The sequence below is a fragment of the Dermacentor variabilis genome, chromosome 2, assembly GCF_050947875.1.
Source record: "Dermacentor variabilis isolate Ectoservices chromosome 2, ASM5094787v1, whole genome shotgun sequence".
NCBI lineage: Eukaryota > Metazoa > Arthropoda > Arachnida > Ixodida > Ixodidae > Dermacentor > Dermacentor variabilis.
The window spans coordinates 162,089,180-162,161,268 of NC_134569.1; the positions used below are offsets into that span (position 1 = coordinate 162,089,180).

The 72,089-nt window shown below is 44.5% G+C and overlaps 4 protein-coding genes across 5 annotated transcripts in view; 1 reads left to right on the top strand and 3 right to left on the bottom strand.

Annotated features, from left to right (window-relative positions):
- Nucleotides 1-2,117, bottom strand: part of LOC142572897 (uncharacterized) — a 4,224-nt gene extending 2,107 nt beyond the window's left edge. The window contains exon 1 of the mRNA XM_075682339.1: nucleotides 2,014-2,117. Within this exon, the coding sequence (XP_075538454.1) occupies nucleotides 2,014-2,062 (49 nt within the window). The 5' untranslated portion in view covers nucleotides 2,063-2,117. The remainder of the gene's footprint in view (nucleotides 1-2,013) is intronic.
- Nucleotides 2,118-13,438: 11,321 nt separating this feature from the next.
- Nucleotides 13,439-16,621, top strand: LOC142572898 (uncharacterized). The gene is made up of 5 exons (XM_075682340.1): nucleotides 13,439-13,545; nucleotides 14,121-14,185; nucleotides 14,711-14,723; nucleotides 14,826-14,866; nucleotides 16,221-16,621. Exons 2-5 carry the CDS (start codon nucleotides 14,137-14,139, stop codon nucleotides 16,466-16,468), a joined length of 351 nt encoding a protein of 116 aa, XP_075538455.1. The 5' UTR covers nucleotides 13,439-13,545; nucleotides 14,121-14,136; the 3' UTR covers nucleotides 16,469-16,621.
- A 7,192-nt stretch (nucleotides 16,622-23,813) lies between these two features.
- Nucleotides 23,814-25,042, bottom strand: LOC142570518 (uncharacterized). The gene is made up of 2 exons (XM_075678894.1): nucleotides 24,848-25,042; nucleotides 23,814-24,092 (listed from the first exon to the last, which is right to left on the bottom strand). Exons 1-2 carry the CDS (start codon nucleotides 25,040-25,042, stop codon nucleotides 23,814-23,816), a joined length of 474 nt encoding a protein of 157 aa, XP_075535009.1.
- Nucleotides 25,043-30,787: 5,745 nt separating this feature from the next.
- Nucleotides 30,788-33,407, bottom strand: LOC142572900 (uncharacterized). Of its 2 annotated transcripts, none has more exons than XM_075682342.1 (5): nucleotides 33,348-33,407; nucleotides 32,517-32,575; nucleotides 31,854-31,866; nucleotides 31,721-31,761; nucleotides 30,788-31,160 (listed from the first exon to the last, which is right to left on the bottom strand). In XM_075682342.1, exons 2-5 carry the CDS (start codon nucleotides 32,563-32,565, stop codon nucleotides 30,916-30,918), a joined length of 348 nt encoding a protein of 115 aa, XP_075538457.1. In that variant the 5' UTR covers nucleotides 32,566-32,575; nucleotides 33,348-33,407; the 3' UTR covers nucleotides 30,788-30,915. The 2 variants fall into 2 exon arrangements, with proteins under 2 accessions (XP_075538457.1, XP_075538456.1); XM_075682341.1 differs by having other exon boundaries at nucleotides 30,788-31,163; nucleotides 33,348-33,404.
- Nucleotides 33,408-72,089: the final 38,682 nt, after the last annotated feature.

Sequence of the window (72,089 nt, forward strand, 5' to 3'; positions counted from 1 at the left end):
CATTAATGTATCATCAATTGCGACGAATCTTTACGCATATGATCTAAATGCTGAACTGTCAAGTTGGAGGCGAATAGTATAATTTTGTCGTGAAACATGTTTCACTTTGTTGTACGCGTCGCTTTTTAAAACCACATGTAAGAAAATATATGTAATATTACGGCTCATATTTATAAAATATTACTACCCACGTGCCTCACTGTGATATTATTCCGCAGAGGAAAGGGGCGATTTGCATGATCATGCATGTGTCGCGGGCTCAGATAGTCTTGTCACGCGACACGTGACGCAATCGGAGCTAAATTAGGCACTCGCGAGGCATTGAGAAAGCCTAGGTCACTGCACTCTAGTGCAACTGGCTAACGCTCGGCAGAGGGTTAGTCGATCAGAGAAGTTGTGGTCCGTTGCAGAGCCAGCTGTGCCACCATAGGTAGAATTCATGGGACTCAAACCGGTGCTCATCAGCCGTTAAAGGGACAAGAAAAGTAATTTGTTAGAGAAATGTCACGCTTACTTGCTGTGGCGCCCCTGAATCCGGCTCGGAGAGCTTAGACATTACGTGAAGAGATTCGAGCAGAAACACAAAGGGATAGCCAACCAAACGGGACGTGCCGGTCTCCACAGGCAGTGCAAACACGGAAGATATAGTCAAGCCCACGAACCGTAAGCTTCTACGTGTTAGGTGGTCTTTAGTGGCGCCCGGCTGTCTCGAGCGCCCACGATAGGGAGCCCTTTCCCTAACGTAGTGGCCGAACACCATTTGCAGATTAAACACGTCCGCTACAATTGGGGCCAAGCACGATTGGAAAATAGTGCCGTAGGATCCCCACTAGTTAAACAAACGCTGAGCACGTAAGCTTTCTTCTACATGAATTAAAGAAACTTTGTTCTTTCTTTATGTTAATTCTGCACCGTACTGGCCATACAGCATTTGCAGCCCCCAAAGAATGCTTCACGTACCGCATTGCGGCTGTTTTCCTAACACAACCTTTCGAGCCATCCTTTCTTCATTTTTCTGTCTTTTTTTGTGCTTGGAAATTGATTAAAATTCCAGACGTATGTGCGGCTTTTTGCGCTCTTGGTCTCTTTTTCATTTCTGTATTTTTTCCTAAGTCAATTTTGTTATTCATCATTGTTGAAACTACAACGTTACTGTTCTTTAATGGCAAAAATATCGACACGTTGGCACGCCAAAATTATTGCAATATTTACTAATGCTCTCACTTCAAACGTATTCATTCAACACTTTCACTTTGCACGCTATTAAGTGATGTGGTACCAGAAATTAACTTTATCTTAAAACTTTGGCAAGTATTTCAATTTGTCTTCGAGGGAACTAACGTAAACTGGAGACAACAAGAATGAAGGAAGATAATCGCGTGTCTGTGTGGGTCTCTGTCTACGCTTTAGTAAATCTCGATTTTGAGAAAGCAAAATTTTTTCGGTTGGACAGATACCAGCCACGCAAAAATACAATACCATTTCGAAAAGCTCTATGTAAAAAGATGAACAGTGTTAGGGGGAAACAAAATGTCGCCACATGGCAGAACCCGCCTGAGTTTGTTGACGCAAGGCCACAAAAGTCCCGAAGACGCAAAGGTGATCCTAGTGACCAACACACTTCTGGCTGCCGAATTCCTTGTGTAGACTATCCATTGATCTTAGTGATGGCATTAGCTTAGGAAATTTAGCAGCCGTGCATTTGCGTGCACGTATTTAAGCGACGTAGTATGACATGAGTAAAAGATGTCACAAACCCTTCATTTCACAACAGCTTATGAGTTTCCTATAGGTGTGTTGAGTATAGGTAGGGGTCATTCTGATTTTGTTAAGTGACGCATACATTTTGTGACTAAGAAAAAAGAAACACAGCTCTTTTCTGTTTCCCCAGAAGCTACGAACTTTTGAAGCACGACGCCACCATAGTGGCGACCTGCTTTTGGCGGAATGCCCGGAATAAATAACAAATGCAAAGTGTCAAACGGGGGCAACCAAGTGATTTTGTATACTTACAGGCAACGATGGAAAGGGAAAGCAAGGTTAACAAGAAGTAGACCTTCATTTCAGAAGAGACAGCAGATGGATGTGACAATTTTCAATACAGACGGCTTTCCGCTCTAGAAAAAAGAAGCGCCATCCCTTTGAAAACAACTCACTGGAAACCACCACCAAGAACAGTCATTCAGAACAGGCGTAGACGCTAGCATTAGGTTTTTGGTCTTTGACTAATCTTTAAAATTATAAGGACCTATGGTAGCAGGTGCAATACATACGTATATGTTGATCATTTAGCTGACTTTTGAATCCAAAGTTATCGCAGTGTCTCGTGCACGAATTGTAGAAACACTTTGTACTAGATAATGGAAAGCAGCAGGCGAAAAAAAAAGAAAGAATTACCAACTCCCCAAAATACTCAATATTGTCACCAAGAACCTTCGTCCGTACTGTAATGCGAAATTATTTTTTTGCCCGTTGGTAAAATGACTTCTTACATCATTCACAGAAGAGTGATATGAATTCTCTCTTTAGTACTTTAACACGTTTTCTAACCAACATACAAGGTGAATACAAGTAAATTTGAGTAAACTGCGCGGCTTTGGCCAGATATAGGGGTCGAGAAGAGGAGAACACGCGAAAGAAACAAGTGTGCCGGTACCACTGTCCACTATTCATGAGCGCAGTAAACGCTTGGATTGTGCGCTATACATTATGTTACATGCCTATTCGAAGCACGAAAGTGAGAAAGCACAGATATTTATCCCCCCAGATCTTGAAATACACCAGGACCCACCGTTTCTCGGTTTCCGTGGTCTGTGCGTCTTGTTCAGTAATGAGTTTTAGCCTTTCTTATATACCATGTACCTTCAGGCACTCTAACAAATAGAACAATGTTATCCCTGGGGATTTCCTATCTGCGTTGCGAATCTTATGGGAACATCATGTATTATGAAAACTGGTGTTGCCACAGGGACAACCTCCGCTGAAGCAACATCCCGAAAGACAATAGCCTCCAAGATTATCCCTCTCCTATTTACATTGTCGTGTATGACCGGGTTGCCTGGCTATGTGACAGGTGCTACGCATATTTTTTTTTATTCGTCAAATAATATATTTACAAAGAATAATAGAGAAACAGCGTCAATATATCAACATGACCGAATATCTGAATATAAATAAAGCACTGACGCCGATCGCGCGTGAACCGTTGTAATTTAAACTTTTTCTTTTTAAATCGTAAATTGTGATAAATCGCCCGTGGCTGCTAGCATTATTTTAGTCTTTGAAGTGGGTTGCTCGATGCGAGGGACATCACTCGCACGAGAGCTCGAAATGCATAATCTAATAAATGAGGTTAAGTAGCTAATTGACGTTTTAAATACATACATTGCGGCAAATATTGAAATTTGCGAGTTGCGACTGGCGAGTTTCGTAAGGCGCATTCGCTTGGCACAAATATTGAGGTTGTACTGGTTTTGATGTATGTACCGTGAAGTTGAGCGAACATGCATTCTTGTTCCAATGAATTTTTTTGTGAAAGTATCGTTTTACCAACTGACGCACAAAAGTACCTGGGACAGCAATGTATTTTGTTGCCAACCTCACAAATTGGTATCGCAAAACTGGTATAATCATGAAAATTTATTTACAATTGGAGACACCTTGGAACTCGTCTGCTACAATTCGTAAATTTCAGTATGTTCAGTCAACTATTTCATTACAAAATTAATAAGTAAGTTTGAGCTAAATGGTGGATTATGAATTTTAATCTAGCTCCCAAGTAATGTCCGCCTCTTTGACAAATTTAGCTCAATGACTCAAATTTATATATCTTGCACAGGCTATTTTGCACACATTTATTGGTTACCTTTGGGAAAAAAGCCCTGCATAATAAGTAAGGCCGGCGAATGGTGCGGTATGAATCGAAGAAATACGCAACAATATATAGCGCTGGTGTCAGATACCAACTTTCTGAAAAATTTCTTGCAAGAGTGTTTACCGCGATAAACTGCACTCTGTGCGGTTAAGCTATAGCTGCGCTTCTTAGTTGCCGGCAGATTTTTGGTGAGTATTCGCTACACAAACTGCCTCATCCTGCGTATTATAAAAACACTGTTGGACTTTATTGAAGCTGTAACAAGGCATGGCGTTATAGAAGTTTATCACCAACTTCTTTACTGAGCATAACTTTGCAGCATAACTGAGCATAATTTTTTACAACTATTCATTCCCTGATAAACAGTTTTGTATTTGTTTCATCCAAGTTTACACGCGGTAGCTACCAAGATTGCGTCGTGAGTGTGCATAATGTACACAGCCACTACGTACTTAAGAAGCAATACACTCCTTGCCGACAGCTTCGCAATAACGCGAGATCTCACAGTTAAAGAAGACACCCCCAATAATGAAAAGAAAAACACCCGAAAGATGAGATTAAAACACTTTCGTACGTTTCAGAACATTGAGCATGCGTTTTAGACTTCTCCACAGAACATTTTTCCGCTCAAGTCTCACAGATGTGCTGCCGGCTCTCACATGATTGAAACCAGCATTTTCATGAGCCGCAAAAGACTGCTGCGCCAAAGACGAAACGCGAAAATCATTCTTAATGAATTTTACACGTTTCCTTTTTTGTATGTCTCCCAAAAACAAAGCCTTTACGGTTCAATATACCTGCACTATTTTGTTTACCTGTAACGAGAGCCGGAATAGCGCATCAATTTTATCTCAATGCTGTTCGATATTGCGCTTCGTCAGTGGTCTGAGCAGCCGATATCATTGGTATTAGTTGTTCGTGAATCGTGGATGATAAGGAAGGAATAGAATCACGCAAATAGAATCCGCACATTAAACTGACGAAGTTTGTTTTCGCTAAGCAAGTCCGCACGTAAATATTTCCATCATACTTCTGCCGGCTACCCATGGACAAGAAACCAATTAAAGGAAACGTATGATCTGTTGTGGTAGGGAATGTATCAGACACGCGCAAATACAATCTAATCATCGACTTCCTATTGGCATAATTTTTTGTACGGTCCCTGCAAATATTTTTGATAGTGGCAAGAAAATTTCCAGCAAAGAGACGCAAATATTGTTCCAAGAGCATTGTAGCGTTTAAGGTCATACTACCATCTATTGAGTTTGGCTTTATAGGCTTAGCGATAACAGAAAAATGTTATGGATGTGCTACCTCTTATATTATATTATTGATTGTTCCTCGTGGCGATGTTCATGTAGCAAATATTTCTATTCTCAATGCGCATTGTGTTTTAACGTTGAGAATTCACTTTCGGTGAGGACACCTCCTGGATTCATTTTCATATCATTCAGAAAGATGTACAGAGTGACCATAAAAGCTGGCTGTATCGCATTTCACCAGAGGCAGCCCAACTTACTCCAATATAGTGTAAAAAAATAGTTTCGGTTGCATTTTCTATGAAACATAAAAATTAATATTGAATTGTGACACTTGCGCCTGAGCCAAGCCGGATCGTCGTGCTGTATGGAATGGAAGCGACGCCGCTGTAGAAAAAAACAAGACAGAGTATAGGTGCATGCAACATTAAGAAAAAATCACATAACATGTTATTTACAATTTGTCCGGGCTTCAAGGAAAGCTTCACTGCACACCTATTTACACTTAAGAGTGACGTACGCTCATTTTTTATACTAGAATACTTTGTACTCTTTTGAGAAATGGTCAACAGTCACATTAGCTGGCGAAATTTTTGGCATGCATGAAGACATAACTGCTTTTCTAAGGATAAGCAGACCTGATCAGAACTCAACAAACTAATGGCATCAGAGTAATTAGCATTTCAATTGCTGCTGTGACCTACGATGCAGAAAAAAAGAGCATTTTCACTGATCTTGTGGAGACAACGAGGACTTCAAGGTAAGCGCAATGAGCAATCAGGTAAGTTTACTCCTTACAAAGCTATTTAAAATGTTCTGCACCTACGATAAGTTTGAGTATAAGCGTTCCCGACACACCACTCTTCAGGCGCCGTTTCCGTAGGCTAATATTTTTCACTGATAGGTAACTACCTAGAAGAGCGATCGCGAACATTCGGTGCTTCACCAGCGCTGACCGGCTTTCTGGCTACGCTGTATTTTGCGACATTTCATATATTTCCCCAAAAAATCTGTTTTATATTACCGCACTATCTGGAAAGTAGTTTACCTGTGCGGGTCTGGCGAATGAGCGTATTGTAAAAAATTACTGTTATATTGCAATATAAGCCGTCATATACTCAAATAAGGCTAAGTTGCGCGCAGTAATGCTGTGCTGCATAAAGCATGGGTCGTTTGAGTGTGGCACCCAAATATTTGAAATGGAGCGCCGCCATTTTCGCTTCTGCTAGAAGTAGTAATGTCGGTTTCAAGATAAAATGACGATCTTACTTCTCTGACCGGCAGTATACTGAGCGGTATTAGATTGAACAAGAAACTGCACGCAATACTATAAGCAAAACACAAACACATTAGCTATTCTCAAATAATAAAACGCAACGCACGAATTAACGAAAAAGCAGTATCATTCATTGATGATATCACGATGCTTGTCGCAGTGCGACATCGCTGCCTTTTGTTTATTTTATTTTATTCGCCATCGCTCACTGCACATGCGCAACCACTGCTAGTGGCAACACGGCACCCATGCAAGCGCTACGCAAGGTGCCCCACCACTGTCGCCTAATGATGTCTTGCGGCGCCGTAGAAGCGAAAGCGATTGGCGAAAAATCTTGCAGAGTCGTCTGCTGTGGCGAATCGTCTGCCAAGTCTTCACGACGCGCCGCTGGGGACCTCCGCCATGGGCTATCGTGCTCCCGCTAACAGTGTCCGCACCTGTACATCTAGTCAAGAATCTATATTAGTGTCAGGAAGCAATCCGGCTTTACTGAGCGTCCGTATTTTTTTTTTTTTGCTCCCTCCTCGCTTAATCGGCGCAGGCATCTCTTGTTGAGTGTGGGAAGTCCAGGAAGAAGATAATGGGAAACCGCTTATCAAACAGTTCGTGGAGCAAGGAGCATTGTGACTTTTGTAATCACTCAGACGTGGTTTTTCCGTAGAAACAAAGGATGTGGCAGCCAGGTGGAAGCAGAGTTTGTGGTAGAGATTCGGAGCTGATGAGCAGCCCTTATCTTGAGGTCGACGCGGTGAGCGAGCGCTCTTTTTTTAAATGCATGGTATGCCGCCAGAGTCACTTGCCGTGTTTCACACTTTCAGGTTACTTAAATGAAGATGGAAGAAGAGTTTCTGTAAGAAATACAAGTCAGTCAAGAAAATACCAAATTATAAGAAATTGTAGCTTTGCTAGCGAAACATTTCACCTTTCCGTATTTAATATCTCACAGCTTAGAATTATCGCCAAGGGCATGAATATCTGGTCCTCTGTTTACAAGAAAGTTGTTTCGCCAATCTTTTTCATCAAAGAACTTGCCAAGCAGGCCTGATGGCGGAAGTAATATCAAAATCTGGCCGATATCGGACAGCACTAACTAACATAAAGCTGGTGAATTCTGTCGCTGATGTCCTCCTCGTGTAAATGGACTTACATATATCTGCAGAATAAATATTTGCACTCAAGTCACATTGAACGCGCACTAAAAAGGCAAACTCTGGTCCGGTAACGCTCTTAGCTTGGTTGGTACTACAGCTCGACAGTTTTTTTTTCTTTTTCTTTAGCCAACGCGTGGTAGGTCGTAACCAGATCCGTCCGCACGCAATATGGCGCAGAATGCAACCGTTAGTATTCCATCTCTCGTAGGAAAACCAGCGACGAATGACAAACGCATTGTTTTGCACACTTGAGTGCTCAGATTCACGGTGAATATCCCGAAATAACTATTTCGCGCGAAATTACTGACGATAAGAATTGCACTGAATAATTTTAGACGTTAGAGATGCATGAATGCTAGGTTGCTAGCCTTGCCTTACGTTGTGCCTTCAGATTTTATTTATTATGACACCGATTGGGGGGGGGGGGGGTATTTCATATTATTGTTTTCCTCCAGTATTTATCAGCAGCAAAAAAGCAATTACATTTTAGTAAAGCTAATTATATTATGTTTTTGTCCTTTGAAGTAAGTTAACCAACATGTGAAAATTTAATCATAATTGCAAAAACATCTTGAAGATAAAGATCTCTTGTGAAGACGTTTACAGTAGTTCGTACAATGATGCATTTTCGAAAGATATTACCTCTGAGTGCAGAAAACTTCGCTGGCTTGAGGCTACACGCTTAAGGAAGTAGCTTAGCTGCAGTCTTCAGGAAATACACTTTCTTATATTTTATATTTACGCTATGCGAATTTCCTGACAGATTTGGCTCAGCTTATTCTTTTTTTTTGCAATATCATGTTTGTGAGCTGCCTTTGTTCGCCAATATTATGCCCAGCGGCTGTATTACTGAAATTGCCAAATTGGTAGTCAGTATTGTGTAAGCGGCTGTGTTTTCCACGGCGCCTGATAGGCCACCAGATTGTGACAAAAGCACACGAAAGACACTCTTATCAGCACACACTAGGTGCGGGCCCGCCTCTTCACTGTCCCTCACAGTGCTAGATACTCCCACGCATTAGTTGTCAATCCGTAACATCGGTCGTTGCGTTCTTGTGATATATTCCAGAGTCTGTTTAACAGCGTAAGCTCGGCCAGCAACCACCGTTAACGTGCAAAGATGAATGACAATCAAACTGTTAATTTGGATTTCATTGACATTTAATTAGGCATTCATTCTCTCGGAAATACAATCTTAGAAGAAAACATTGCTAAATTGTTTCGGCATAGATGTCTGAAATATTACGCTGACCAGCCAAGAGGGAGGCATTACTGTTTGCATTCAGCAATAATTCAGTACTATTAGCTCCTGATCGCTTACTTTGGTTTTTTTTCACATATTTGATGAGAAAGAGTCTTTACTATCTACATAATTCCCTTAAGCTGGTTGCTCGGGACAAAATGTAACAAGTGGTCAATAAATTTTATCAAATATCATAGAGTATATTCATGAAGACGTTGAGAGAACTACGTTTCATCCTTCCTGAAAATTTTGAGAACGCTAAGAACCCCTGATTTGAGATATCCTTGAAAGATGATTAACTTGTTTAACACTCGGCTAAAGAGATACCTTGATTACCCTCAGCTTTTTTAGAAGTTGTCGCTCAGATCTGCAAAAGAATATATAGACAAGAGCTGTTGATATTCTTACATACTGGCGTGTGTACGCACGCCTTTATTTATATTTTCAAAGAATGTTTTCTTAGGTTAATCACTGCATTTGCCGAGTCGAATTTTCTTATTGACTAAAGACGTTTCGCATAATTCTGGCCAACCCTGTGCTCATAATGGCTGCCCGCCGCTATCGTAAAATATCGGTATGCGGACGGAGGCAGGACGCACGCCGAAAATTTATGTTGGAAAGCACATTTAGTGCCAGCGAACTAGGAGAGAAAGGAGTGGACACCACAGTGCGCTTTTTGGTGTCGTCTCCCTTCTGACCTTGTTCGCTGGCGCTAAACGTGCTTTCCAACTAAGTTTACCAATATGTCCAACAAATGGCAACGCCAACAAATGGCAACGCGAAGGGCTGTTACTGAGTTTGTTGTGGTGTCATGACACACACATGGTGGCTTCGCCGCATATAATAGCTATCGAAATGCAAGTTTGGTCTCCCGCAACGACACAGGTACATCATGGCGTGCTCACGCGCCCGCATGAGGAAGGTATCGGTGGCTGAAAACAAAGCTACATCGGCGATGGCGACAAAACTCTTACTGCATGAGCTATAACTTATTGTTGAGTGTTACATCATTCTGCATTCCATCAGAGTAGACTACACGATGAAGAGAGATGAAAGCCAAAAGCGACGGTAAGGTATACGATCGTGTGCAGACGTAGCAATCCTGCGTTACCATTTAGCACTACAGGATTTCCTTCCTAAGCACTACGGCATTCAGCCTCAGGATCGGGCCCCCCTGTTGCAGCCACCATTGCCCGGTATGCATAGCAGCCTTGGCTGAAGAAAGGTGACGCATGTCACGCGCACAGCTTTTGCGGAGAGACGTGGCTTACTGTTGCATTACTGGGTGTGGAAAAGGAGTGGGTGGGAAAATCGAATGACGAAAGCCACATGAGCGCTTTGCACATTTCTTTATGCAAAACGTCGTGACTGGTGAATAAAATATGCTGCACTTACCTGCTATATTTTGCGCGAAATACGGACGAAGGGTCAACACGGCCACTAAGCCGCAGAGTTTACGTGTGAAGCCGGTTCATTTAACGCTGTACTTATTCAGCACCCGTATGTATACTTTATGGCCGCAACAGTACACGCAGACGCACTGGCTGTATATCGGTGCGCATTTACAGGTCTTCATGTGGAATTTCAATTAAAGAACAGCGAATAAACAGCAAAAACACACAAGCAAGCTGTGGTATGGCGACCGAAAACTACAGCCTTCCTTTGTCTATCCTTCACAATGGCAGCCAAAAAGCAGCGTCGCTTGAATGAAGCGCACGGTTGTTGTCATTATGCACATCCCCTATATCCGAGTGTGAGTTTCCTTTGGTGATGTCGGCACTTTTTACTTCAAAACAATGCCAAGAAAATGGATTGCACTAAGCAATTAGGCTTTCTCACTCCGGATCTTTTTATATTGAAGAAAGAGTTCACAGTGTAGGTATTGTCTCTTGATGTGTTCAACACCATGCACATAGCATACATACTGTCACGTGTCTTGAAAGAGGTCTGGCGACGTTATTTGAGGGCAGCTGTATCCTGTAAAATACAGCGGTGCGACATAGCTACCGAGCCCGTGTGGTGTAGCACGCGCACTTCTTCGTTTGTGTCTTTTCTGCTACTTCTCTTGCGCTGTGGCCACTATTCCAGGTGGCATTTCCTCTCTTCCTTAAAAAGAGCATCAGCAGGATGCTTAAGAAGTGCTGATACAAAAGGAGGCAAAAAACTTAGCAAAGGCAGATGCTCGCTTAGAGAACACATTGACAGCTGCAGGAAAGACAAAAGTACAGCAGTGGGGAAGCATGCAGCATGCAGTAGCGCCGGCGGCGTTATGATACATTAGTAGATCGTGTTTTTAAGTAAAAAAATACCAATATCTCGCAAAAATACTTGCTCAAATAGCGATCTTGGAGTCGGGAGTGGATATTGTGGATCATCTTTGAATATATGCATGGTAAAAGGCTACGCCAGATAGAAGTAGTTGAATGCGTTTGTTGGTAATTCTTCTAATTTGTTGTAGCTCAGGCTCAATAAAATTAACACACAAGGCATGCAAGACAACGTACAGCGCTGCGTTTTATCGCATGTGCCTTCTTGTGCCGTGTCGTTGTGGCTATGCTATAACAATTTTGAAGACTACTTCATGTAGGAATGAAGTGCCTTAATATGGGAAAACCAGCTTGAAGACTATGTGCAGTTACACATGGACATTGTTTGTCCTGAAAAATATTCTACAGTTTTGGCAGTATTCAGTCCTGCGACCGCATCCCAGTGTTTAGAACTCTCGGCTTGGAACCACTCTCATCACGCGAATTCCCTCCAAAGGGCACCTGTTCGAAAATCTTTCTACATAACGTTCCTTCCTACCTAAACTAAAATGTCCGAGCACAGCGAAAGTGATAGATTCACGCAATTTTCCACCGTGTTACGAGAAAAAAAACTTTCGTTTTGTGTACAGTTCCTCGCTGAGAACTTTTCATAGTTGTAATACATTCGTATGGGATGACTTAAGTGATCCAGTAGCTCCAATACACAAACGTGCCGCTAACGAGCTGCTCAAGTCATTTGCTGAAACATAGAATGTGCTGTCGTCACAACTTTTGCACTAAGATATAGTTTATCCTGAAAGTTAGCTAATTCAAGTTGGACAAATATATTGCAGACTTTTCACCACCATTCATATCAGAAGTTACTTTGATAGATGTTACTGAACGTTTATCTGTCAGGGTGCGTTCATTCGCTTTCTTCCTTCTTTTTATCCTTTCTGAGTATTCATTCCTGCACGTCTAAAGTAGCCCACTGGACGCTATAGCCTATCTAAACGGCCACCCTTTCTTTCTCTACCGTCATTCTCACAATGCCAACCTACACAGAAACGTAACTACTCAGGAAATATATCTCAGTCCATGGAGCAAAGGGTTCAGTACGGTATACGAATACGGCACCGGAATATCCTAGAACAGTGATAATTTCTATAGCTTAAATGACTCGCCGTGCACGTCTTGTTGAACACTCCGTATTTTGTGGCTAATTTTCCAATGTGCGCTGTGGTGCTAGCTTTCTAGCTAACTTGTGTACTGCATTTGGGTCATCTATGGGTGTGCCTAAACGCAAATTTTACATTCAGATGGTCTTTGAATGGTAGATTGAGCAACGCTGAGTAATTTCGGATTGGGCCATAGTAAAATACACTTTGAGGCTAATAGGTTGCGTGGTGGTTCTGTCACTTGTGACACTATCTTAAGATTGTCCTATAATGCATTTCATTTAGAAGGAAAACACGTGGTCTTGCTTTCTTTTCATCTGAGCATTTTTTCTCCGCCTTAAGGAATGATAAAATAAATAGATTGCTGCTCCAATATTAACTTGAACAAAAAGCGAGACGTGTTAACCCCAAGGAATGTACCTGTTCATTTCACGCCGACTGTAGAAAGAGCGATAAGATACGTTGAACATGCATCGTAATAAAAAAAGATACGTAGTTTGGGTTGTGATTGCTGTGAGGCGAGGTAAACCAAAAACCAGTTCTTGAGCGTCGAATACAAAAATCAAGAAGGTGTGAGGTGAAAGCAAGGAATGAGCACATTTGTGTTCTCAGAGTTACAAATAAAAGCGCTTAGAAAACTGGTTCCCTAAGGGTGCATCTTTTACCTCGCATAATGTTTGCGTCTGTATCTGCTGTTGAGCTGCTACATAAAAACCGTATTCCCACTAGACCCCTCCTCACTTTATTGGGCATAATATATCACATATGTAAATATTACCGAGGATAATGTTAAAGACTACATTCTGGGGAATGTGCTTTCGTAAGAGAAGCTTCCCGCAAAAGTGAACTAATATGTTTCGCCAGAGGTAGAAGGTCCATCTAACTACATGAGCGAAAAAACAACAACATCCTGGCGGTAAAATCGATGCTGGGAAGGCGCCAGTTAGAGGGTTGCAGTACTTGCGTTTCATGGTCGTAACCTGCGTGGTTCTGTTGTCATTGCATCGCGAGCACTTCGATAATAACACGAAGGCGCGCCCAAACAATCAACGAACAAATAAACCTTTCACCTGACCACTATTCGTTTCCCTGCCAGGCGTAAGGTCCCCAGAAGACACGTGACACTTTGTTTCAAGACTGATTGAAAGTAGGAGAGCGGCTGAGAGATAAACGCTGTGTTTACTGACGCAACCGATAGGGAAAACCCCGCGTGGAGCATTGTGCATCATCATAACGGTCCTTTCTGGAAAATATAAGAACATCCGAAGAACCAGCTTAGTCAGCAATTCGTCGACCATCGAGCCTGTGTTACGCACCGGTGAGTTAAATTATTTTTACGCCGAAGGCTATAGCACATTACAGGAAAGAATGAGAGTACGTAAAGACCCGATGCTAACTTTATGGTGTTAGAAAGTTTTGGGAATTTCTGTGTTATGGCGCGAATGGAAATGTTCTGCGTTTTTGCACCCTACCTCCATGACGCTACCAGCCGCCATATATTGTTGGGTATCACGGCGCTTTGTTTTGTAGGCATACTAACTCAAGAAAAGTACAAATAACCAAGTTACTATTCTCTGAGCTATGGGGAAAGAACTCCGCCAACGTATATTTTGATATTTATTACAGGCTTATCTAGAAATTATACAATACTTTGCGAACCCTGCGCGGCATTATGTAATTTATTTACGAAAATTCACTAGGCCAACGTGAAATTGGAATAATGTAGAAATTCTGGCAAAGGGTGAACAAAGAAGAAATCTTGTAAGCTAATTTTGCTCTGCACAATGATGATATTCAAGTTCTAGCAAGGGTTTTGCTTCTGTATTTGTCTGTTTTAGAAATCGTGCTCGTTTTAAAGATGTAACTAATTTAGTTGTTGCATTTCTGATGCAGCTAGCAAAACTCAGTCATGAAGGCCTGCCTGTGGATAACCTTGCTCTCCCTAGTCGCAGTGGCATGTAAGTTTTCACGTGATCGCAGTCATCATTGTGGTCACTTTCATATCAATTATTACTTCCTTTAAATGGAAACACTCCTTGGAAACATTGTGAATGGACTTTGACATCATTATACGCTAAAAAAAGAAATTTCGAAGAAAGTGTCCGTCATCGAACGTCACTGGCTGTTTAAAACAATGTTATTGGTTGAATAGCGAAATCATTAGCTCATTCAATAACTAACATAAGGCCCTAGTGTGACACGCATTTCGTGAGTATTTGTTGTGACAAACAATACTTAAGTGAAAATAAAAAGCAAATATTAGGCTTTCATGTAAACACATGTTTGTTAGACACATCATTCATCACTTTAAATAAAAACAATTATACTCGCGATTTTTCGCACATTAAGACATCATCCACCCTCTTTTCATGAACTATGCTAAAAAATGATGCAATTGTCTAGGAAAAAATAGTAGCATATTGTGCTTTATTTACACTAATGATCATTTCACATTTTTACCTTTTTTTTCATGACTGACGAAGATGGAGCCTCAGTGTGAGTATAAATCTATATCTACCAAGTAATTGTATGAAGCGTGTGTTTATGTACACTTTTACTAATTGCTCGCGTTCATGACTTTCTACCCTGTTTTATCAGTGCCACTGAAACTGCGGTTCCCAAGCTAGTGCTCACAAAAGGTACTTTTTTTGCTTTATTATTACATGCAATTCTTTTACGCTTTTGAGAGTAATGCTTTGCGCTGATCTTTGTTATAGTATGTAAGCATAATATTTTCGTTGCAGAGAAAAACGTACCTATATATGTATTATGACGCTGTACATGACTAAACATTCTTTTTCTTCGTTTTTGTCAGCCGTTATTTTGCTAGGATTCTTTTTCCTCTATCCTATTTATGTTCAAATGAACCGTCCACCCAAGTGGTCGATGCCAATGGCAGCTGACGTGTGGCTTCGTGTAATGCAATTACGAAGCCTTGAAAGATTGGAAAATAAAAATAAATGCTAGGTCATAGGACCACGCTGCCCGTTGTGTGCCTTTCAAAAGTGACATCAGATGCGCTGGGCTGCTTTTAATGCCTATAAGGTGTATGCCTATAACTATTTTATTTACCGGATACTCACTGTATGCGTTTATTGGTGCCTTCTGTCTAATAACTTTGCTCCTTATCAGATTTGTGTTCTTTCAACATACGCAATACAAGACACATTTTGCAATTGAGTTCGTTAAGCTCACCCTCGAAACACTTCCAGAGCAGAAGATGGATCACACTAACAAGCACCGACGTTGTCCACTTCCTGCAGACTTTCTACGTCTAGTGTTCCTACACTTATATCTGAATTTCTTAACATTTTTACCCATAAAACCGTTTTTCGTAAGCCGCAAGAAAAGTTATACCTTAAGACATAGCTATCTAACTTGATTGGTGAGCGACGCTTGTACCACTTCTATTTAAAGGTTACTGATATCAGCGCTGTCAATACGGCATGTACCGTTGAGTAAGACTAGGCACTATGTCATCACCTACCACCGTAACTGCGTCAAATCATTACATTCTCTAAATCCTTACCACCTATGATTCACCAATATTTCGATTAGATATTACGTCGAATATATTACTTTAGAGCACCAACGTGTTATAGAATCATTGTAGGAATACTGCAGAGTGCTTATTAGATAGGTCATGTATTTCACTATGTTTAGAAGTTGAGAAAGTAAGCCTATGGAAGTTTTACCGGCACAATCTCCATAAAAATTTGCCTTGTGGATTCTAACAGTTCGAAATAGAGCAAAACGGGAAGATTGTATTGCCTTTTGTTCGTGAAAGTATATATATATATAACATATGTAATGTCACATAGTCATAGTCATAGTATAACATATGTATATGTAACATAGTCATGGCCACAAACCACGAGTGTGGCATACATACATCACGGCTGTAAAAAATTTTCGCGGCACGGTTTGGGGTTTTCCTGAAAGAAGTTATTATTTCAAACCTGTTCACTCAATGTTCCTTCCTTCTTTCGGTAGAAATGCAAGCTGAGGTTGTGCAAGAAGCTGGCAAGAGTCTCGAGACGCTGGGCAAGATTTTGCAAGGTAAAGACGTTGCTTCAACTAAAGAAGAGCAAGATGAAGTGCTGCAAGTCCTGCGTGCCCTCACCTCTGACGATTCACTGAGCGACGATGCAGTAGAATACATCTGGCCCATAATTGCTCGTGGCGTGGTGCAAGGAGGAGTAGCGCATGGAGTCCACAAGTGGCTCAATAGGAGGGGATAGACAAAGTCAGCGCCAGTAAACTTTTTCTGCGTTCAGGAATATTTTGTTCCTTGAAAATGTTTTTATGTACACCTGCTTATGTTTAAATTGCTTGAACTGCTTCGTGTGACTGGAAAATTACAAAATAAAATAAAGTGTGACTGAAGCACTCGATGCCGCTTTCTGTTTAGAATATCGATTTTTTCGTTGATTCACATAGTCAACGATTCGGTTGCGCCAGCCACTGATTTGTTTTTTTTTGCGCAGCTTTCTCGAAAAAAATTGATATATAATCCCAAACCAGTCAAACAAACGTTTCCTTTTGTGTGCGTGTAAACTATTAGAGTCCAACTCCCAATAGCTTTTTGTTCGTAAATGGGCATCCTCATTGACCAGCCGTCTTCGCAAATGATAGCCGTCCAGTACCATGATTGGCTTCAATCGTCGTTACCAACAATTATAGCGCAAAAGGCATTCATGAACTCAGTCCTTGTTTCATACTTGAGGAAGTGTCGTCTTTTCGAATTTTTGAGATTGACCATTTCTTGGAAAAAACTTGTTTTGATACAATCAATTACCTGCAGACTACTCTAGAGGATTCTAACGTTCATCCTTGAGGCTAGACTTGGAAGAAATTCCTCTGTTACCTATCGTAGGAAGAGAGACTGCCGGAATAAAGACACCGTTATCTTCTGAATATTGTCAACAAATATCTATGCGTGTGAATATTTAACAAGTAAGGGAGCAACTACGGAACTGTTTACTGAAAAATAAACTCTTGCGTCAGCTAATTGTTGAGCATGTGGTTTCCTAAAAACGTTACACTGCTTTTAGGACAGTGGTTACTTCCGAGGGCTCATAAAAACAATTTCAGTGCTCTAACTTATCAGGCTCTGTACGGGATGCCAATGATAATGCAAATTTGGCACCTTTTCCAGCTCCTGTAGTGCATTGTAAACAGAATTCGCGTGCCTGTATGCGAAAATGTTGTTCTGATAGAGTGATTAGTGCACGCTTATTTATTATCGCCGACATCGCTGTCCTAACAGAGCGCTTTCGAGGAGTTTGAATGGCCTCAGCTCTCGGCTCAACAGTTTCTGCACTGGTACACTGTGTTATCAATAGAACCCACCAACGCAGTGTAACGTGAAAGCAACGTGGCTACTTCCATAGCAAGAAGGAAGAAGAAAATTTGGGCACAGTTAGTGTCCAAATCTATGCCCATGCGTGGGATCCTTTTGGGTAATAACACACTAATGGCTGATTAACTGGTTGGACACACGAAAATGTATTAGTATCAATCCTTCGCAAGCCTTAGGCAATCAAGCGAAAGACACCACAAGGCTCCTTAACTGCATCTAAAGCATTGCCATTTCGCGTCCTAGTGAAAGACACGCGCTTTTCCAAGACATACCTGAATCTCTCATACGCCACATAGAAAATCTGCCAAGTCTACCGCAGAGCGCTACAGAGTGATTCCTCCTCTCCCCTGGTGGTGTGCCAGCTGTGACCGCCAAATTGCGGCGTCACGCACCGCCTATGTTCCTGTTGGCTCCTAATGCTTTAAGTCACACCACCCTATCCCTCCTTTACACCGCTCTTCACACCATCTCCATCTCAAGTTTATCCTCTACACTTGCACGACACACACTTTTTACCTCCTTTCCACTCTATCTTCCTTTTCCACGCCACGAGGTACCCTAATGACGCTGGCGGGTTTCGTATCGCATAAACGCGTATGCTGACACAATAAATAGATCTCGAAGGCCACGTTCTTGGTTGCTGCTTACACGGAAGCGAATGAAAGAGTCAAAAACACGTCAAGGACACCATGTTTGGGACGGCACCCACATACCCGTCTTCCACGTGGTTACCAGCACTTCAGCCGGTAAAGAGTTGCATTATTTATTTGTAGCCACTGCTGACGTTATGCTGATCAAGGTTGCTGCTGATGATGATGATACGGCACCCTGCTACAAAGGAATTAATGTGTAGTATCTTCATCTCAAGACCTGAACCATCATCAGCAGTGTTTTCACCGCTTTGAAACAGTTGCCATTCACGCAAGACACCATCACCGTCATGGCAGCCTCCTATAGGGCTGGCACGATGAAGCCACTCCTTCGCTTGCATCCACTTGACACGTAAAGAATCGACAGCACATCAAGTTGGCCGTCGTAAGTTCGCACAACCTAAAACAATATGACACGCCAACTAGAGGTAGGAGGGGCGAAATTCCCCTAATCCCGTGCGTTATGATGTGACGTCGTGTGCTAGACCGCGCAAGGTCCCTTCCTACCTGGCTGTTACATTGTGTAAAGCAGCGGCTGGAAGAAAATGGTGAGGGGTGGTCACATTTACTTTCACGCTGCCGCCGCGTAGCCGAAAGTGGACGTGGAGGAGCCCGAACGGCGAGACTAGAAATGACATAGACTTCATACTGGCAACTTCATACTGCACTAACCCTGGCATCATACAAGATGTGGACGTGCTCGGCAAGGCGCGCTGCAGTGACCACAGGATGGTAAGAACTCTAATTAGACTAGACCTGAGGAGGGAACGGAAGAAATTGCTACATAAGAAGCCGATCAATGAGTTAGCGGTAAGAGGGAACATAGAGGAATTCCAGATCAAGCTACAGAACAGGTATTCGGCTTTAACTCAGAAAGAGGACCTTAGTGTTGAAGCAATCAACGACAATCTTGTGGACAACATTAAGGAGTGTGCAATGGAAGTCGGTGGTACCTCCGTTAGGCAGGATACCAGTAAACTATCGCAGGAGACGAAAGATCTGATCAAGAAACGCCAATGTATGAAAGCATCTAACCCTACAGCTAGAATAGAACTGGCAGAACTTTCGAAGTTAACCAACAAGCGTAAGAGAGCTGACATAAGGAAGTATAATATGGATAGAATTGAACATGCTCTCAGGAACGGCGGAAGCCTAAAAACAGTGAAGAAGAAACTAGGAATTGGCAAGAATCAGATGCATGTGTTAAGAGACAAAGCCGGCAATATCATTACTAATATGTATGAGATAGTTCAAGTGGCTGAGGAGTTCTATAGATATTTACACAGTACCAGTGGCACCCACGACGATAGTGGAAGAGAAAATAGTCTAGAGGAATTCGAAATCCCAAAGGTAACACCGGAAGAAGTAAAGAAAGCCTTGGGAGCTATGCAAAGGGGGAAGGCAGCTGGGGAGGATCAGGTAACAGCAGACTTGTTGAAGGATGGGCAGATTGTTCTAGAGAACCTGGCCACACTGTATACGCAGTGCCTCATGACTTCGACCGTGCCGGAATCTTGGAAGAACGCTAACATAATCCTAAACAATAAGAAAGGGGACGCGAAGGACTTGAAAAATTATAGACCGATCAGCTTACTGCCAGTTGCCTACAAACTATTTACTAAGGTAATTGCAAATAGAATCAGGCACACCTTAGACTTCTGCCAAGCAAAGGACCAGGCAGGATTCCGTAGAGGCAACTCTACACTAGACCATATTCACACTATCAGTCACGTGATAGAGAAATGTGCCGAATATAACCAACCCTTATACATAGCTTTCATTGATAACGAGAAAGCGTTTGATTCTGTCGAAACCTCAGCAGTCATGGAGGCATTACGGAATCAGGGTGTAGACGAGCCGTATGTAAAATACTGAAAGATGTCTATAGCGGCTCCAAAGCCACCACAGTCTTCCATAAGCAAAGCAACAAAATCCCAATAAAGAAAGGCGTCAGGGAGGGAGATACGATCTCTCCATTGCTATTCACAGCGTGTTTACAGGAGGTATTCAGAGACCTGGATTGGGAAGAATTGGGGATACAAGTTAATGGAGAATACCTTAGTAACTTGCGATTCACTGATGATATTGCCTTGGTTAGTAACTCAGGGGATCAATTGCAATGCATGCTCACTGACCTGGAGAGGCAAAGCAGAAGAGTGGGTCTAAAATTAATCTGCAGAAAACTAAAGTAATGTTTAACAGTCTCGAAAGAGAACAGTAATACACAATAGGCAGCGAGGCACTGGAAGTCGTAAGGGAATAGATCTACTTAGGGCAGGTAGTGACGGCGGATCCGGATCATGAGACGGAAAAAATCAGAAGAATAAGAATGGGCTGGGGTGCGTTTGGCAGGCATTCTCAGATAATGAACAGCACGTTGCCATTATCCATCAAGAGAAAAGTGTATAATAGCTGTGTCTTACCACTACTCACCTACGGAGCAGAAACCTGGAGGCTTACGAAAAGTGTTCTAATCAAATTGAGGACGACGCAACGAGCTATGGAAAGAAGAATGATAGGTGTAAGGTTAAGGGATAAGAAAAGAGCAGATTGGGTGAGGGAACAAACGCGAGTTAATGACATCTTAGTTCAAATCAAGAAACAGAAATGGGGGAGGGGGGGCATTGGCAGGACATGTAATGAGGAGTGCAGATAACCGATGGTCATTATGGGTTACGGACTGGATCCCAAGGGAAGGGAAGCGTAGCAGGGGGCGGCAGAAAGTTAGGTGGGCGGATGAGAAGAAGTTCGCAGGGACGGCATGGCCACAATCAGTGCATGACCGGGGTTGTTGGAGAAGTATGGGAGAGGCCTTTGCCCTGCAGTGGACGTATCCAGGCTGATGATGATGATGATGCCGCCGCGTGGCATCAAAGAAGCTGTTTTAACATCCACATAGCACCTGCACATGCTGGTGAGACAGAGAGACGGGGAGGTTAACCTGATATTAGTCTCGGGTTTGCTACCCTACACTGGGGTTGGGATAGAGGGTTTAGAAAGACGAAAAAGTAGCAAAGGTTTAAATCACAATCACTGCCAGCAGCCTAACTTGTGTCCTCTGCGGGAAACAAAAGCCATTGCCAGCGATTACCAATACAGATAAGTTACGAAAACTACCTGAATGTTACGCCCGACATTTCAAAATGTTATAGATCGTTGCGCTTTCTGCAGCCTTCCATTGCTCTGGTTCCTTGTTGGTACGAAATTTGTCGCTGTAGTTGACAACAGGCTATCTGCTCTACTAAATTAATGCCGCCCACCACTCCACCTCTTCCTTTTATTCTAGGCAAGAATATCGGCGACAAATCTTTGCTTCTTAGGCTGGACTACTCTCTTACGGTTTCCTAACTTTAAACCGGTTATTGTTCATTCAGAGCTCTTCTTGCATAGCCGCTAGCCTCTTCTCAATTGTCTTCGTAAAGAGACACAGATCGGTTGCTCTAGCTTCGCTTTGTTGCACGTAGACTTCTACTCATAGATAAAGCAACGCTCACTCGAAATTATTGCGCGGAAGGGCAACGTAAAGGCACAAAAGTTATGCACATGCTACAGAGGTGTGCGGTGTGTACCGAAGCGGTGAGTCCGGAGATGTTCAGAGCCGACGATATACGCGCAGCCGTGGTGCGCGAGCAACAACAGAAGCGACGCGCTGCCGAAGAACACAGCACGACATGCGAAGGTTCGTTGAACTGGCCGCCGAGACCACGCGACGCCGATTGTAGGACCGCGACTTGCGGCACGCTGACGCATACTTTCAAAAGTACTTTGCCGAAGACGAATTCGGTGTGGCGTTTAGCATCTGAGACCACTTCTGATTTCAGTCGTACGTCGTCAGGGTGCCACGGCCTGCGCATGTGGCGAGCTTTGAGGAAGTGTTTTCGCGTGAGGAGGTCAGCTCGATGGAGCTTTGTGCCATGTGCAGGAGAGAAATGCTCTGCATGGACTTGGATAGTCGTTGGAGATGAGTGCTGTCGTAATTTTCGTACTTCGCAAGAGTCTTTCTTACAAACCGAAATTTCTGCAGCTTAGATTAGTAGATGTGGAATGCTGTTATGAATCACATGTTTCAATAATTGTATATAAGCGGTCATTCATAATTTGGTACGGCATGCCATGACCGCGCCAGCGCAGAGTTATTCTTCTGAATTTTTTGTTTCCGATGATGCGTGCCTCTTGTGACTAACTCGCTTAGCTATATACACTGTTGCATATCCCCTAGGAGCCGAATACCAATAGAAAATTTTTCTTTTCTTGAGAATTATTAATTCTGCAGCCTACTCTTAGGCTTTGTCTTGAATGGTAACCCTTCGTTGCAAGTGACATGCAACATTTATGAGGGGAAGAATCTCAACTTGAAACCGCTGGCTGCATATATATATCAGCTGTACAAACTCGCACTTATTGCTTTGTATTCTCACGCAACCTTTATATGGCTTTCGAGCATCTACAGAATAGTGGTGCACAAACCGTGTGGTCCGACACGTAACCCTATTTAATCTTCAGTTTCCGGATTAACTTATACAGAATGTAGTGAACTCTTAGTGCCAGATATTTCCTAAGATAATCACGCCCGCTTCCTCTATTCCTTGATTGTGTTGGGAGCTCAGTTTAGCGGCCTCAATAACGCACGTTTTGACAGGTATGGAACGAAGAGTCTACGGGCTTCACTCAAGCGTAAGCGCAGGTTTGCCGAGTGGCAGTGGTGGTGCCCATTTCTCAAAGCGGCTTCGGTTTGAGCAGGCTGCAATAACTGGTGGGTACAACGAAGTGACAAACGGCCGCTACAAGGGCTCGCTCCCTAGAATGCCGGATGTTTACTCGTGAATAGTGGGACGAATGAAGATTAATGTTCCGATAGGCTGGTTTCGCGCGCTCGCACGACACTGTCTCTTCTTTCCCTCGAACGTGAACCTTCAAGGTTTTCTCTGAATGAGGAACCATATGAAAGGGGCTTCCATAGGAAGGAGTCAATGGTGGCTGGATAGAGTAACGTCACAGAAAAATATGTGTGGTTGCGTCCATTGTAGGGAAACTAGACACAGGCTGCTCCACTGAACGCGTGTGCCGAGTAACTTTCACAGCTTCACAGGTATGGCACCTTGTTGTGCGGCTTCGAACATTTTTGCTGATTCCTGGCCAGAAGACAATCTTGTCATTAGCTTCTGTGCTACTCGGATGCCGGGATTGCTTAGCCCGCGAAATGACTTGAATATTGGCCGCCCAAACTAATGGGGCACAAACGGGCAGTGTGTTGCACGTGACCAATGTTGTTGCATAAAGAAGCGGCACCTCCGCCATCTACATTGACGAGCTTTTTCCGACAATTGGTGCAGCTCGGGTTCGTTTTGCTGGGCGGAGGCTAGAGCTTGGAAATCCACAGAACCAGCAGGCGCAGCGCCAATAAGCGACAGTGCGTCAGCTGCCTGATTTTAGGTCCCTGATATGCTGCGGATTTCCGTGGAAAATTGGAAGATAAAGGAATGTTGCCGAAGCTCACGTTATAAGTACGAGGAGCTGTTCTTGAAAACGAAGGTTAACTGCTGGTGGTCGTTCAGGATGTAAGAGCTACAGCCTTCAAGAAAGAAAACGGAACTGCTTGACAGAGGAATGGTTCCCCAGCATTTCCCTCCCAAAGGTGCTGTTGCGAGCATCTGTAGCTTTGAGGCGCTTTGAGAAGAAGCCCAGCAGGCTCCAGTCTGTTTCCTCGTGCTGCTGCAGTACTGCACCCACTCCTGTGGTCGACGGGTCCACCATAAGGAGAGCTGACGCGTTGGGCAACGGATCAATCAGCAACACTGCAGTCGCCAGCCGCGTTTCCGCTTCCTGGAAGGGGTGTTCGTGCTCGAAGTACTCCTGGAAGGTAGGCGTTCTTTTTTGGAGATGGGACGCAGCAGGTCGGTAAGCGGCTGATGAACTTGCGCAAACGATAGTATCAAGCGCCTGTCGAAATCTGAGTCCCAGAAACACTCGCGACTTTCAAAAGGAGGTTGGAGAGGCGAAGTCCTCAATCGCCCGCACCCGTGATTCCAGTGGCTTGATGCCTTGAGATGAAATTCTATGGCCAAGAGAATCCAGGCCTTCAACTCCGAAAATGCATTTCTGGGGCTTTAGGACCAGGCACTGTTCATTCAGTCTCTCAAATAGAAGCTGAAGGCGCTGTTTTTGCTCTATGTTTGTGCGACGTGCAATGAAAATGTCGTCAAGGCAGATAAAGATCAGCGGGAGTTCACGCGTACCTTCGTTCATTTGCCACTTTTGAAAAGTTTGCGCCTCTTTCTTCAAACCGCAAGGCATACGGACAAACTCAAATAGGCCAAATGGAGTAGTTGTTGCCGTCTTCGGACAGTCGCTGAGTTTGACAGGCATTTGGTAGTAGGCTGTCATCAAATCGATCTTGCTGTATGTTTTCGCTCTTACGAGGCGAGCGCCGAAGTCATATGTGTGGACGAGGGGATATTTATCTTGTATAGTGAAGTCATTCAAAGTTCGGTAATCACCGCAAGGCCGCCAGTCACCAGTGTCCGGCTTTGGAACAAGATAGAGAGGTGAAGTCCAATTGCTGGAGGAAGGACGAATAACGCCGAGCAGAAGCACGTCTTCAAACTGACGGCGGGTGACTTGCAACCTCCGTCCAGCGAGCCACCGTGGCCAGGCAGCAACAGGTGGGCCAGTGTAGGGATATGATACGTCACCTCGTGTTTCACGAGTGGCCCATCGTTTCGGGGCTTCGTGAGTGGCGGGTACCCGGCAAGTATCTTGCCCTTGAGAATAACTTCTTGGGCGAGTTGATGTTTACTTAACATGTTGCTTTTTAGCGCAAGAACAAAAACTCGAAACAAAGACAGTGAGAGCCGAAAGGAAAGGAAAGACGTAACACTCGTCTCTAATTTTCTTTCGCCTCTCATTGTCTTCTTTTTTTAGTTTTCTGGGACTTAAAAAAACATGTTAAGTATCTTGTCGTACGTTGAGACTGGCAGAAACGTACGGCTGACCGATGACGTGAGGTTTAACTGCACGCCAAGTACATCGAAGGATATCGCGTTATCCTTTAGGGGCCGACGATCGCGAACGTTCACATCTGAGTTGACATGGCTGAGGAAGTCCGCTCCCAGTATGGCAAAACTGACTTCAGTGATCACAAACACCAATCTGTGAAAGCACCTGGCTAGCTTTATGGACTGGAGGCCATACGACGCGATGGCAGTGTTGCTCACTGCGTGGAGCGTGGATGTGGACTTGCCGCGCTGGCGATCTGCGGTCGTGGCCGGAACTATAGACAGCTCGGCTGCGATATTGACGAGCACGCGGGTGCCGGTGATGCGGTTGACCACGAAGCATAGGCGGCTTGAACGAGGGCCGATGTTGCATGCCGGTACGCTGCCCGTACCGAAAGCGACGGTGGTACCAGCATAACTGCCACGACGAGTCTCTAGGTACACGGCGAGACTGTGAAGGCGAATGGTTGTGCCGAAGTTGAATGCCAATGTTGCCACCCGTCGTCAGGTTCTCCAGTGCACTGGTAATGCGGACGAGTGTTACCTCCAGGCGCGAAAGTCGATCTCCTGGCTCTGAGACTCTCGCCGTGCCGATAGGTAGCTGTGCTCAAGGCAAGCAATCGCATATGCGATCAGCGAGTGCAGCTATCCGATCGAGACTTACCTCTTCGGAGCCCGTAGCACCATGCGTGTGGACTGTAGGAGGCGCCACAAGAACAGCTCACGCAAAACAGGAAGCTGTTCCTTGTTTGCGGAGTGACCACCACGCAACCAGTGCAGAAGTTGTGACTATCGTTGGTGGCCCAGTACCCCGGATAGAAACTCTTCGAGCCTACTCCGTTGCGATGGCTGAAGGCACTGAAGCACCATGCATTTCAGGTCGTTGTATGCTGTGGCCGAAGTCGCGTCCGCTAGCAAGTCGTCTATGGCATCGGCGATGTCGAAGAGTAGCGCGGCGCGACGCGCTAGTACTTTTGAAATGTTGAGCCGTAGTTGAAGACGCGCCTCTGCTTGCTTAAACTAAACTCGAGGATTCTCAGGTCAAAATATGGGAAGCTGTAGCTCTGCGGCAATGACAGGTGACGTAGTCGTGGCGTCGTTTCTGTCAGTTGGAGTAGGAGCAGCGTCGTCCATGACTTGTGTTCGGAAAAAAAAATGTTAATGTCCTGGTTCACCACTTTTTTGGAGCTCGGTTTAGCGGAGGTAAGAATACACTTCTTGACAGGTGATGAAGGCGGAGTCGACTGGGATTATTCATAGCAAAAGCAGCTTTGCCAAGTCACCAGAAGTGAAGTGACTGCCAAGTGACTGCCAAGTGACTGCAAAGTGACTGCCAAGTCAGAGGCACCACCACAGGCACTGGGGGTGCCTCTGTCGTACAGTCGCTTTTGTTCGAGGAGAGTGCAATGATCCCCGCGGTGTGTAGAACAATGTGCAGAGGACACGGGCAAGGGGCACGAATTTTTTTTTTTCAATTTAGCCCCATGGAGACATGGCCGCCGGGGCATGTATTCAATCACGCGGGCTCTTGCTTAGCAGAACAGCATCATGTCCGCTAAGCCACCACGGCGAGTGGCTTGCATCTAAGTACGTCTAAAAAAATTAATACTTCTTTTTCGGTAACCATTGCATCAAATTTTATAACACTTGCTGCATTTAAAAGAAAAGCACAGAATGAAGTGACTGGCGGGAAACAGGTTGTTTAGTTGCTGCATTGTTCGTAGGAATATTCGTTGAAAATACCAAAATTTATAAAATAATGAGTATCAAGTTTTACCCCCCTTCTATGTAAAAAATAAGCACCTCGCAATTCTGTAAAAAGCTCACATTAAGACATCTAACGCCAACAACTACAATGTATTGTACATGCCTTAAAAATAAATGCCTAATTTTCGAGTACACTGTGGTATAAAGTTTGTAAACAGGGATAAGGTGCCTCAGAAAGGCTGGTCTGAGGCACCTTATCCCTGTTTACAAGCTTTATACCAAAGCGTGCTATTACATCTGTCAGGCCCTTTCTTGTTTTTAATTTTCGAGTAGAAATTTTACGTTACCTTCGCAAGCCTTGCAACCAATTACGCGTACCTTCTGAATTTCTATGTAGAGTCTGTCAGCTTAGCTCGCTTTCATATATACAGTTTACTGTAGTGCGATAACTTCTTCTGGTGAACCGGTTTTTGCAATAAATTGCAGGACATAAATCAACGTTCTCCTTGTTTCAGCCAACTTAACCTTACGTTCTCTGCCGGATGAAACAAAACACATGGCGGTAGCTCCGTGACCATAACGTGGCGCTGCTATGTTCTAGATCGCGGATTCGGTCCCAGCCATGGAAGCAGCCTCTCAATGGGGGCCAAATGCATGAATACATAAATTTAAGTGCACATTAAGGCCCTGCGGGGGGTCGAAACTGTTCGGGCGTGCCCCGCTACGGAGTACCGCATACTCATATCGTGATTTTAACACGTAAAACGACAGATATTTTTCCGAATGCATAGAATTTCATTCAGATTAATCTAGCCGTTTTCTCACTACGCCATTTATGCGTTTTACATGTTCGCGAATAGGAAAATTGGAGTTGACTGAGAGGTAGCGCATCCTCTAACGAAGAATAAACTAGAGAAATAATATCTGTAAGAAAACTGCTTGGTGGCAGTCATATCTCACATTTGTTGACAAACAGCTTTACGCACCAAAAGTTACGAAGGAGCTTTTCACAATACAATCTGTGCTTCCAAATTGAGCGTGTATGAAGGTTACGTTGGGGCAAGTGGAGCCCCGCAGCATTTAGCATCGGTGCGTAGATGTGCGTCTATCTTCTCGGTTCTTTTGCAGAGGCATGTTTAGCTACAGGTAATATTCTTGCTTAGTATTCCTTGTGTACTTCACGCACTTCTCGGCGTACATACATGTATGTATGTATGTATGTATGTATGTATGTATGTATGTATGTATGTATGTATGTATGTATGTATGTATGTATGTATGTATGTATGTGTATCTAACCGTCTTCCCCCCTATATAGCTCACTGGGCAATCTAAGGGCGAATGCGCAGGCCGTCTGGCTGCTGGGCTGAGGGAACACGGCTCGAAACCAACCATCGGACAAACTTGTGCCACTGAGGATGTTGTATTGGTAAGTACGGGCCGCATTTGTACGAATCTTTTTAACGCATACATGGGTCACTATACGTGCAAGATTTGGTATGACATGCTGTTCGCGAAATTTCCTTGATGCGAACTTAGCTCACTGGGTACATGGTACCCGGTCGTTGAAACTCTTCAATGAATATCTTTGATGCCAACTTGCGTCTACTGTGTGTGTGCCAGTATGCGCGTGCCAGTGTTCAATGGAGATATTTGCCTCCAACTTAGGTAAATAGGTATGCGCTGCTGGGAATGTGCTGATCTCCAAATGACAAAAAGGTTATCTAAAGTTTATCCGATACAGAACGCCTTCGAGTGTTCGTCACAGGGGTTCACCAAGGATAGGAATCCAACGCATTAGCAGGCCGCGCCTCAGATGCAGCGGATATCTTGCGCTTGCAATGAACGTCTTGCACCCCAACGCTCGACCTAGCCAAGCCATGAGTGCACTGCGTATGTGCCACTGAGTGTGCGGCAAGCGAGGCAATGCTTTTCAGCGTTCGCAGGCACCTCCGTCCCACACGTTTCATTTCGGACACCACGTGCGGACTTCTCGGCAGTGTCATTATATGGCACAACGTGTCCCGAACAAAGCGCGAGAAAGGAGCTCGGTGGCCGCATTACGTTTTGGTTACCTGATGTAACGCAGACGCCACGCGCAGGCATCCCTTATTACAAAAATTAGGACCCAACTTAGTAGAATAGGAGTTTTCCGAGTACGATGGTGATGAGAATGGCAGTCTAAGAAATTGAAGCTGAAGCACATCATCGTCCTCTGATATTGAGAAGTGCGTACTCGATCAATCGCCAACCCAATAAAGGTTACGCCCATGACTACTGGCCAGTATGATTAGAAGCGAGGGAACTTGGGGCATTGGAGCAGAATTTTTCTGTAGACCAGTGAAATAAAAACTCACGCGTGTACACAGCTGTGTACAGACCTGTACCCGCTTAGGTGTGATTATAGCAGGGATACACTGTGCTTTTGCGGGTGCCATGCTGCTAAAAAGGAGTGAGGCAAAGTGAAGCAAATATATGCAAGTCGAAACCCACATATCGAAAACACTGTGATGGGAAGCTCTTGCGAAGCGGTTAACAAAAGGCTACAAAAGTGTTTACCTTCTAACGCGTTTTGCACCTTAGTGCAACCGTGCCTGCCTGATAAACCAGCAAAATGTCCAAAGATCCATGACCGCAAAATATGCTGTATCACTAATTGACCCTCCTTCGTGCCATCCTCGCGGTCGGCCCACATTACTTGACAAGACGCCGACGCGCTAGATGCGAGATACACCGAGAAAAAAAGCATAGAAGATATCGGTTTAATAAAAGAGTAGGCGCGGAAGGCCGTTTTTTTTTGCGCTGCGGGTATTCGGTACAGTTCGTTCTTCCATTGCCGAACTGCGACGAGAGCGTAGATAATACGCTCTCGTCGATGCACCTTCGTATTACCAGCACCTTCGCTGTAATGGTAGAGGTGGGTATACGTATAGGCAACTACTTCTATGAGCGCTGTCCTGTGTTTGAGCTTCCTTGCTAGAAAACAACAGCATCAACCAGACTATCCAGCCGCAACCAAAGCCAACGGTTCTCGGAAAGGTTTGCCTATGAAGTTTGGCTTTCAAAGTACGATTCTTCACGTGCTAGAATAGAAACGCTGTTATCCGAGGATCGAACGAACACTGACACCAAGGACCACATAGGGGAAATTACATGTGCTTAATAAATGAAATAAACGATAAATTAATGGAAAGGAAAGTGGATGAAAAAACAACATGCCGCAGGTGAGGACCGATCTCACAACCTTCGCATGAGATCGTTCCCCACGTGCGGCAAGTTGTTTTTCATCCACTTTCATTTCCACTAATTTATTGCTTGTTTATTCCATTCATTGTGCACAAGTAATTTTGCCTATGTTGCCCTTGGTGTCAGTGTTTGTTGGCTTCGCATGACATGACTAAGAAAAAAATGGGCCCCTTGGTTAACCCTTTTTCTTCTCGTTTGTTAGGCGAGGATGCGTTTTAGACTTCCGAAAACTTGTTTTAAGGCTCTGCTAATGAAACTGCTGTAAATTTGTAAGAGCATGAATTTTTTTTAGTTAGTGAAAGGATCTAGAATACTCTGACCAGGGTTCTCTGGAATATATTCAGTTCTCGTGGCTGTTTATCCTATGGTGTATCAGTGACCTTAACCGTGCGATTGCCTACTCACACGTTATTGGTATGGTCCGAATGCGTGTGGTCTGGCTCCATCGAGTTCTTCCACAGTCTTTTTTCTGTAATTATGCCTCATGCAGCACGTTGAAAATTCTGCGTTAATAAGGTTAAAGTTTGCATGGGACAGTCACATTTTCATCTCTAAGCAGAAATGGGAGCGCAAAAGAAAGACACTAAGATAGACTTCAAAGTCACTGTTATAGCAAAGCTTTATTTTATGCAATATCATGTTACTCTAGAAATTGTAATCAAGTAACTGGTTGTGTAACTTTTAACACATTGTAGTTAACGCGTTGTAGTTATTCACTGGCAGTGTCCTTAGCCCTTGTTCAACTTCTTGTGGACAGCGTGGGCGATGGCACCTTGAACAACACCACGAATGATGATTGGCAGGATGTACTCAGAGCCATCCTCACTCAAGACTTCGCCATTGTTAGACGCAACCCGAAGAGCGCTGACCAAATGTTCTTGCACCTCCTCCGTCAACGCAACATTTTCACCCTGCAGAAGCCGTCCCACTGTCTCCAAGGTCTTTCCTGCTTTCTCAAGTGCATCTGCTTCAGCTCCTGTACAAATGGGAGGAAATAAAATGGTACACTCGTACAAAACAGGGAATCATATACTGTTACACTTGTATTGAGTAGTCTAAGACAACTATTTACGCCGCCTACGATGCTGCTATGTTTCAGAAAGTGAGAAGGTTTGATGGTCACATGATAAACGTATGCTCAGTCAAAGTGTGCTACGCATATTTAAAAATACCCTTGATTTCATACTTTCAAGAAAACGAGAAAGTCACCACAACAAAATGAGTTCTCATAATTACGGACAACAGATACACCGGTTATAATAATTGTGTGAATATCTTCTGTGGTAATGCATTTTCACAATGTGCCATTGGGAAACGGCACTGCTTCTGCAATTTTGAAGTCCGCATATCATAACAATGGTGTTTTAGAAATCTTGAATATATTTTAGACGCAATTCAGATAACTGTGCAGATCATCGAGCGAATGCACTTAACTCGTGCGAAGACTATTTGCGAAAGAAATGTGCTTCACTCATGACATTCATTTGAGAAGATTTGCATGCGGGGTGACATGGGGCAGAATTCAATGCTTACCTTTAGGAAGAACAGGCTTACCGAAGCCCACCTGAGGCGCTCTATAAAAGAAAAAAGGTGGCCCACTTAAGTACAATATGCTGGCATAGAATACTCGAGTCGTTTGATATATTACGTCAACACAAATACTCACAGTGTTGCGCCATCTTCGTTGCATATGAAAAAACAACAAAATAAATGTATTAGAACCATTGTTATTTTAAAATGTCTAAAAGCTAATTTAAAAGAATGTTGTGGTAATGCCAAGGGAAACATATCATAGGTTCTATAACACATGCACGGAAATACGTTCTGATTTGGCGTCTTTGTTTTCGCCGTTGGTAGTGCTACTTGAAAATCAAAGGGTTGCTTATTTGAGTGCATTCGTAACCAATAGATAACGCCGTAAACAGAGTGCCTATGACGTCAGTGAAGTTTCACGTTGTACGCTTGAAAATTAGCTTCACCTATGCTGCACAAGACCCTAGTGGTTTCTATTCTTTCTTCAGCTTGCTGTTAGAAGTTAACATGTGCAAGAAATGGCATATGATTTAAAAGACAATCATTGCAACTTAACAAAGCTAACATTTTCTTACAACGTGAGAGACGCTGGTGCAATTTATTCTGAGTTTCTCAGAGTCATTTGCGATTTCTAAACCTTATACTAAGTTGAACTGCCTGCACCAACCAAGCTCCTAATCTGTCATAATGTGCCCAATCTGCCACGATCATGCGGCACTTCGCAATCATAATAATGCTAGTTGAGCGAGCTTTTATTACATGCAACGCGTCGAATTAAGGCATGCGCCAGACTCACAGGCTACGGTGACGACAGATAGCAGGGTGAGCCACAAACAAATCTTCATAGTGAATGAACTGCATAGGAGTGTCATGAAAAAAGAGAGAAATAATTGCATCACAGGAAATTAGCGGGAAGTCATGAATTGTGAACATTATTCAACGGCAGCCTTGACAATGGTGAGGGACATACTGCTTAGGAGTGTTATTGCCTACCTACTCCTCAGCCAAGCCAGCCAAAAGAAATGTGCGAACTGTGTGAACGTCGACTTCAGACAAAATGTGAAGATCAACGACAAACATTTCTTTAGCTGTTTAAGTACATGAGGGGAAGATGCTTAAGTTGCATGTACATGGGTTTCTAAACACGAAAATCCAGAAAGATTTGGTGAGCGCGTGTGATGGGAACACTTTCCTGTTAGTTTCGTTTTATTTTCTAATCACATTTGTTTCGTCATTCTAACACCACTTGCTAGCCTCCGTGCAGAGTATCAAACTGCAAACTCCCTCCTGTGTAGCGCTTCGAATTTTTTGTCCCTTTCTTGCTGCCGGCGGCAGTCATACAATAGTTATCCGGGCTTCCTACTTACAGAGGAATTTTTTTTCCTGAAAGTTTTTACTTATTCCACAGTAATAAGATATCTTGGATGATTCAAGCGTTATTAAACATAATAAAGATATGCCGCAAGAAAAGTCTTCATTGAATATAATTCCCAGGTTGTAGGGATGACAAATTGTCTCTAATAACTTTCAGTAATATGTGAAGCCCGAAACCAAAACTCCCACGATAATTGACAAAAATTCGTAGCAAGTAGCATCCTCTGATAATGAAAACAAAGTTGAGACTCACCGCTTTCGTGTCCTGCCTGGTGGTTAGGTGGCAATTTGTTGCTCCGCGAAAATTCGACTTTTCTTATATACTCCACACACACAGATACCACAAGACTTAACGCAATGCAATCGCCGGGGTTTTCCTATCTTCAAGCGTCGGTCAATAGAGTAATCGGATGTTCGTCCAGCTTGCGGGAAAAAATGTTATAGCGATGTCGGTTAAGTACTGAACAGCAATAGGAGAGAAACAAAGGCATGCGACGAAAGCAAAAAAGAAATATCTGCAAGCTTAGCGTGAGCAGGAATTACTTCCCCTATATCAGTAATGGTAAACTTTTACGTAGAGCAGTTTGGAAACTTAAATTTAATGTGATCAAAAAGAAAGAAACATGTTTTTCCTGCGTTCCTGCTTCAGTTATTTTAAGGCAGCATTGGAAATGGTAGTTCAGTAATTTTCTTCACTTTCAGCACTGTGCTCCAGTTGAATAGTGCCATAAAATGCGATAATATTTTCACGCGATTTCTCTAGTTTTTTCAAGTTCTATTAGTTTGTTTTCACAGGGTTATTTTCTTTAGGGGCTGTAATTTACCTCTGGCAAGCCTTTGTTCCTATACTGGCGGACAACTTGCTGCGGCAGTCAAGAGAAATCTACGAATATAAAGCGCGCACCGGTAAGAGTTTTCCCGAATGGAGCCAAAATTATCATTCGCGTTAGCTTAAGCTTGGAAAAGGAGCATGTATACATACTATATTCAGTTGGAGAAAAAGAGAAAATACAGCACTGCGTGAAAAATTTCACGCATTTAAATGCTTTCCAATTGCCAATGCGAAGCAGCCGCACGTGGAAGCTCCGCTGACTGACTTTAAAAGAAAGTGATGTTTCGCCCTCCTACGAGTTGATTGAACGAGGTTGATACTTGAATCGGAGGCACAAATCGAAACATAATCGGCATATATAGAGTTGTGTAGTGCAGGTGAAAATCTCTGCGGTAAATTCGCCTTCCCCCAAAGAGAAACGCACATAAGGCACTACCTTGTGGCACTCCTTGAATAATATTGTCAGGGGAACTTTTTCCTTCTCTTGTTTAAATAAACATTGATGTGCCATTCAAAACTTGGATATCTACAGTAGCGCCCTCCCAGAAACTCCCACTTGTAGCAGGCCAGACACTATATGAGCATGGCTGACAGTGTCGAAGGTTCGTTTAGTGTCTAAAATACCCGCTATTGTGATATTTCCCCTAGCTTGTTCCTGTTGAAAATAAGTAGGAATATCTAAAATTGCGTCAATGGGGCATTGCCGCCTTCTAAATCCCAGTATGTGATAGGGAAGAGCTTCGGTTTGCTCACACCACAACTCACGCCTAATGTCAATTGTTATCACCATGACCTTTCATAAACTGCTCGTTAGACCCACAGGAAGAAAAGATTCAAGAAAAGGAGTGTTTTGCCAGGCCTAAATATGGGTATCAGATGTGCCGTTTTCCAAGAGTTAGGGAAAGTCTTCCTTTTCCACAAGTTATTAAATAATTTCAGATGTGCTAATCGACCATCAGGTCCCTTGCTTTGCAACATACCGCATGCAATGAAATCTGGACCTGCGGCAGTCTTTGTTTTATAAGACGCAAGCGCACAATTTTTCTCAGTCATAGCGAGAGAATGAAGAGGAAAGGCAGGGAGGTTAACCAGATATGAGTATCCGGTTTGCTACCCTACACTGGGGATGGGGGATAGGGGTTAGAAAGATGACAGAGAGGAAAACGCAAAAAAAAAAACGCACGCGCACACATGGAGACACACGCACAAAAGGCGTTCCAGTTAAAGTCGTTCACACAGGCCGGTAGATCGCAAGAAGCGCAAAAGCGCTTGCATGGCCTTCTTCTGTGACGGTAGGTCCTTTCGATGTTGCAGAATTCTTTTTTCGGATAGCGGTTGGTCGTCCAGTTGGTCAAGTTCGTGGCTAAGGCATGCCCTCTGTGGACTGTACTGCGGGCAGGCGCACAAAATATGGCCAATTGATTCTTCATGGCCGCAGTGGTCACAGGTTGGGGTGTCGGTCATCCCTATGCGGAAGGCATAGGCTTTAGTAAAGGCAACGCCCAACCAAAGTCGATATAAAAGCGTGGCGTCTCTACGGCGAAGCTGTGATGGCGCTCGAAGACTTAATGTTGGATCAAGTGAGTACAGTCGCGGATTTCTTAAATGTGGCTCATTCCATTGCGACGCGGTGCACTGCCGAGCAAGTAGGCGGAGCTTCCGTGCCGCGTCAGTTCTAGAAAGAGGAATTGGGACGTGGCGCTCCTCAGTATGGACTGAGCGGGCAGCGTGATCCGCCCGTTCATTGCCGATAATGCCGCAGTGACTTGGAAGCCACTGAAAGGTTATTTCGTGGCCTGCATCACTTATATGGTGTAATGTCTCTGTAATATGGAATATTAGTTGTTCGTGTGGTCCGCGTCGTAAAGGTGACAGTAGAGACTGCAGTGCCGCCTTCGAATCGCAGAATATTGTCCATTTGTGTGGTGGTTCATCACCAATGTGATGAAGAGCAGTAAAGAGCGCTGCGAGCTCTGCTGCCGTCGATGTTGTCGCGTGGGTCGTCTTAAATTTGATTGTTGTAGCTTTCGCTGGTATGACGATTGCCGCCGCGGAGCTGCTTGGAAGGACAGATCCATCAGTGTAAATATGCGTAGAGTCACGGTAGTTCTCGTACAAATATAGTAGCGTGAGCTGTCTAAGGGCTGGTGATGACAGATCAGCTTTTTTCGAGATGCCAGGTATTGCGAGGTTGATTTTTGGCTGAGCGAGGCACCATGGAGGGATCGAAGGTTTCGCAGCTGGAGTGAAACAAGCTGGCAATGATTCATCATATGCAGTTATCGTTTGGCTGAAAGATGTGTGTGGCCTGTCCGCTGGTAGAGAGGCTAAATGGTGACGAGGAGTCCTGGCTAGATGCCTGATATGGGTCCTGAGTACTTCAATTTCAATGTGGGTCTTGACAAGGTGGTCTCTAGCGATTGCTATCGTAGCCACTGTTGAAGCACTCTGAGGCAGGCCTAGACAGATCCGGAGCACTTGACCCTGAAGACTTTGTATTGTGCGTAGATTCGTTTTGCCTGTGTTGTTTATTGCTGGCAAGCTGTATCGCAGAAATCCCAGAAAAAGCACCCTGTACAGTTGTAACATGGCACTAGGCGACATTCCCCAGGTCTTGCCAGCGAAAAACTTGGACAGGTGGCAGATGCCTGTCAACCGTTTTTTCACGTAAGATATGTGTGGGCTCCATGACAAGTCATTGTCGATTATGACACCTAGAAACTTGTACGATCGGGCCCGTCGTATTATTTGGCCATTTATCGTTACACTGTAGTTTGCCACGGGTTTGCGCGTAAATGGCACTAGTGCGCATTTCTCGGAGGAAATTTCCAGGCCTCGATTACGGAGGTAGATAGCAGTTTGTGTCGCGGCTTTCTGAATTCTCGCTCGCAGCTGTAGGCGTGTTACTGCAGATGTCCATAAGCAGATGTCATCTGCGTACATTGATAGCCTGACTGTGGTTGGCACGTGCTCAAGTAGAGCAATTAGTGTTAGATTAAATAACACGGGGCTAAGAACACCACCCTGGGGGACGCCGCGGTAGCTATAATGTAGGGAAGTATGGCCTTCCTCGGTGCTTACAAAGAAGGATCGCATGGATAGATAGCTCCGTATCCATTGAAACATCCGACCACCCACTCCTACCTCTGCGAGAGCAGAGAGGATGGCTTCATGCGTAACGTTGTCATACGCCCCTTTAACGTCGAGAAATAAGGATGCGCAGAGACGCTTACGGCGTTTCTCATGTTGAATGTAGGTCACCAGGTCGACGACGTTATCGATCGATGATCGACCGCGTCGGAAGCCCGCCATGGCATCTGGGTAGGTGTTGTGGTACTCCAAGTACCACTCCAGGCGTCCTAGGACCATCCTCTCCATTACTTTGCCCACACAGCTAGCCAAAGCGATCGGGCGATATGATGAGAGCTCCAACGGCGACTTGCCAGGCTTCAGCAGTGGAACAAGGCGACTTGTCTTCCAGGTTGTTGGTAGCGTGCCATTTCTCCAAGATTCATTGTACACCTCAAGAAGAACCCCTCTCGCTCGCTCCCCCAGGTGACACAGAGCTCGGTAGGAAATTCCGTCAGGTCCTGGCGCTGATGTGCGGCTACACAAAGCTAATGCTGCCTTAAGTTCGTGGATCGAGAATGGTAGATCCAACCGATGAACACGTGGTGGCGGACAGCTGCTCGAAGGCGATGGAATGTTGGTAGCTGTGAGTTGGCCGGATAATCTGGCGCAGAAATCCTCTGCCACGTCAATCTCCGATCTCTTTTGAGAGAGGGCAAGTGCCTTGAATGGGAATCGCTGTACGGGGAGTGTCCGCAGTCCGCGCACCGTTTTCCATAGTTGCGATAAATGCTTGCGTGGATCTAGCGACTCACAGAAGGCAGCCCAACGTTGCGATTCGAGCTTGTCTAACCGGCGCTGTATCTTCTTTTGCGTGCGCCTGGCATAGAGAGTTCACAGTCTCAATGTACATGCTGCGATAGAAAACACGTAGTACCTTTTTGTTTTGCCATTTAAGCTAAACTTTTAAACTCAGCATTACTATTAGATATGCTTGTCCTAGTTATAACGTTGCAGAATTCCTCGGCAAGCACTAATTCTGAAGTATGCTTATGGGACAACATGGTATGCATGAATATGGAACTTGTATTAGGAATTAAAAAAATCATAGAAATCAAGGACTTTCAATTCCAGGCAGCAAGTGGCTATCGCGAGTCGTTGTGTTTGAACAACAGAGCCGCTTAATGCAGGACTAGTCATCCATACTCGTGGAACTGGTTTTAAGGGAGACAACGTATTGCAAAATTCACGCCATGCTTTACCCCAAATTTTCTTAGTCGTCTTTGCATGACTGATTGGATTGGCTGCGAATTTATATACGCTGCTATATTTCCCCCACCGGCGATAAGCTTTTTCTGCGCTTCTTCTTACTGCTCTCAAATGTTCATAATCTCCATCAAATGATGTGTACTCCTGAGGAATGGGCATTTCTTTCGTACATATTGTTACGTGTGGAAAGACACAGATGAAACAGGCTATATACGTGCTATTTACACTGGAGCCAGACCACCAGACCGCCAGACCGACACTCGCTCGCGCCAAGGGCACAGACCCACTTCGTCGTCGTTCTCGCGGCGGCTCGTCCCTTGAGCATCGCTCGATGATATCGTAATAATATTGTCATTGTTTCTTGTATCACCGATGTGAGTTTCTACACGCCAATAAAACATTTCTTCATTGTTGTCCTCTGAGTCCACAGCCGCAGTGCTTTTTCCACGGAGGTTGGCTTCTACAGCAAAGATCGGGTACACATGGCTCTTTGATGCCTGAACTTACGCAGCACACAGTATTCTTTGTAAGCAACCGGCTCTGACGACCAGCGTAAGAGGAAGCTTCCACTCTGGATCTCCATCCTAAAAATAACGATTCTTGCGTTTTTACGTGCCAGAACCACAATCTGATTATGAGGCACACCGTAGAGGTGGTCTCCGGATTAATTTTTACCACCTGCGAATGTTTATAATGCCTCCAGTGCAGGAGACACGGGCGTTTTTTTTTTTCATTTCGCGTGAGGGTAATACGGCCACCGTGAGGTGGATTTGATCATGCGACGTCGTGCTTAACAGCGCAACATCATCGCTGCTAAGCCACAACGGCGGGTGGCTTCCATCCAAGTACGTCCCAAAAAACAAATTTTTTATCGGCATTCACTTCACCAAATTTTATAACTATTGGTGCATATAAAACAAAAACCCAGAATATAGTGACATTGGGAAGCAGATTGTTTAGTTACTGTGTTATTTGTTTGAAAAATAGTTGAAAATGCCAAAATAAAAAGAAATAAGTATAAAGTTTATGTTTCTTCTATCTGAAATAAGGGTATCCCAAATCTGTAAGCGGCAGCACTCAGGGCATCTAACGTCGAATAAAACGGTACATTATGCATCCCTATAATATATACCACTAATTTCCGAGTAGAAGTTTTGGAATACCTTCGTGTATAAGCGTTGCAACGATTTTCGCATACGTTCTAAATTTACATGTCAAGTTTGTCAGCTTCGCACCCTCTTATACATTCCGTTGAGAGAACTGCGATAACTTCATTTGGGGAAGAGTTACAGGTTTTTAGGCACCGCTCTTTTTTTTCATTAGCACTTACTAAATGTGGGAAGTTCTTGTATGAAATTGGAGAACATAAGTATAAGTTATCCTCGTTTGTGTAAATTGAACCTAAAATTCTCTGCCGGATAAAACAAGGCTCATAGCGGTGACTTATAAACTGTGGCGTGGCGCTGCTATGCTCTAGGTCGCGGATTCCATCCTGGCAAAAATTCATAGATTCATAAATTTAAGTGCAAGTTAAGGCACCCCGCGTGGTCAAAATTGATCAGGAGTGTCCCGCAAATGAGTGCCTCATACTCATATCTTGATTTTGACACGTAAAACGACAGATTCTTAAAACTAATCTATTGAATTTTGTTCATGTTACCCTAGAGGTTTTCTCATAACGCTATTTATGAGGTTCACACGAACATTAATAGGAAAATTGAAGTTGACTCAGAGCTAGATCATCCTCGGAACAGAAATAACTTCGACGAAGAGTCTTTGTTAAAGAAAAGGCTTGGTGCTAGTCATTTCAGTGACAAAGGTGCATTTGTATATCTCATATTTGTTTACTCAGAGAGTTTTACGTGCCAAAAGTTAAAAAGCAGCCTTTCGCAATAGAATCTGTGCTTGGCATAGTTTGGGTATAGGCCAGTTAGTGATTCATGATTTGGCGAAGGAAGAGACAACATGAAGCGGTTCGCGTTGTCCCTTCCTTCAAGTCTGGTGTCTTGCTTGTGGCAACTCTCAAAAATTGAGTCGGAGCTATCAAATTAATAATAATAATATTATTTGGGGTTTTACGTGCCAAAACCACTTTCTGATTATGAGGCACGCCGTAGTGGAGGACGCCGGAAATTTTGACCACCTTGGTTTCTTTAACGTGCACCTAAATCTAAGCACACCGGTGTTTTCGCATTTCGCCCACATCGAAATGCGGCCGCCGTGGCCGGGATTCAATCCCGCGACCTCGTGAGCTATCAAATTCAGAATGTTCGGTAGTTAGCCTGTGGCAAGGGGACTCAATCACCATTTAGTATAGGTGCGTGTATGTGCGTCTATCTTTTCGGTTGTTTCAAAGGCTTGTTTAGGTGCAAGGAATATTTTGTGTGTGTGTATGTATGTATGTATGTATGTATGTATGTATGTATGTATGTATGTATGTATGTATGTATGTATGTATGTATGTATGTATGTATGTATGTATGTATGTATGTATGTATGTATGTATGTATGTATGTATGTATGTATGTATGTATGTATGTATGTATGTATGTGTGTGTGTAAGTAAGTACGTATGTGAACCTAACCGTTTCCCCCCTGGCTGGCTCATTGGCTGATCCCTGGGCGAATGGGTAGCCCATCTGGCACCTTTGATGAGGGAACACGGCTTAAAACCAACCATCGAACCAACTTGCGTCACTGAGTAGGTGGTAGTGTGTAGATACATGAGGCTCTTCTGCGAATCTCTTTCACGCCGACATTGGTCACTATACATACAGGATATGGTAGGTACCGATGTTCGCAAAATCCCCTTCACACCGACTTAGATAACTGGTTACATCCCAGTGGCTCTGTGCAGCTCTTCAATCAGCATCATTGATTCCAACTTGTGTCACTGGGTATGTGCCAGAAGGCGTGTGCCGCTCTTCGATGAATATGTTTACCGTCATCTTGGGTTACTAGGTCTGTGCCACTGGGAATGCGCTACTCTACACTCGACAAGAAAGTTCTCTAAACTTTATTCGATACTGAGCGCTGTCGAGGGTTCGTCACAAGGGTTCATCAAGGACAGCAACTAAACGCATTAGCAGGCTGCGCCTCAAATGCAGCGGATATCTTGCGCTTGCAATGAACGTCTTGCACCTGAACGCTCGACTTAGCCGAGCCATGAATGCACTGCGTATGTGCCACTGAGTGTGCGGCAAGCGAGGCAACACTTTTCAGCGTTCGCAGGCACCGCCGTCCCCCACGTTTCATTTCGGACACCACGTGCGGACTTCTCGGCAGTGTCACTACATGGCGCAACGTGTCCAGTACGAAGCGCGAAAAGGAGCTCGGTTGCATCATTACGCATTGGTCGGTGCTCGGAAGCACTAGCGCCTAATTGAATGGAGATGCCACGCACAGGCTTCCCTCATCACAAAAATTATGACACAAATTAGCAGAAGAGGCATTTTCCGAGTACGATGGCGTTGAGGAAAGCCCACTAAGAAATTGAAGCTGACGCTCATCATCCTCATCTGAGATTGAGTAGTGTGTACTCAATTATTCTCCTACCCAATAAAATTAGGCCCATGACTACTGACCAGTAAGATTAGAAGCAAGAGAACTTGAGGCGTTCAATCAGAATTTTTGTGCAAACCAGTGAAATAAAAACGCACGAGCGTACACAGTTGTGTACGCACGTGTGTACGCTTCATGATTAGACCAGAGGTACTTTGTTAGCGAAATGCATTATTGCGGGTGCCGTGCTGCTGAAAGGAGCGAGTCAAAATGAAGCAAATTTATCCTAATCTAAACGCATGCTTCGAAATGATTGTGAAGTGAAGCTCTTGCGAAGCGGTTAATAGAAAAGTGTTGACGTTGTAAAGCTGTTTGCACCACTGTGAAACCGTTGCTCCCCGGTAAGCCAGCTAAATGCCCGGAGATGCACGACCGCTAAATATACTGTATTCCTAATGGACCCTCTTTAATGCCATCCCCAGGGCCGGCCGGCATTACATGGTAAGGAGCCGACCCGGCAGATGCAGAACACCCCGAGAAGAGAGGCATAGAAGATTTCGCTTTGTTAAGGGATTAGGGCGCTGAAGGAAAGTTTTCTGGCGTTGTGGATATTCTGTACAGTTCGTTGTTTCACTGCGCAAATGCGACGAGGAAGTAGCTGGCTACCAGAACTTTTGCAGATGTAGTACAGATGGGTTTACATATAAAACAACTAGTTCTATGAGTTGTGCCATATGTGTGAGCTGTCTTGCTAGAAAACAAAAGCAGGAGCAACAGCACCGAGCAGCAACTAAAGCCAGGAGGGCCCGGAAGGGTTTGTATAGGAAGCTTTGCTTTAAAATAGTATCATTCTTCATGCGCCAGCTTATAAAAGCTTCACCGTTCATAGCCGAGGATCTTCCGTCAACATGCTTTAAGGTTCGATTGATTAGACTGCTGTAAATTTGTAACAGCTTGAACTTTTTTTAGTTAGTAAATGCGATTGGAGTTGTCTGACCTGGGTTCGATTGAAGATAAACAGAGCTCGTGGCATCTAGTCCTGTGATGTATCTCTGATTTGACAAGTCTAGCCGCGCATCAGCAAGATTGTCATACTGTGTGCGGTCTCGCTCCATCGAGTTCTTTGCCCGTTTATTTTTCGGTCTAATTATAACTAATACAGCGCATTCAAAATTCCAATAAATATGTGAATAAGTTCGAATTTATGCATGCGAGAGACATATTTTCAACTCTTAGTAGAAATGGGAGCGAATAGGAAAGGCAGTAAGACAAACTTGAAAGTCACTCCACCAACAAACTTTATTTTAGGCCACATAATTACAGTAGAGATCATGAACAACTAACTGGGTGCGTAATTCGTGGTATTGTATCTTTTTGATGACACTGTAATTAACACGTTGTAATTTTTGAATAGCCGTTTCTTAGCCCTTGTTCAACTTCTTGTGGACAATGTGGGCGATGGCACTCTGAACAACACCACGAATGATTATTGGCCAGATGTACTCGGAGCCATCTTCGGCCAATACTTCGCCATTGGCAGACGCAACCCGGAGCGTGTTGACCAAATGTTCTAGCACCTCCTCGTCTAAGGCCACGTTTTCGCCCTGCAGCAGCCGTCCCACTGTCTCCAGGGTCTTTCCAACTTTCTGAGGGGCATCTGCTTCAGCTTCTGCACAAATTGGAGGCGAGAAAATGGTTCACCGGTGCAAGATAGTGAATTAGCCAATCTAACACTAATAATGGATAATGGAAGACAATTGTTTTACGTTGTCTACGATGCTCATATGTTTCACAAAGTGAGAAGGTTTGATGGTCGCTTGGTACATCCATGCTTAGTCGATCTACTCATATTTAAGAAAATCCCTAATATCTTACTCTTAAGAGAATGTGAAAGGCAATGTAACAATATCAACTCTCACAATGTGGGACAACACACCCATTGCAATAAATCTGTGCATACCTTCTGCGGTAATCTATTCCGTATATCCGGAATCACAACGGTAATCCGTATATCAGAACAGTGCTGTTATACAAACCTTCAATATATTTGAGAAGCAATTTAGTTAACTGCGTAGAAGATCGAGGAAAGGCGAATAACTAATGCTGAGAGCATTTGCGTAATAAATGTGCTTAAGTAATGATATTAGATTCCTGACATTGTCCGCAGAATCTGTATACAGTAGAGTAAGAAAGTAAGAATACGGAGTGACTTGGTACAGTATTGAATGCTTACCTTTAGGAAGAACAGGCTTAGTCAAGACCACCTGCGGCGCTCTGCAAAAGAATTAAGGTGCTCCACATAAGTACAATATTAGGGCATAAAATACTCTTGTCGTTTGGTATACAACGTCAACTCAAATACTCACAGTGTTGCGCCATCTTCGTTCCATATGAAAAAAGCAAAAACAAGAATGTATTAGAACCACTGTTCTTTCAATATCCTTAAAAGCCCATGTAAATTGTTGTTGTGGTAATGCCAAGTATAACATAATATTGGTTCTATAACAGGTGCATGGAAATACCATCCGAGTTGGCATGTTTGATCTCGCCGATGATGGTGAAATAACTTGGAAATAAATCAAAGGCATGCTGATTTGAATGAGTTCACAACCGATAGAATACGCAGTAAACAGCGTGCCTATGACATCTCTGAAGTCTCATGTGCATGAAAATTGGCTCTACTTATGGCGAAGAAGACCTTAGTGGTTTCTAATCCTTCTTCTCCTTGCTGTTTTAAATCGACGTGTGGAAAAAATGGCATATGAATCAAAATACAATTATTACGGTTTAAAAAGAGAACATTTTGCTTACAATCTGACAGACGCTAGTGCAAATAATTTATTCTGTCATTCTGGCATGCATTTGCGCCTTGGAAATCTTAGGTGAACTATCGTCTGCGGGCACCAACCGAGCTCCTAATGAGTCCTAGTCTCCTTAAACTGCCACGCTTATGCGACACATTAAAGTCACCATACTGCTAGTTGAGCTAGCATTTATTACGTGCAACGCGTAAATTAAAAGATGCGCTAGACTCACAGGCTACGGCGACGAGTGATAGCAGAGTGAGCCACAAACAAGTCTTCATGGTGAAATGACCTGCATAGGAGTGCCACACACACAAAAAATCATTGCATTAAATTACATTGCAATTGTTTGGTCATTCTAACGCCGCTTGTTCACCTGTGTGCATTTTAACAAAATGCAAACTTCCTGCTGGGTAACATTTGAACCTTTCCGGTCTCCTTCTTGCTTTCGGTGGAAGACATAGAATATCTGTGCGCTCTCAATACTAACAAAGCAATCGCTTCCAAAAACTTTTTTTACTGATTATGCCATAGTAACAAGATGTCGTCAATGTTTAGAGCATTATACTACAAGAAGTACAAATAATTGCCCGTATGTTGTCTTTGGTGACAATGTTTCTAGGCTCTTTCTAGGCTCTATATGATTAATAAAAATCGGGCCGCTTGGTTTACGCCCTTTCTTCTCAAGTGTTATTGGGCATATTAAAGAGGACGGCAGAAATGCGTTCATTACTTATACTACCGGCATCCGGCGGATGACATATTGACCTCTAATAACTTTAAGGGTTATGTGACGCATAAAAAAAACTAAGAAAAATAACTCTACCGATAATTAGCGCATATTACAAGCGAGTAGAATCCTCCGATACTTAAAACAAAGTTTACACTCACCGCTTTCTTCTGCTGCTTGTGGCCGGCTGACAACTTCTTGCTTCAGTAAAATTCTACATTCCTTATATACTCACACACACAGCTGAAACTGAATTCAACACAATGTAATCTCTGGGGTTTTCCAATCTCCATGCGTCACTAGGGGGAATAATCGAACGTTCATCTACCTTACCAGGAAAAGGTTATCGTGATGTCTGCGAGGTACTGAAGTTCAATTGGGGATAAATAAAGACACGTGTTGAATGAAAAAAAGATACCCTCGAGCTTACCGTGAGGAACAATTTGTCCCACTCAGTCGGTAAATGGTAGCATCGACGTAGAGCAGTATGAAAATTTTCTTTTCAAGGTGATGAAGACGAAAGAAATATATTTTTACAGCATCCCTAGATCAGTTGCGGTTATATTTGGTCTGTTATATTGAGGAAGCATTGGAAAAGATAATTCAGTTATTCTCCGCTTTCTGCAACGTGCTGCAGTTGGGTGGTGTCATAATGCACGATTCGAATTTTGACGCAATTTTTTCAGCTTGTTTAATTGCTACAAGTTTATTTGCACGGGATACTTTCTTTAAGTGCTGTAATTTACCTTTTGAAATCCTTTGTTTCTATACCCGTGGACAGCTTTCAGCGGCTGTGAAGGAAAATCTACGAATACAAAGCGCGCAGAACAGCGCTCCCGAATGGAGCCACAATTCTCATCTGCGTTACCTTAAGCTTCGAAAAGGAACACGTATGCATAGCATTTTAAATTGTGGAGTAAGAGAGTATACCGCACTATGGGGCAAATTTCACCTATTTATATGCTTGTCTTTTCTACGTTTCGGCGAATGCGAAACCTCTACACGTGGAGGCTATGCTGACGGAGTTTCAAAAAAACCAAAATAGGCGTTACACGATGCCGGACTACTTGGGGCATGAACACTTGCTCAGAAGCTATGGCCCAATAGCTTTCCTTTCACCGCCAGCTGAAGTTCATTCGCGACGACACGAGGGTATATCGTAACTTCCTAAGCAGTCATAGAATGTGTCCTTTTCTGACTATTCGCAAACACATCGCAAAAAAGATTGTAAGCGCCACAAAAATATTACTGGATTAGAGGCTTAATCATTAATTCTCCGTTACACAACTCACAGTTATTATTTATCAGTTGTTTTTAGTGATCGCCGTAACAAAAATTTGAAACTGTTTTCATGGCGATGACATGAATCACGCGTTTAGAGGGCGTTAATAGACAAAAAGCCCCCGTAAATGACGAAATAATGCGTGCGATCCCACCCCAACCATCGTTTCTCATGCAGCGCGAGCACCCTCTTCACCTGATTATGGGGCAACAAGCATTTTTGCTCTCGAAATTAGCAGGCCTGTTCTGCTCTTTGGTCTTATGCACGTCAGGCTCCTCTTTCCCCTGCTGACCCATAACCATAAACGTTGCCACAAATTCTCTGCACCAGGAAGCTGCGAAACTTAATATAGACGCCGAATACATACAGGCACTGTAGTTGCTTAAAACTCGGCGTTCGCTGATGCGGTTATTGCAGTGGAGCAGCGGATCTTTACGTGCCACCTTAGCTTTGGACCAACGCCTTTTCCCGGCACCAGCGTATGACTGCACTTCCTGAATCACTAGCATATCATTAATGTCTCTACACATTACATGCATGCGTGTCGTTGTGCAAAATGCCGTCCTCGACAAATCGTTCCGGTGTCAACCGGATCGTCATTTCATCCAAATATCGTCGCCTCAGGATTCCCCGCAGCGCACAGGTGCTGTTTGTCGAGGGAGCCATAAGCCAAAATCAGGGCGCAACACAGAACTAAATATAACGCTTACCCTTCTTCCTTTCCAGTGTGTGCTGTCGGAAAATTAAAGAACAGCATTGACACACTGTTTTAATTATTTTTGTCACTGTGTACCTTATCTACACTCCATCACGTCAATTAGTACAGAGGCAACGACATCATTGCAGCTGTTATGTAACTGGAAATATTTTACCTCCCTTTGTGTTTGACTGACTAAAGAACTGTGTTCTGCACAAGCGTAAGTCCTGCACATCTTAGAATGCACAATCGCGCCTGTGAAGGTAAAGCCCCAATGACCGTAATGATGGTCAGTCCTTTTGACCCCTCATATACCGACGTCGCAACAATCCTTAAAACATGTCGCATCTATCTTGGAACAGTTTTGATTAGAGTTGTGCTGCAATAGCGAATAAAAATTCCCCCACCATCCCGGCTCTGCGAATGTGTATGTCGAGAAAAGCTGCTGAAAAGCAGAACTACGAATGCTTAGGGGGTACGCAAATCTTTAATCCTTTAGAATAATGCAATTTAGAGTAATGGAAGTAACTGAAATTTTATCAGTATGCCGCCGCCCATACCAGTGCCCCAAATACTTTGAAATTAGTTGCTAGGCTTGTTATTTTATAAACCTGTAGCAAGCATGTGACGCCCTCTCAGGGATAATGTTCGTTCGCCGCCAGGCTCGGTGGCCTGCCAAGCTCGGCAGGCAACATTGGTCAGCGCACCACAATAAACACCGATGAGCACGGCTGCTCGGCGGTCAGTCATCGTTCAGCACCACCACGCTGCAGAGCGTCCGTCTAACGGAGGGTGCCTCGAGCCCTCCCTTGTTCACGAACCTGGGTGGATCGTCACACTGGCGACGAGTACCCAGGGATCGTCCCACGCCGCCGCGAGTGGCGAAACACCACCCGCCGTTCCTGCCGCCATGCCGCTGTCCGGAAGGCTTAAGCCGTTCGAGGGAGATGGGTCCGCCTGGCAAATTTACCAGGAGCAAGTCCACGTGTTCTTTCTGGCAAACGACATCATCATCTTGATAATAATCATCATCATCAGCCTGGTTACGCCCACTGCAGGGCAAAGGCCTCTCCCATACTTCTCCAACAACCCCGGTCATGTACTAATTGTGGCACATCCGACACCCAATAAACGACACAGCCGAGGCCGAACAGCGGGACATTTTCCTGTCCAGCGGCGGGACCCGCGTCTTCAGCCTCTTGCACGACCGACTCCAGCCAGCCACACCGCACGTTAAGACGCTGGGTGAGCTGCTCGCCATACTGCGCTCGCATTTCAATCCAGCACCGTCCACACTAATGGATCGTTTCCGCTTCAACAACCGGAGCCGCCGGGAAGGAGAGAACCTCGGGCAGTTCGTTGCTGCGCTACGAGGGTTAGCGAGCGCCTTCGTTTTCGTAGACCAGTTGCACTCGCTGTTCCAGGACCATTTCGTCTGCGGCATCAACAGCACCGCCATGCAGACGCGACTCCTGGAGCTCCCCAACCCCTCGCTGCACGACGCCGTGAAGGCACGCTGGCAATGAAAGCTGCCGCCAAGAACGGCGGCGAGATTCCCCGTGCGATAAGCTCACCGACGGTGGAAGCTGCGCTCAACCAGTTGGCGACAAAGGGCAGTACTGGCGGTCGCTGTGGTGGTGCCCATTCCCCGTCACAGTGCCACTTCTCTGAAGCACATTGCTTTCGTCATCATCCTCATCATCATCATCAGCCTGGTTACGCCCACTCCAGGGCAAAGGCCTCTCCCATACTTCTCCAACTGCCCCGGTCGTGTACTAATTGTGGCCATGTTTTCCCTGCGAACTTCTTAATCTTATCCGCCCACCTAACTTTCTTCCACCCCCTGCTACGCTTCCCTTCCCTTGGAATACAGTCCGTAACCATTAATGACCATCGGTTATCTTCCCTCCTCATTACATGTCCTGCCCATGCCCGTTTCTTTTTCTTGATTTCAACGAAGACATCATTTACTCACGTTAGTTCCCTCACCCAATCTGCTCCTTTCTTATCCCTTAACGTTACACCAGTCATTCTTCTTTCCTTAGCTCGTTCAGTCGTCTTCAATTTAAGTAAAACCCTTTTCATAAGCCTCCAGGTTTCCGCCCCGTACGTGAGTACTGGTAAGACACAGCTGTTATACACTTTTCTCTTGAGGGATAATGGCAGCCTGCTGTTCATGATCTGAGAATGCCTGCCAAACGCACCCCAGCCCATTCTTATTCTTCTGATTATTTCAGTATCATGATTCGGATCCGCGGTCACTACCTGCCCTAAGTAGATGTATTCCTTAACCACTTCCAGTGCCTCGCTACCTATCGTAAACTGCTGTTCTCTTCCGAGACTCTTGAACATTCCTTTACTTTTCTGCAGATTAAATTTTAGGCCCACCCTTCTTCTTTGCTTATCTAGGTCAGTGAGCATGCATTGCAATTGGTCCCCTGAGTGACTAAGCAACGCAATATCATCAGCGAATCGCAAGTTAGTAAGGTATTCTCCACTAACTCTTATCACCAATTCCTCCCAATCCAGGCCTCTGAATACCTCCTGTAAACACGCTGTGAATAGCATTGGAGAGATCGTATCTCCCTGCCTGACGCCTTTCTTTATTGTGATTTTGTAGCTTTCTTTATGGAGGACTATGGTGGCTGTGGAGCCGCTATAGATATCTCTCAGTAATTTTAAATACGGCTCGTCTACACCCTTATTCCGTAATGCCTACATGACTGCTGAGGTTTCTACTGAATCAAACGCTTTCTCGTAATCAATGAAAGCTATATATAAGGGTTGGATGGATTCCGCACATTTCTCTATCACCTGATCGATAGTTTGAATATGACCTATTGTTGAGTAGCCTTTACGGAATACTGCCTGTTCCTTTGGTTTACGGAAGTCTAAGGTGTTCCTGATTCTATTTGCTATTACCTTAGTAAATACTTTGTAGGCAACGGACAGTAAGCTGAACGGTCTATAACTTTTGAAGTCTTTGGCGTCCCCTTTCTTATGGATAAGGATTATATAAACGTTCTTCCAAGATTCCGGTACGCTCGAATTCATGAGGCATTGCGTGTACAGGGTGGCCAGTTTTTCTAGAACAATCTGTCCACCATCCTTCAACAAATCTGCCTATGTTGAAGTCTGGCATCTATGTACCTGAGGGAGCCCGGCCACGTTTATTCAAGCCTCTCCCACGGAAGCTTTGGCCCGCATGTTCGGTGGCGTAGGCTTCCACCACTATCTGTGGGGCGGGAAGTTCGAGGCGGTCATGGACCACAAGCCGCTGTTGGCGCTGCTGGGGCCTGACAAGGCAGTTCCTGTGCAGGCACTAATACAGCGCGTTGAAAATGCGAATAAACACATTAATAATGTTCAGTTTTGAACGCGAAAGGCACATCTACAGTTCTAGTGAGAATTGGCAGCGCATAGAAAGACTGTAACCCAGTCTTTAAATTCAATGCATGCAGCAAAGCTTTTATTTCATGTCATATCATGTGCCTACAAAACATAAGCAAGTAACTCCCTCGGCAATTCCTGGTAGTGTTTTCTTTTATCACACTGCAGTTAACGCCTAGTAGTTCTTCACTGGCAGTGTCCTTAGCCCTTCTTCAACTTCTTCTGAACAATGTGGGCGATGGCGCCCTGAACAACACGACGAATAACACCAACTGGTAGCCTGTACTCGGCACCATCCTCAGTCAAGACTTCGCCATTGTAAGACGCAATCAGAAGAGCGTTCACCGAATCTTCTTGCACCTCCACGTTTAAGGCGACATTTTCCCCTTGCAGAAGCCCTCCCACTGTCTCTAGGGTCATTCCAGCTTTCTCAAGTGCATCTGCTTCAGCTTCTGCATAAAGTGGTGGCGAGAAAAGGGTCCATAGGTACAAAGCATTGAATTAGCCAATGTAACAGTTATAATGGATAATCGAAGACAACTGTTTTGCTTCACTTACGGTGCTGATATGTTTCCCAAAGTGAGGGGATTTCATGGTCACGTGGCAAATCTATGCTTACTAGAAGTAACTACGCATATTTAAGAATATGCCTGATTTCTTACTGTTTAGAGAATGAGAAAGACACCCTCAAAAAATGAGTTCTCATAATGTGGTACAACACAGCCGTTGCAATAATTGTTTTTATACCTTCTGCGGTAATATATTATCACAATGTGTCATTGTAAAACGGCGACGCTTCTGTAATTTCGAAGTCCGTATATCACAACACTGCTGTTATAGAAGCCTTCAATATATTTTAAACACAATCGAGTTAGCTGCATAGAACATCGAGAAAAAGCTCATAAGTCGCGCGAAGAGTATTTGCGTAAAAAATGTGCTTAAGCAACGATATTATCTTCCTGACATCGTCCGCATAATCTGTAGACAGTAGAGTGAGAAAGTTTGAATGCGGAATGACGTGGTACATTAATGAACGCTTACGTTTAGGAAGAACAGGCATAGTCAAGGTCACCTGCGGCGCTCTATAAAACAAATAAGGAGCCACAGATAAGTACAATGTTCGGGCGTGAAATACTCTTGTCGTTTTATATATTAGCTCAACACTTATACACAGATCATTGCGCCATCTTCGTTGAATATGAAAAAAAACCACCAAAAGTATGTATTAGAGCCACTGTACTTAGAATATACCTAAACGCTAATGTAAATTATTGTTGTGGCAATGCCAAGTGAAACATATTATAGGTTCTATAACACATGCATGAAAATACCATCGGATTTGGCATACTTGTTTTCGCCGCTGATAGTACAATGACGTGAAAAATCAAAAGTATGCTTATTTGAATGTGTTCGCAACCAATAGATAACGCCGTAAACAGCGTTCCCGTGACGTCAGTGAAGATTCACGTTGTACGCTTGCAAATTATCTCCGCTTATGCGGCCCAAAACTGTAGTGGTTTCTATCCTTTCTTTTTCTTGCAGTTTTTTAGTTAGCGTGTGGAAAAAAATGTTTTGCTAACAACGCGACAGAGGCTAGTTATTCCGACTTTCTCACATGCATTTGCCTCTTGGAAACCTTAGGTGATGTGTCGTCTGACCGGCACTAACCAAGCTCCTAATGTGTCCTAGAGTGCTTAGACTGGCCACCGATGAGACACTTCAAAGTCATCATATTGCTAGTGTAGCTAGCTTTTATTACATGCAACGAATCGAATTAGGACATGCGCCAGAATCACAGGCTGCGGCGATGACGGATAGCAGAGTGCGCCACAAACAAATCTTCAAGGTGAAACGACCTAGATAGGATTGTCGCACACGCACACACACACACACGCACACACAAAAGCATTGCTTTACAGAAAAGTAGCGGGGAGCCTTCAATTTTGAAAATTATTGAACGGCGGCCTCGAAAATCGTAGTGAGACATACTGCTTAGGAGCATTATAGGGTCGGCGTCACGATACCTAAGCAAAGCCAGCCAAAACAAATGTGCGAATTTTGTAAGCTTCGACTTCAAACAAAATGCGAAAATCTACAACGAAGGAATCTTTTAGCTCTTCCGGAGCATGAGTGGCGTATACATTGGTTTGTAAGCAGGAAAATCCAGAAACATTTATTTCGAAATGCGGCCGCGTTTTAGGCAAGCATATTTTATTGCCAGATATGCGAACACTAACCTATTAGTTTTGTTTTATTTTCTAATCATCTTTGTTTGGGCATTCCAACGCCGCTTGCTCACTTATGTGCAGATGTGCAAACGGGGCGGTGGGTTGCGCCACCAAGCTCTAGCTATTACGCAGCCTAATGTCCTACCTAGGTTAAACAATGAAAACAAAAAAGAGCACTATGAACTACCACACCCAAATTTTCTGATCCCCTATTTCGGACATGTTTGCTTTACCACTGCTCCCGCTGAACCCAAGGGCTTCAATGAGGCCAGCGGCGCCTAAATCGACCACTGGGTAGACGTCTTCACATTCTAATGAAACATGCTCCGTCGTTTCCCTAGCTTTACCGCAGCAAGCAGATGCTTCTTCTTCCTTCCTATATTTCGCTTTATAGGTGCGTGTTCGAGGCATCCCGATCTCGCTTCGAAAAGTAATGAGATTCCCTTTGAGTTATCATAAATGGTTTTTTTCCTGATTTCGTTTTTTCCTCTTAAGTAGTTACTCATGACAGGTTTCTTTTCCATTTCCACCACCCATGAGATTATTTCAGCCTCACTGATTTTCCGCTTGACCTTCTTTGTTGCTGTTTTGCCCACCCTACAGGCCGCATATTTGCTGGTAAGATTCCTAGTTCTTTTCCTCCACTGTGAATCAATGTTTTTCCTGTACAGATACCTCAACACTCTTCCAGCCCATTTACTTTCTTCCATATTTCTCAGCCGTTCTTCATACTCAATTTTACTACGAGCTTCCCTCACTTCAAAACTAGTCCAGCCCATATCACCCTGCACAGCTTCATTTGTAGTCTTCCCGTGAGCGCCCAATGCGAGGCGACCCACTGACCTTTGGTTCCAGTCGAGTCCTGATTGTACCCCTGATTTAAAGCAAACAATCTCATTTTCAAAAGTATGTCCTGGAACTATTACACCTTTCCACATGCCTCGGAGGACCTCGTACCTATTGTATCCCCATAGCCCACTGTGCGTCATTATGGCTCCGTTTCTCTTCCCCTTTACTGTTATGGTTTTTTCCTGTTTTTCCATGTATCTATTGCCTTCGTTTATCCATACACCAAGGTAGTTATATTATGTCACCCGAGGTATTTCTTGGCCCTGTATCTCCACTGTCTGTTCACTGTTTTCATTGAATACTAAAACACCTGGCTTTCTAACACTAAATTTCAAACCTAAATTGTTGCCTTCCTTTCCACAGATATTAGCCAGACGTTGCAAATCACTTTGCTTGTTAACTAGCGACACAATGTTGTCGTCCGCATAAAATAAACCTGGAAGTCTGTGCCGAGTATCAAACTACAAACTCCCTCATCGGTAACACTTGAAACTTTCCGGTTGCCTTCATGCTTTCGGTGGCAGCCATACCACATTTACCCGCCCCCAATTCTCACAGAGGAATGTTTTGCAAAAAGCTTTTACTGATTATTCCAGAGTAACTCAATGTCTTGAATGTTTCGAGCGTTATTATAAATAGTAGAATTAGATTTCCCTATGTGGCGCTTGGTCACAATGTTTGTAGGCTTCTTATGCTATCATTAATAAAAATTGGGCCTCTCGGTAACCCCCTTTCTCCTCAAGCGTTATTGAAGATTTTAAACAGCACGCGAGAAGTGCGTTCATTACATATACTACCGGCATCGCACGGATGACAAATTGATCTCTAATAACTGTCAGCGATATGCGACGCATCAAAAAGAAAAATAAAAAAGAAACTCTACCGATTATTTACGCCTTTTCCAATCGAGCACAATAATCTGATACTTAAAACAAAGTTGAACCTCACTGGTTTCTTCTGCTCCTAGTGGTCGGATAATAACTTGTTGCTTCATGAAAATTCGACGTTCCCTATATACTCACACACACGGCTACCACTGAATTCAACGCAATGACCTCTCTGGGGTTTATCAATCTCCACACGTCGGTAGGGGCAATAACCGGACGTTCATCTACCTTGCGAAAAAAGGTTATCGCAATGTCGGTGAGGTACTGAAGAGCAACTGAAGAGAAATAAAGAAATGTGACGAAAGGAAAAAATAGAATCGTCAGCTTAGCGGGAGCAGTAATTGCTCCCACTCAGTCGGTAAAAGGTGGCATCCACGTAGATCAGTTGGAAAATTTTCTTTCATGGTGCTTAAAACAAAGGAAATATATTTTTTACAGCATCCCAACATCAGTTGCGATTTTACTTGGTCTGTTATTTTGAGGACGCATTGGAAAAGATAGTTCAGTTTTTCTACGCTTTCAGCACTGCGCTGCATTTGAATGGTGTCATAAGGCATGATACAATTTTAGACGCCATTTCTTCAGCCTCTTTAAGTGCTATTAGTTTATTTCACCGGATACTTTCTATAGGTGCTCTAATTTACCTTTGGAAATCCTTTGTTTCTATACTCGTGGACAGCTTTCGGTGGATGTGAAGGAAAATTAATGAATACAAAGCGCAAACAACAGCACTCCCGAATGGAGCCACAAATCTCATGAGCGTTAGATTAAAAGAGTACTGGCAAAAATATTCGATCTTGTTCTTTGTGCTGCAATAAGTAGCTAATGATCCAGTAATCAGGGCCTGAAACATCACGTGCTTCAGAGCGCGACAGGTAATTATTTGGACCCTTGTTTGTAGCGACCAGTCCAAGTTTCGGTTTTAGAGAGCAACGAGATGGCTCAAAGAAGGAATGTAAATACGGCTGGGCAAGTGATCGCACAAAACTGTGGCGCACACACGCCAGCTTGCTCGCCGGCGTGTGAGCCATCACGAGCTTCGTGTTGCTAGTTTGACTGCTGCGCCTGCACGTGCTTTGCGATGTCATCGCCATCATCATTGTCCTGGTTTTCGTCCTCAAGCGGCTGCTGCTTGCGCTAGTCGACGACGAATTAGACATGACGAATCCCACTTGATTTGATCCACTACAAAGCAGCGACTCGGAAAGTGCCACTAGCGACAGCTTTCAATATGCGTACGCACCGGTACAAGTAGTACGAGCCATTCATCGAAGAAGCTTTGGGAATGAAGCATATTCTGGAGCAGGACACAAGTCGAGCTAAAAGTCGACACAACATCAGGCTTGGGGGCACGTAGTCTTCGTGGAAGACCATGGACTGCTCTAAGTTTGGCCGGTTTGGTTCATACTAGGCGCGCTATAAATGAAGCTCGGAAATCTGGCGTCTCTTCGGTGGAGTCCATTGTAAGCGTCCAGCAGTGCGCACAAACTCGGACCACTTCTGCCGCTTATCGACGCCTACGGTATAGCCAACGATCAAGCCAAGGAAACTGGCGATCGCTCGGAAACGTATATAAGCCTAGCTCGCTTGCCGTGGGATACAAGGCCGACGGTCCCTGCGACCCGTCCACAGCTGGTAATAAAGCACCTCTATTCGCCAACACAATCAACGTCTGCACATTTATGTCGCTCGTGAGTGCCAATACACTTAGTCTAGCCGACGCCGTTGGTAACGCTAAGAAAACACGTTAGCCAGGCGAGTCGCTTCGCAGAGACGATTGCAGCGGCGACAGCGCTGACCGCCTGCGAGTCAAAATCACGCCAATTATTTACTATTTAGTGGAACGTTTTATGGAACGCACACTTCGAGGTCACCTTACGAATTATCTCGTGTCAGAAACGGGAAAGGAAGTATAACTGATCACTTATCCTCGCATTAAAAAAAAGTATAACTGATCGGAGCGATCAGCTTCAGCTTCGAGCTCTCTGCATTTTCGATTTTATTTCCTGTGATCGCTGCCATCAGTGACAAGAAAACTGCGGGACATCATCCCCTGCAGTGCAGGACCAAAACCCCGCCCAGCAATTCGGTATTTGACGGCCAGTTCGTTATGGCGCCGGCGTAAGTAACCGCTTCGACCACAGAATGGTCCCGATTGAGTCATCTGATGACTTCTCTACTGATCATATGGACTCGGACAGCGATTTTACCTTGGTGTCAAGCCGACGTCTGAAGAGAAACATCACGGACAAGTTGTCAGGCGACGAAAAAGGCAAGTCGCAAGCAGTCATACACTATTGCACACATACCAAAAACAACAGACAACTTCAACTCACTGAATAGGCAGATCTTCTCGGAATATTTCGAACGAACTGCCCATGGTCAAGTAGAAGACATATGTATAAACGCTGGAAAGTATATTCTCTCGGTGGAAGTCAATGCGCAGACAATACTGGAAACAGTGAAAAACGTTACTCAGTTGGGAAGCATCCCTGTTCGCGCATTCCCCACATACGGCAAGGAAGTGACGACAGGCGTCATCTGCGACGTGGACATTGACATTACAAACAGTGACCTGGCGAAACTACTATCATTGTCGGCTTCTGTGCTCAGCTTTCACCGTTTCGGATGATCCCGATTTGTGAAATTAGTGTTCCAGTCAGAAACTTTGCCAACACACGTCAAGGTTGGATATGTGAGGCATTCTGTACGTGCTTAGGTGCCGAGGCTTTTACAATGTCACAAGTGCATGAAACTTGGGCTTGTCAGTGCAGTTTGCAAGGGTGCAGTAACATGTAAACGATGAGGTGGACCTTACGAAGACAGCAATTGCACTGTTGCTGCGAAGTGTCCAAATTGTTCTCGTGCCCATGACGCATCGTCAAAAGAGGGTCCAAAGTTCAGGAATGAAACGGGTATTCTGGAGAAGACGATTAGAGACCATTTCTTACAAAGGGCAAGCGCTATCCACCACCGTGGACGCCATTCAGGACACCGTCATCAACAGGACCGTAGCCGTTCTCACGTACTGAAGGATCGACAGCTCAAGTGCACCTTCTACCCCTCCTGGTCTGAGGTATGAAAAAGCACGTGCCTCAAAGCCCGTGTATTCTACGAAAATACGAGGGGACTCCTCAGCGGCCCCAAATACATCGGAGACTCAGTGGCCCTCCCTACCATCAAGGCCTGCAGGAACGCCCTCATGCACCGCTCCTGCACGCACTGAAGAGAATAAAAAGATGGATAATATTGACGTCACGAGTGTGTTAAAATTTGATGGGCTCCATGCGCAGGATTTTTCCGGCCAGAATACCCCGGCTGCCAAGGCGGCCGTGCAGCTACCTGAAGTGTTGGAGCCACTTCTAGTGGTTCTTCGCTAAACAAGTATGGCCAAGATGTTTGAAGAACGGGTGCGTCAATCACTTGTTATACAATGGAATGCTCGAGTTCTATGTGGTCGTTTGTCGGATTTCCGACAGCGGGTAATTAATTACCAATTTCCACTTACTGTTATCTGTGAACCTAATATGGATTCTTCTTTCCGTATTTCTGGATATGTCCAGATATGGCCTCGTAACGACCAAACCTCCAGCAAAGTGTTAGTGTTGCATCGTGTTGTAGACAAATTTGACTTCGCCTACCACCTGCTAGCCACCTGCTTAGCTCATATGGTAGAGCTGCTCCCCCGGAAAGGCGCTGGTCCCGGGTTCGAGTCCCCGTACCACGACGAATTTTTCTTCAACTGCGAGGCTTTTCTGTCGGGGAATCCATATGGGTTTCCTTTGTAACAACTGCTACGAACGAGTGGATGTCTGATTTTCCCTTTATTAAAGTGCTTGTATTCGTCATGATCTGTTGTATTTCATACATGATGTCCCATCGCATGCTACTAATAATTATGTATGCCTTACCATAAAACACAGATGACGCACGTTTAGTGCTTGGAGTGTTTACACGATTGATCTACCCAAGAGCGAGGATCGATCGCTCGCACTTGATGTCTCTGCTGCAAGTATCGCAAGGTCCTCCTATTATGATTGGTGACTTTAACGCACACCATCCCTGTGGGGTAGCACTTTGATGAATTCTCCTGGCAAACATTTGGCCGACTTCATGCGTAGTCAGGGACTAAATGTGCTCTATGACGGGTGTCCTAAATTTATTCGTGGCACGCCCTACAGCAGTTGTCTTGACCTAACATTTGTATCAAGGGTCTTGCGCATGTTGGTCGCCGGATCTAGAGACTCATGGTAGTGACCACATCCCAACTTACGTTCACTGTAGTTGGTTTCGTGGTTCAGCCTTACGTATTATTCGTCCAACAGACTGGATTTTATTTAAGACCTCTGTCAACACCTCGTGTGAGAGTAGGACATTTCCATCCGAAATAGAGGACATCATTCCCTCTACCCTGCGGGACAAGACTAGAGAAGTTAGCGTACCGAGGCACAGATCCGTCGCCATCGCCGCGCAATCCATCGTCGTGCGAAGCGGCGATACAGGAAAGCAAAGTCACCGTCAGATCTTTCGAACAGTCGCCGAGCTCAACGACATGTTCTTCGACATCTGGACAAGCTGGACAGACTGCGTTGGAGGACATCCTGTCGATCCCTAGATGCAAGACAGCCTCTATCTAAGATATGGCAGGTCATACGAAGTCTCCAGGCAACTCCACAACAAAGACACCCATTCCATGCGGTGGCTCTACATCAACTCTAGACCAAATCGGAGGTAGCAGAGGAGTACTGTAAACTCATTGTGGACGCATCTAATGCAGTGACTTCATCCCTTGTCACCATTGCGCCCCCGTCAACTGATGAGTGACTCGAAGCACCTTTTACGATGCAAGAGCTTGACGCTGTAATTTCGGTTTCTCAAAGCTCATCGGCACCAGGACCAGACAGTATCACGTACACTGCACTCTGCCGGCTTGGCGCAGAATTTCGACGTCTTCTTCTAACTTTTTTATAATAAGACCGGGGAGACAGGAAATGTACCATATCGTTGGAAATGCAGTCCCGTTGTAGCGCTGCTTAAACCGGAGAAGTACCCTAACGAGCTTTCCTTCTATAGACCGATCGCCTGAGGCAGTTGCTTCGGCAAAGTAATGGAAAGAAGGGTCTTGTCAAGGCTCTAATGATTTCTAATGAGAAAAAATTGGTTTCCTGATTTTATGCATGGATTTAGAAGAGGCCGTTCCTCCATTGACGATGTCATCCACCTGGTCTTCACTGTCGAACAGAAAAGTCGTCGTCGGTCAGTTGGAGCTGTTTTTCTGGATATTAAGGATGCATACGGCAGTGTAGTCCATCATGTAATCCTTGATGCACTGGAAGATTTACACGGCGGTGGCCGGCTATATGCTCAGTGGCCGCACGGTGTATATGCAGACAAGTTATGGCGACATCAGACAGTACAGTATCCATTGAGGTGTCTCACAAGGGAGAGTTCTCAGTCCAACTCTTTTCTATGTTGCATTAATTAGCCTTGCATCTGAAGTTCTTAATACGAGGAAGATTAACACATATGCGGACGACATATGCATATGGACAATGCAACGTGCAGTGGCGATCACAGCTAAGTATCTGCGGTGTAACGGCCTCTAGCTCTCAACAGAAAAATGTTCAGTGGTTGCATTCACTTGAAAACGAATGACCAGGTATCCGATAACCCTTAACGGAGTAACGATACCTACGGTTACGCACCAGAGATTCCTTGGCTAGGTCATAGACCAGAGATTATCTTGGTCAAGACACGTCGCCACACTGAAATCAAAGCTGAAGAGTTTTGTTCAAATCATCGCGTCGCTGCAGGAACAAGATGGGGCCCTTCGAAGTCGTGATAACTCATGCGTTACACAGCACTATTCGTAGGGTATATACCGTACAGCATGCTAGCGTTCTCAAGAGTGTAACTTGGCTGTTAGCGTGCGCTGGACGGTATTCAAGCTCAAGCATTGCGCACATATTTGGGCCTTTCACGATGCACGTCAACCAATAGAACAATAGCGGAAGCTCGTGCTTATCCTATGGGGGTATACTTGCTGGGCGAGCCTCTTCAAATATACCTTCCGGTTTTGATTCTACACAGGCACAATACTCAAGAATCACTCCCTGCCGCCCACCCAGGTTTCCGTTTTTCATGCATTATATTGCGTCATCAGAGTGTTCGGCCATGAAGATTTTCTCCCGCCTGTATTCTGAGAATACACCCATGGCTTCTGCCTAAACCTTTCGTTACATTGCAGATCCTTGGAATTATTAAAAAGTGATCCATTGAATCTATTGGCCTCAAGCAACTTACCTTGTTGCACATTTCTGGAGAGTACGGAGATACTATACACGTGTATACCTATGGCTTTGTCACACTATATGCCTCCACTGTAGCCTTCGTCATTGCACACATGATCATCGCTCGGTGGTTCAAACTAGACCACGGATCAACATCATCCGCCGCAGAACTTGTTGCTATCGGGGAGGCGCTTGGATTTCTCTCCGAGGAGTCTCCTCACGCATGGACGATATTATGTGATTGTAAGCCAGCTCTCCAAACGGCTGACTGTGTCCTCAGTCGAGGCCCGTATTATTCCACGGCTATAGTAATTACAGAGCTACTCGACCGCGCAAATAGAAATGACCGCAATGTTGCCTTTCAGTGGCTACCTTCACACTGTGGCGTGTAACGGAACGAACAGGCAGACGCTGAAGCGAAAACAGCTTTAGATAATGCTTCTGAAGTACGCATTCCTTTCTAACGAACAGACACAAACGTCCTACGTCGCCGCGTAACATGCAACCGTACGTTGAAACACTTGGAACCAACCGGATCAACGACACAAGCGAGTACACAAATTGGAACAAGTAGTGAAATTTCGCATGCCTGACATGCTCAAAAGAAGCCAAACGAGCATGGTGCACCGGATTCGCCTTGGTGTCGCATTCACCAACCATTATAGACATACGATAGGTGGCAGTCATACTAGCCCAAACTGTGAATAGTGTGAGGTGCCAAAAACACTTGATCACATATTTTACGTGAGCACCGCGTACGCCCAAGAACGACAGCAACTGGTGTATTCCATTGCAAAGATACCTAAGAGGCCGCTTTCAGAGGAGTTTATTTTAGGCCCTTTGCCTAATGCAAACAGCGTAGCCCTCATAACAAATACCGCTATAGCTTTTCTCTAAGCCACTGGACTGGACGCACGGCTTTAGAGATGCTACAACTCTGTGAATTTCTATATACGCATCTCTTCCTTATACCATCATCATCATTCATCAGCCCTTTCGCTCCCTGTCCCTTTTCCCCAGTTTAGAGTAGCAGGCCAGAGCAGGTTATAGCTCAGGCCTACCTCTCTGCCTTTCTGTAGATAAATTTCTTTCTCTCACTCGTGTGAGCAACAAATTTTAGCCGATTCTTGTGCCGCCGTCCGCGGCGAAAGAGGACAGCGCCACGACTAAGGAGAAAAAAAGGACCTGGACGATCGGAGCAGCGAGACATTTGCTCGCAGGACGCGCTCCGACGGCGGCAGCGCAAACTCGTGACGTAGCGTTTTCTCGGTTGTTTACATTACTTTCTTTCCTTTCTTGATGTTGATGTCCCGAGGTGCTGTGTTTCGCGGTTGGCAGCATGTACGGACTTTAAAGTTGATTTTAAATATGTTCTAAACTGTATTCGCCGTTGATATTTCATCGATGATGTGTGTGTGCCGAATTCATCTCTTCCGTTAACCCGACTTCGAAATTTTGTGTCGGGACTCGTTTAAGCTTGGAGAAGGAACATGTATGCCTAGGATTTTAAATTGTGCAATAAGGCAAAATAGTGCACTCCGCGGTAAATTTCGCCTATTTATATGCTTTTCTTTTCTATGTTTGGGCGAATGCGAAACCTCCGCACACGTGGAGCCTACGTGGGCGGAGTTTCAAAAACCAAAAGTGCTATTACACTCTGCCGGACTACTTGGCGCATAAACACTTGCTCAGAAGCTATGCCCCAATAGCGTTGCTTTCATTGCCAACTGAAGTTCATCGGCAACGACACGATCCTATATCGTTACTTCCAAAGCTGTCACAACATATGTCCTTTTTTATTTAGTCACAAATGCACTGTAAAAAGATTATTAGTGTTGCTAATATATTTCTAGATTAGCTGCTAATTTATGATTTCCCTGTTGCATAACGCACAATTTTATTGATCAGTAGTTCTTCAGTCCTTTGCATAATAATACTTTAAAACTATTTTCATGGAGATGACATGAATCACACATTGAAAAGGCGTTAATAGACAAGAAAAACTGCAGGTGGCGAAGCAAATGCGTGCCACGCCACCCCAAACATCGTTTCTCATGCAGCGCGAGCGCTCTCTTCACCTGATTATAGGGCAACCAGAATTGTTGCTCTCGAAGTTAACAAACATTTCCTGCTCTGTGGTCTGACGTTCGTGAGACCACAGAGCAGAAAACTCCAGCCCCACAACCGTAGACGTTACCACAAATTCTCTGCACAAGGACACGGCGAAACTAAATATAGACGCCGAATACAACAAGATAATGTAGTTGCTTATAAGTCGGCGTTGGCTAATGCGGTTGCTGCAGCGATGCAATGGATCTCTGGATGCCACCTTAGCTTTGGATCAACGCCTAGTCCCAGCACCAGCGTGTGACCGCACTGCTTACACCACTAGCATAGAATTATTGTCTCTACACATTACGTGCATTGCCTGTCGTTGTGGGAAATGCCGTCCTCGATAAATCGTACCGGTGTTCACCGGGTCGTCATTTCATCAAAATGCCATCACCTCATTATACCCCGCCGTCCAGAGGGGCTGTTTGTCGAGGATGCTATAAGCGACAATCAGGGCTAAACGAAAAACTAAATATTACATTTACCCCTCCTCCTTTCCAGTGCAGCCCGTCAGACCATTCGAGAACTGCATTGACACTCAGTTTTAATTGTTTTCGTGAGTGTCTACTTTCTCTGCACTCTATCACTTCACCTACTACACAGGCATTGACGCCATTGCAGCTGTTATGTAACCGGAAATATGTTCCGTCCTTTTGTCCTTGACTGGCTAACAAGTTGTGTTCTACACATGCGCAGGCCCTGCACATTTCAGAATGCACAATTGCTCCCGTCAAGGCAACAGTTGACAAGGTAAATCTCCAAGGAACACAATCATGGCCAGTGTTTTTGACCCCGCATATACCGACGTTTCGACAATCCTTAAGACACGTCGCATGTATCTTGGAACATTTCTGATTAGAGCCCACTGCAGGCCAGATAAAGGCTTTAGGGCTCTGATTAGGGCATTAGGCCTGATTAGGGCGTTAGGGCTCCGATAAGAGCCCACTGCAGGACGAAGGCCTGCAGTGGGCATGAAATTAATATGATGATGATGATGATGATGATGGATCAATAACTGGTATATACCGGCGTCCATCTGCATTCCAGAAATGTGATAATGCGGTGGCGCCTCCTGAACATCAGCAACACAAGTGATCTGCGACAAATGTCGCAAAAATAAGCTGAAGCCTCCACGTGCGCGATAGGTGCTTTTTAGCTAAAAATGCAGGCCGCCTATTGATAGCCCCATGATTACGGTACTCCCTAATAAAAAGTTTTAGCACCAGCTCTACCGTGTTTCCATTTCGCAATATTTTGACGCAAAAAACTTGAGAGACATGCAGCAGTGTCGGCGATCGTCGAAAGTCTGAGCTTCGAGTCAAGCGCGTCGGCTTTTATACGTGACCCGTCGAAGGTTGCTATGTAGTCGCTGGTTACTCGTGACTTCCAGAAAGTACTACACAATTCGCCTTGCGCATGTAATCAGATTTGAAAACCATCTCATACCATGACAATCGATACAAACACGAGCGGGACCAAACAAAGCAAACCGAGCAGGCGGAAACGAGAGCTGGCCTGAGCAGACGATAGTAGGAAAGGAATGGCTCGGCGGAGACCAGATACGAATGCGCACCTAACGGTCGGGCGGGTACGCATGCAACGAGTTTCCAGCCTGGACATCAATGAAGGGGTCGCTATCATTGTATAGGCCATTCGTGGCTACGTCTTTCATCTCCCTTTCATCATTCTCTAGCTTATCTTTTAGTCTGCTCATTCACTCGTTTACGCCGACGACGCCACCATCGACACTTGGCGCAGTAAAGGCTGTTTCACATGCGGCGACTGGAATGGCGACATTCGGTGAATCGCAAGCACTGCAATGCCATTTCCAGATGGCGCATTTCGAATAGTTGAGATTTCAAAAATGCTACTGGTGCGACACCCAGGGTAGCTTGCTGTCAGGTTTTGTGGCACACGCCGAATAATTCTTTTCATGCAATCGAGCAAACGCGTACGTTAAAATATGCTCTGACATGTACTTAGTAGGAAGAAATGATACAGGCATTTTACAATTAAAAACGTGTTGAAATTCAAATTTGTTTTGAAGTGCTTGTGGCGGTTTGTCAAGTACAGTGCGAAGATCGGCAGTGTACGTAAACAACAACTGTTCCAACCTGGTTGTTCAGTGATGTGTGTTGTCTCATGTGTCTTCCATATACGTGTCCTTGTGCTTGCGCTACAAGAAATTAAATGCTTTATGCGCAATGCCTACATCGTCGTCGTCATCAGCATCACCACCACCATCATCATCAGTCTGATTACGCCCACTGCAGGGCAAAGGCCTCTCCCATACTTCTCCAACTACCCAGCTCATGTGAAAAATGTGGCCATGTTGTCCCTGCAAACTTCTTAATCTCATCCGTCCACTTAACTTCTCTTCCCTTCCCTTGGAATCCAATCTGTAACCAGTAATGACCATCGGTTATCTTCCCTTTTCATTACATGTCCTGCCCATGCCCCATTTCATTTTCTTGTTTCAACTAAGACGTTATTAACTCGCGTTTGTTCCCTCACCCAATCTGCTCTTTTCTTATCCCTTAACGTTACACCCATCATTCCTCTTTCCATAGGTGGTTGGGTCGTCCTCAATATCAGTAGAGCCCTTTTCATAAGCCTCCAGGTTTCTGCCCCGTTCGTGAGTACTGGTAAGACACAGCTGTTATACACTTTTCTCTTGATGGATAATGGCAACCTGCTGTTCATGATCTGAGAATGCTTGCCAAACGCACCCCAGCCCATTCTTATTCTTCTGATTATTTCCGTCTCATGATCCGGATCCGCCGTCACTACTTGTCCTAATTAGATGTATTCCCTTACCACTTCCAGTGCCTCGCTGCCTATCGTAAACTGCTGTTCGCTTCCGAGACTGTTAAACAATACATTAATTTCCTGCAGATTAATTTTTAGACTCACCCTTCTGCTTTGCCTCTCCAGGTGCCTGAGGATGCGCTGCAATTGGTCCGCTGAGTTACTAAGCAATGTAATATCATCAGCGAATCGCAAGTTGCCAAGGTATTCTCCATTTTAACTCTTATCCCCTATTCTTCCCAATGCAGGTCTCTTAGTACCTCTTGTAAACACGCTGTGAATAGCATTGAATAGATCGTATCTCCCTGCCTGACGCCTTTCTTTATTGGGATTTTGTTGCTTTCTTTATGGTGGACTACGGTGGCTATGCAGCCACTCTAGATATATTTCAGTATTTTTACATATGGCTCGTCTACTTGAAGAAAAGAGCTCTACGAAGACCCGGACTAAAAGAGGAACATGTACGACGGACAGGGCGCTACAAAGACGGGGGCGAAGCGCCTTGTCCGTCGTACAGGTTCCTCTTTTAGTCCGCGTCTTCGTAGCGCTCTTTTCTTCAAGTTTGCAAAACCAACTCGCCTACACCAAGCTTCTGCGGATCATGTACTCTCTGATTCCGTAATGCTTCCATGACTGCTGAGTTATCGACTGAATCAAAACTTTCTCGTAATCAATGAAAGCTATATATAAAGGTTGGTTATATTCCGCACAATGCCTACATAGCTACCCTCATCGCATATTCAGTGTTCAAAATTCGGCTGTAGCGCAGTCGTGCAAGCGCAATGGCATCTTTGCGCTACCCGTGCCCAGTGTCAGCTTCTGAAGAAATGCGTTCATAATGCTAGTGATTTCTCATAAGCGGTGCCTGCTCCTAGCCGTATTCTTTCACCAAACGCTGCAATAAGCATTAACCCGAAACCCCACGTCTGCCCTAGAAGGAACTTGGCAATAATGAGTGTGTAATTACCGAACGTGGAATGAAAATTGTGTTGCAATATTTAGCCCTCGCGCGAGCCAGATTCCGGCATCGTGGTTGTTTTGCTGTGAACACACACACACAAGATATATATATATATATATATATATATATATATATATATATATATATATATATATATATATATATATATATATATATATATATATATACAAAGCCTGTCTTCTTGATATACTTAAACGATCTCTGAATATTTCAAAAGCCTCAGCAGTCGACACCATAAATTTATGCAGATACCGCCACATGGGAGATAAAGCCTTGGGAGATATGCAAAGGGGAAAGGCAGCTGGGGAGGATTAGGTAACAACAGATTTGTTGAAGGATGGTGGTCGGATTGTTCTAGAGAAACTGGCCACCCTGTATACGCAATGCCTCATGACCTCGAGCGTACCGGAATCTTGGAAGAACGCTAACATAATCCAAATCGATAAGAAAGGGGACGCCAAAGACTTCAAAAATTATAGACCGATCAGCTTACTGTCCGTTGCCTAAAAACTATTTACTAAGGTAATCGCAAATAGAATCAGGAACACCTTAGACTTCTGTCAAGCAAAGGACAAGGCAGGATGCCGTAAAGGCTACTCAACAATAGATCATGTCCACACTATCAATCAGGTGATAGAGAAACGTGCGGAATATAACCAATCCTTATATATAGCTTTCATTGATTACGAGAAAGCGTTTGATTCTGTCGAAACCTCAGCAGTCATAGAGGCATTACGGAATCAGGGTGTAGACGAGCCGTATGTAAAAATACTGAAAGATATCTATAGCAGCTCCACAGCCACCGTAGTCCTCCATAAAGCAAGCAACAAAATCCCAATAAAGAAAGGCGTCAGGCAGGGAGATACGATATGTCCAATGCTAATCACAGCGTGTTTACAGGAGGTATTCAGAGACCTGGATTGGGAAGAATTGGGGATAAAAGTTAATGGAGAATACCTTAGTAACTTGCGATTCGCTGATGATATTGCCTTGCTTAGTAACTCAGGGGGCCAATTGCAATGCATGCTCACTGACCTGGAGAGGCAAAGCAGAAGAGTGGGTCTAAAAATTAATCTGCAGAAAACTAAAGTAATGCTTAACAGTTTCGGAAGAGAACAGCAATTAACAATAGGCAGCGAGGCACTGGAAGTCGTAAGGGAATACATCTACTTAGGGCAGGTAGTGACGGCGGATCCGGATCATGAGACGCAAATAATCAGAAGAATAAGAATGGGCTGGGGTGCGTTTGGCAGGCATTCTCAGATCATGAACAGCAGGTTGCCATTATCCCTCAAGAGAAAAGTATATAATAGCTGTGTCTTACCAGTACTCACCTACGGGGCAGAAACCTGGAGGCTTACGAAAAGGGTTCTACTCAAATTGAGGACGACGCAACGAGCTATGGAAAGAGGAATGATAGGTGTAACGTTAAGGGATAAGAAAAGAGCGGATTGGGTGAGGGGAAAAACGCGAGTTAATAACATCTTAGTTAAAATCAAGAAAAAGAAATGGGCATGGGCCGGACATGTAATGAGGAGGGAAGATAATCGATGGTCATTAAGGGTTACGGACTGGATCCCAAGGGAAGGGAAGCGTAGCAGGGGGCGGCAGAAAGTTAGGTGGGCGGATGAGATTAAGAAGTTTGCAGGCATGCCATGGCCACAATTAGTACATGACTGGGGTTGTTCGAGAAGTATGGGGGAGGCTTTCGCCCTGCAGTGGGCGTAACGAGGCTGACGATGATGATGATGATGATGATGTATACGAACCTCTAAGGGGCATGATAGCATTCTAAAAGGCATGCCTGTAGTGCACTTTATCGTCCTGTGCCTCGCGCTGTTATTGTATCACGAACTTCTTACAAAGATGACATGCCAATACATCCGTCCTATGGACTACGCAGCAACGTAGGCCACGGCAGGTACGCTTGCCGTAGGGATTTTTACCTTTCTGCTCAGCCTCGCATGAGGCCAACGGCTATCCTATTTTGTGCAAATAAATATTATTATTAATATATTTTGATTGGTGCTAAATGTAATAGTTCCTACACTGTTATTTGGAGCAAACATCCAGATTTCTTATGCAATTCGCGCACTTAGCCTGTATTAGGTCAACTTGGATGCGACGTGCTAGTGGGAGTCATTTCAAACTAGATTACTCAGCTAAAGTAAGAAAACACAGACGAATGCCTCAATCTTATTTTCTTTCTAGTATTCCTACACAGATTGTATTTGCATAATTTGATGCCCTCTTGAATTGCCTGTAATTCAATGCTGACACCTGGAAAAAAACATTGATTTTCTTGCTCTCGAAACCCTGCTTCAATCTTGACAGCAGGCACGTACGAAGGATAATTTTCGGGGAGGGGGGGGGGCGCCCAACCCATAGTAACTATTCTATGCAAATTAGGTGGAGGGTACTTTTAGTCGTACAAATGTGAATGATGCCCACCATTTGCCATAAAGGCGCGTAAAGCCGCAAAAGAGAATTGAAATAACGTGTGCGTCACAGGTACGCCTGTGAGGTAGACCTCTCCTTTACTTGGCAAGCAAAGAGCCACATCACATGGATACGTGCATGAAAAATGCGCAGGAAGAACCTTGCCAAAAACAAGAAGCGAAAGTGCGAAATAAAGATTTCTAGTGACGTTCTTTAATTAGCTCTGGAAGGATTTTAGAAAAGTGTATATTTGCGGAACGGTGCCAGTTTTTTTGAATCCCTTGTTTACTGCTCTACCAAGTAGCAAAACCAACTCGTGTTGTTATTTGGGAAGTTGCGTAATGATGCGTGGTCACTACTCCCGTACAACTGCGTAGAGCACTGGGTGCTGCGGTTCTAGACGTACTGCGCACACCGCAGAAGGTTAGGACTCACGCCCCCCCCCCCACCCCCCCTTAGCATAGCAGGGAAGTTGCTACGTCTGGCATCTTGATAACTGTAGAAACGTCGTTCAAAACACGCGGAATTATTCTCCAGTTCCTGCGGCGTTTTCTCTACTTCCTTTTTAAATAGAAAGATGGTGATCCATAAATATTTTCACAAAAGATTTTCGCTTTTCCTCCCTGTTTCGCTGTTGCCTTGGTTTTCTCGCTTAGTAGATCGCTTAGTTTCTGATCTCCTTGCGACTCTTGTTTCCAGTTGCCAATTTTGCACGAAACGTGCAGTACAATAAGGGAAAAACTAGACGAGGTAACGGGTGACAGTCATATTGCCTATGGGTTTAAGGTTTATTGCAGGGTCTGATGACCGACGCTGTTTCGCAATATTTTATTTTCCACCTTATCTAGCCCATACAGCGCATATAATGGTTCCGAGGATCTGCCAGTGCCGTGGCGAGCTGTCACTCGAGGAAATAATGAAGCAAAAGGAAAAGTTAAACAGATCTGTCATTTTCTCCGGCCACAACTCGTTCCACGAGCATACAGACCAGCTGACTACGAACCGGATCCCTTTCCTGGCGCTGGATCAGTCTAAACAAAGAAGGTTGAACTAACGAAGCAACAGGGATTTCGGTGATTGTTGAATAGATGGTGACATAACAAACTGTGTTGGGCATTATAAATAAAACAAAATATCATAATTAAAGCAATCAACTACGCCCTGCCTGCTGCAATAGATGGTGACAACTGAATTCATTTTGAGTTAATCGCGCGGGCACCAAATCGATGACAAAAGTGACCTCCACACCCCAGGAGATGGCGATAACTACCGCCATCCAAAAAGAGCGAGAAAATTCACAACTATTCCACTCCGTGAAGATGGAATGGCAGCGAAAGCTCACGACAGTCAAAGCTCTCAAACGAAAAGCAAAGTGTTTCACATCCGCTCCGGGTCGGCCTGAAGATAGTGCAATATCGGACCGACCCGCGGCGGAGGTTAAGCAGGCATTAATAACCCCGCATACGTGGGCTAATCCCGAAAGTGGCGCAATGCCAGGCCAACCCGCGGTGGAGGTGAAGCAGGCGTTAAGCGCTCCCGACACGTGGGTGCATCCCGAAGGTAGTGCAATGCCGGGCCGACGCGCGGTAGAGATGAAGCAGGCATTAAGAACTCCTCATACGTAGGCCGATCCCGAACATATTCCAATGCCGGGCCCACCTTCGGCGGGGGTGAAGCAGGCGTTAAGCGCTCCTCATATGTGGGCCCATTCCGAAAATTCCGAAGGACGCTTTATAGGTTCCCGAGTTCCCGGGGGTACGTGCCATTCATCTTGGACCCTTTTTGCACTATCACCAGGATCGGCCCACATAATGATTTTTTCTGTTAAAGGACGCTGAAAAAAAAAACCACTGAAGTTAGTCATGTACTGCATTCGCTTTAAAAGGCAGCAAAATGTTGGCCGCCGAATAGATTGATTTGTCGAAGCTTTAGGAATGTGTGAGGAGTGGTGCCTTGGCCGGATGGAGGGAGGGGGGTATGCCGCTTAATTTCGGGGCAAGGGGGAGGGGGGGCGGGCCCCCCGGGCCCCCCCTTGAGTACATGCCTGGTTGATAGCAAGCTATAATTATTAATTTCAAAAGTGTTAAGCAGTGACTCGAAGCTTATAAGTGGTATATTGTTTCATAAACAAACACATTTTTTCTCTCCCTCTCATTAGCAACCATAGACTCAAACTGTTCACTCTCACAAGTTTCAGGATCCTTACATTGTGGAGTTCGTCCCCATCATTTCTCGACATCCTATTGTGGGCGTGTGGTTGTACGATTTTAGGGGGTGTAAATCGCCCTGATTTTCACATATTTTACCCGCTGGGGACATTCGCTTAAGTTTATTGTTTCACTGCGGAATTCCGAGAAGATTGTGTCTGGCTACCAGCACCTCTGCAGGGGCTGTAAACATGGCGATACATATAAGACAATTATTTCTGTGAGTGTTGTCCTGCATTTGAACTTTCTTGCTAGAAAAGAACAGCTGGAGCAACAGCACGCAGCAGTAACCAAAACCAGCAGTAAACAGGTTTTGCGGCTATAATAAAGCTGGTGTATATTTGTAAGAGCTTGGATGTTTTTTGAATGTGTGAACGCATTTAGAGTTATCTGACCAGGGTGCTCTGGAAGATATTTAGTGCTGGTGGTAGGCGACCTTGTCATGTATCTATGACTTGAACCATGCGATTGTCTACTAGCACGTCATTAGTATTGTCCTAATGTGTTCGGTCTCACAGCATCGAGTTCTTCCATCGCCGTTTTTACTCTCTAGTCATCACTAATACATCGCGTTGATAATGCGAATAAACACATTATAATGTTCAGTTTATTTTGCGAG

Coding starts and splice junctions, on each gene's coding strand:
- LOC142572898 (XM_075682340.1), top strand. CDS start 14,137: ATGAAGGCCTGCCTGTGGATAACCTTGCTCTCCCTAGTCGCAGTGGCA. Junction 14,867..16,220: donor CAAGCTAGTGCTCACAAAAG/GTACTTTTTTTG, acceptor TTCTTTCGGTAG/AAATGCAAGCTGAGGTTGTG.
- LOC142570518 (XM_075678894.1), bottom strand. CDS start 25,042: ATGTTAAGTAAACATCAACTCGCCCAAGAAGTTATTCTCAAGGGCAAG. Junction 24,093..24,847: donor GAGGTTGCAAGTCACCCGCC/GTCAGTTTGAAG, acceptor CCTACCTTCCAG/GAGTACTTCGAGCACGAACA.
- LOC142572900 (XM_075682341.1), bottom strand. CDS start 32,565: ATGAAGATTTGTTTGTGGCTCACCCTGCTATCTGTCGTCACCGTAGCC. Junction 31,164..31,720: donor TAAGCCTGTTCTTCCTAAAG/GTAAGCATTGAA, acceptor CCATTTGTACAG/GAGCTGAAGCAGATGCACTT.